General features: G+C 49.8%; 1 protein-coding gene across 10 annotated transcripts; it reads left to right on the plus strand.

The window, feature by feature from the left end:
• The first annotated feature begins 23,544 nt into the window (after positions 1-23,544).
• On the plus strand, positions 23,545-60,667 carry LOC119974969. 10 transcript variants are annotated; one of them, XM_038814359.1, is made up of 14 exons: positions 23,545-23,648; positions 28,802-28,890; positions 28,989-29,018; positions 45,463-45,535; positions 47,230-47,351; positions 47,708-47,774; positions 48,347-48,399; positions 50,052-50,300; positions 50,943-51,143; positions 52,151-52,199; positions 55,150-55,179; positions 55,288-55,322; positions 55,653-55,736; positions 58,735-60,667. In XM_038814359.1, exons 1-13 carry the CDS (start codon positions 23,596-23,598, stop codon positions 55,721-55,723), a joined length of 1,122 nt encoding a protein of 373 aa, XP_038670287.1. In that variant the 5' UTR covers positions 23,545-23,595; the 3' UTR covers positions 55,724-55,736; positions 58,735-60,667. The 10 variants fall into 10 exon arrangements, 8 of the variants coding, with proteins under 8 accessions (XP_038670287.1, XP_038670286.1, XP_038670289.1 ...); XR_005462623.1 differs by lacking the exon at positions 55,288-55,322; XR_005462624.1 differs by lacking the exon at positions 52,151-52,199.
• The last annotated feature ends 7,776 nt before the right edge of the window (positions 60,668-68,443 follow it).

The raw sequence follows: 68,443 nt of genomic DNA on the forward strand, positions 1-68,443 counted from the left end.
ACTTGCAGACTCCACACAGAGAGTGACCCAAGCTAGGAATCGAACCTGGGACCCTTGTGCGGTGAAGCAACAGTGCTAACCACTATATTGAATGGATCCTATATTGAGGACTTTTTTGTCAAGGAGTTTTAAAGTGCTTGATAGGCTGGGTGGAGAGGGACTTTCTCCACAGTTTGGGAGAGTAGGGGGCAGGGGGTGAAGGCTGGAGTCGAGGACAGGCATCAACAGCTGTATAGCAGGGAATGTGGATTGGTGGTGTTTGAGGGATAGAACATAGAACATAGAACAGTACAGCACAGAACAGGCCCTTCGGCCCTCGATGTTGTGCCGAACAATGATCACCCTACTTAAACCCACGTAACCCGTATACCCATAACCCAACAATTCCCCCATTAACCTTACACTACGGGCAATTTAGCATGGCCAATCCACCTAGCCCGCACATCTTTGGACTGTGGGAGGAAACCGGAGCACCCGGAGTAAACCCACGCACACACGGGGAGGACGTGCAGACTCCACACAGACAGTGACCCAGCCGGGAATCGAACCTGGGACCCTGGAGCTGTGAAGCATTGATGCTAACCACCATGCTAAGGTGGGTAGGTGGGGATTGAGGGATACAGGGAGAAGGTGGGTGATTGAGAGATACGGGGAGTAGGTGGGTGATTGAGGGAGATGGAGATTAGGTGGGTGATTGAGGGATACAAACGTATGGATCAGGATCAGGAGGCCAATTAGCCCCTTGAACCCTGCTCCCCAATCAATAAGGTCATTGGCAGATCAGATTGTAACCTCGACCCCAAATTCCTGCTGACCCCCAATGACCTTTCACCCCCCTCATTAATCAAGAACCCCTAGTTCGAGATTCTCCCACAAGAGGAAGAATCCTCTCCACATCCACCCTGTCAATACCCCTCAGGATCGTCAAGGTTCCGATCAAGTCGCTTCTCACTCTCCTAAACTCTAGTGGATACAAACCAAACCTCTCCAACCTTTCCTCATCAGAGAACCCGCCCATTCCTGGTGTTAGTCTGATAAACCTCGATGGGCCGAATGGCCTCCTTCTGCACTGTAAAATTCTATGATTCTATGAAACCTTCTCTTAACTGTTTCCAACACATTGACATCATTCCTTAAACAAGGAGACAGATAATGTACACAACACTCCAGATGTGATCTCACCATACCCTGTACAACTGAAGCACAACCTCCCTACTTTATAATCAATTCCCTCACATTTAACAATAATATTCTATTAACTTTCCTAATTACTTGCTGTCCCTGTATACCAGTCTTTTGTGATTCATGCACCAGGATACCCAGATCCCTTTGTACCTCAGAGCTCTGCAATCTCTCACCATTTAGATAATAAGCTTCTTTTTTTATTCTTACTGACAATGACCTTTAAGAGGGGCACAGTGGGCTCAGGTCACTGTCTGTGTGGAGTTTGCACATTCTCCCCGTGTTTGCATGGGTCTCACACCCCACAACTCAAAGCTGTGCAGGCTAGGTCGATTAGCCGCACTAAATTGCATCTTTTTTGGGAAAAAACTGAATTGGGTACTCTAAGTTTATTTTAAAAAAGACAATGGACACTTTCACATTTTCCCACATTATGCTCCATTTCCAGATCTTTACCGACACTTAACCTCTTTGTGTCCCCTTGTGGCCTCCTTATGTCCTCTTGGCAACTTACTGGCCTAGGGGTGCACATCACCAAAAATCTATCCTGGTCCACTCACGTTGACGCTATCACCAAGAAAGCACAACAGTGCCTATACTTCCTCAGGAAACTAAGGAAATTCGGCATGTCCACATTAACCCTTGCCAACTTTTACAGATGCACTATAGAAAGCATCCTATCGGGCTGCATCACAGCCTGGTATGGCAACTGCTCGGCCCAGGACCGCAAGGAACTTCAGAGAGTCGTGAATACCGCCCAGTCCATCACACAAACCTGCCTCCCATCCATTGATTCCATCTACACCTCCCGCTGCCGGGGGAAAGCGGGCAGCATAATCAAGGATCCCTTCCACCCGGCTTACTCACTTTTCCAACTTCTTCCATCGGGCAGGAGCTTCAGAAGTCTGAGAACACGCACGAACAGACTCAAGAACAGCTTCTTCCCCACTGTCACCAGACTCCTAAATGACCCTCTTATTGACTGACCTCATTAACACTACATCCTGTATGCTTCAACCGATGCCAATGCTTATGTAGTTACATTGTATATCTTGTGTTGCCCTATTATGTATTCTCATGAATTTTATTGAATTGTTTAATTCCCTTTTCTTCCATGTACTGAATGATCTGTTGAGCTGCTTAAAGAAAAATACTTTTCACTGTACCTCGGTACACGTGACAATAAACAAATCCAATCCAATCCAATCCAATCCAATCTTTGTGTCATCAAGAAATGTAACAACCATGCCTTCAGCCTCTCTATCCAAGTCACTTATACAAATTGTAAAATGTTGAGGCCTAGGCACTGATCACTGTGACACGCCACCAGTCCCATCCTGACAACCAGTAAAATAAATATTTATGTCTAATCTCTGTTTCGTGTTAGCTAGTCAATCTTCAATCCGTGCCAATCTGTTAGCCCCGACACCAGGAGTTTTTGTTTTCTACAATAACCTTTAATGTGGCACCTTATCAAATGCCTTCTGGAAATTTAAGTACAGTTTTGGGGACAAAGTGGTCGGTGAAGAGTGCGGCACATGGGGGGAAAGGGGGATTGAGGAGATAGGCAGGCGGTGGGATTGAGGAGGCGGAGAGAAGGTGAGATTGAGGAGATGGAGAGGGGATGGGATGAAGGAGATAGTGAGATGGTGGGACTGAGGAGATGTGATAAGCTCGGTGTGTCCTGATTTATTGACTTCTCACTCTTGGAGTGACCTTCAGCACATCAGTAGCACAAGTCCCAAAAATGACCTCCGTTGGTTTATCAGACAGTTCTCCACACACTGTTTTCCATTCCTACAGAGAATGTTCCGGGTTCCTCCCAGGTGATCCAGTGGCCACCCAGTGTGAGGGTCCAGCGAGGGGACAATGTGACATTGTATTGCGAGTTACACAATGACGGGGTACAATTTAACACCATCTATCTATACTGGTACATCACCGAGGGGAACAGAGAGTCATCCATCATCTACCCAGAAAACCCCAGTTCAGAGTTCAAGGGTCGGGTGTCACTGGTCAATGAGGAAAGTGGATTTAATCTTTCGCTGAGGATTCACCATCTACAACCCAATGATTCTAATGTCTATAACTGCATGGTCTCCGCCTATCGGAATAGACAGCGGATCTCCATCCGAGGGAATGGCACCAGACTCGACGTGTATGGTAAGTGGGGAAAATATTTCACAATGAATTGACAGGAACAGCCCATTCAGCACATCACTCTGGGCTGGTGTTACTGCCCCACATGAGCCTCCTCACACCCAATCTTCATCTCCCCCAGCACCATATCCTTCTATTTCTCTCTTCCTCTTGTGTTTATCCAGCTTCCCCCTGAAATACATCAACACAATTCACCTCAACCACTCCCTCTAATGGTGAATTGATTTTAATTCTCATCTATAATTCACTCTTAAGTATCTGTTATTCTATATATAAACCACCCCAAACCCCTAAATTAGTCTGTAACTCACTCCTGAGTATCTATTATTCTATTCTATATGTAAACTACCAAACCCCTTGGTTAGATTTCAGTCTCTAACTTACTCCTGGGTATCTGTTATTCTATATATACCCACCCCAAAGCCCTCGATTAGATTCCAGTCTGTAACTCACTCCCGGGTATCTGTTATTATATATATAAACCACCCCGAACCCCTCAATTAGATTGCAGTCTGTAACTCAGTCCAGTTATCTGTTGTTCTACATGTAAACCACATTGAACCCTTCGATTAGATTCTGGTCTGTAACTTACTCCCAGGTCGCTGTTATTCTGAATATACACCATCCCGAACCCCTCGATTAGATTTCAGTCTGTAACTCACTCCAGGAATGTTATTCTATATGTAAACCACTCCAAACACCTCGATTAGATTCCAGTCTGTAACTCACGCCTGGGTATCTTTAATTCGATATATAAACCACCCCGAACCCCTCGATTAGATTCCAGTCTGTAACTCACTCCCGGGTATCCGTTATTCTATATATAATCCACCCTGAACCCCTCGATTAGATTCCAGTCTGTAACTCACTCCTGGGTATCTGTTATTCGATATATAAACCACCCCGAACCCCTCGATTAGATTCCAGTCTGTAACTCACTCCTGGGTATCTGTTATTCGATATATAAACCACCCCGAACCCCTCGATTAGATTCCAGTCTTTAACTCACTCCTGGGTATCCGTTATTCTATATATAATCCACCCTGAACCCCTCGATTAGATTCCAGTCTGTAACTCACTCCTGGGTATCTGTTATTCGATATATAAACCACCCCAAACCCCTCGATTAGATTCTCATCTGTAACTCACTCCTAGGTATTTGTTATTTTTTATCTGTTAAGTGTCGGCTTTTCTGTTTCAGATATTCCCCGGGAGTTAGAGCCTCTGCCTCTCTACACTCTGGTGCTGGTAAAGACTGTGTTGTTCCTTGCGTTGGGGGCAGTGTATCACTTCACAAAGAGTAGTTCACAGCCTGACCTTTGAAGGACTTCCTTACTTCACAACGAACGCTTCGACTCCTCCGCTTCATTTCACTCAGGGTGAACCCAGGACTCTGACAGGAAAGCAGAAGAGGTGCCAAAATAGACGAAGCATATTTCTCACCGTCCACAGCCTCCCCGTTGTGAGCATCTGCGATAATAATGGGCATTTTTCCCTCAGTCTCGGTATTGGAGCCTCTATTATTGAAGTTGTATTTTTCCTGTCTCTTTTACCCCCTCAGGATGTCCTGAAACCTTCCCAGTCACTGAAGGACTTTTTTAAAAAGTCTGTTTATTAGAGTTCTTACATAATAATTAACATAAACGAGAATGAAAGAATGCAAAAAAAAACACAAGTAAAAAGAAAACCTAATGCATAAATAACTTAAATACAAAATCTAAACTAAACCCCCAACAGCTAATGGTGACTAAATCCTTAAAAAAGGAAGTAAATGGCTGCAGCCTAAGGTAGACCCTCTCCACCAATCCCCTCGTGGCGAACTTGACTGTCTCCAGGTAGGAATGACATTAAGTCACCCAACCAGCCAGAGGCACTAAGTTGAGTGGGAGACCTCCAACCAAGCATTATCTGCCTCAGCGAGGCAAAGGTAACAACATCCACCTCTACCCCAGACTGGATCACCGGCAAATCCGACACCCCAAATATGGCCACCAGCAGACATGGGTCTAAATCCAAATGGAGCATCTGCAACATGATGCTAAAGAAGGAGGCCCAGAAGCCTATTAGTTTGGAGAAGGACCAGAACATATGTATGTGGCTAGCCAGGCCAAGAGAACAGCAAGCGGTCACACCTGTCCTCAACATTTGGGAAAAACCCACTCATCCTTGCCCTAGTCATGTGCATCCTGTGTAACACCTTAAACTGACTTAGGCTCAACCGAGCTCATGAGGCCTGTGAAGGGCTTCACTCCAAACCTCACCAGTGAGTATAAGGCCCAATTCACTATCCCATTTCGCCCGCACACCGCTTAGCGGATCGGAATCCGACAAGAGAATATGACCACATAGGTCTAAAATAGACCCCTAACCAGGCTGAGCCAGTGACAGAATCCTCTTCTTTAAGGAAGATGGTGGCACCAAAGGAAAGGAAGGACAAGCCGTATGCGAGAAATCACAAACTTGAAAATAACAAAAAAGGTTGGAGTTGGGCAGCTGAAATTTGTTAGCCATCTCGCTGAAACTGGCAAACCTCCCCTCCCTCCTCAAAAATGTTCCAGAACACTCCAAACCCTTCACCTCCCGAAAGCGAAGGCAAGCAAAGGTGATTGGTACTATCACCTCAGGTTCGGGCACTGGGGAGGGGGAAAGGAGGACATTTAACAGATGACGTATATTGGCTGACAATTGTCAGCCCTTCATGAATCCTGTTTGATGCTCCGAGATTATACTTGGGAGGCAAGGCTCCAACCGGAGTGCCAGAACCTTAGTGAACAGCTTGCCGTCTGCATTCAAAAACGAGTTAATAATAATAATAATAATCTTCATTAGTGCCACAAGTAGGCTCATATTAACACTGCAATGAGGTTACTGTGGAAATCCCCTAGTCGCCAAAATAGGACGGTACGAACCACATTCTGTCAGGGCTTTGCCCCTCTTAAGGAGCAAGGAAGGAAATAGAGGCTTGAGTGAGGGTTGGAGGCGAATAGGGAATAATTAAACATGCCCAATAATAATGGCACAAGCTGCTCCGAGAATCTCTTGTAAAATTCAATCGGAAAGCCACCTGGACCAGGGACCTTGCCAGACTGCATCAGCCCAATACATTTTAAAATCCCGTCGGGACATACCGGGGAGTCCAACTCACTGCTCTTATCCAGCTCGACAGTTGGGATGGGTAGATTGTCCAGAAAGTCAGGCATGACTGACTTATCTGCAGGGGGCTCCGATCTATGAAGATTGTGGTAAAAGGATTTAAAAGCCGCATTGAGTATCTGAGGCATCTCACAGGAGGCCCCTTGATGTTTGAATTGGTGAGTCGGGAGGTGGCTGACCTTCTTCCCATACTCCCGAGAGCACTGCAGCTGACATACCGCCCTCCTGGTAGACAGTAGCTCGAGCTGGGTCTGTATTTTTTTCCTACTTACCAATAGCTCCGGAATAGGATCAAGCGAGTACGAGTGATCCACCTCTAGAATGGAATGCATCAGCCTCTGCAGCTCCAACTTCGATGTCTTCAACATGTATGCTGTGTAAGAGATCATTTCCCCCCTAAGAACTGCCTTAAGGTCCTCCCACAGCGTGGAAGGTGAGATTAAATCGGAAATGTTCAGCCTTAAATAGCCATCTATTGGGCAGTACGGTATCACAGTGGGTAGCACTGTTACTTCATAGCTCCAGAGTCCTAGATTCAATTCCCGGCTTGGGTCACTGTCTGTGTGGAGTCTGCACGTTCTCCCCATGTCTGTGTGGTTTTCCTCCGGGTGCTCCGGTTTCCTCCCACAAGTCCTGAAAGACGTGCTGTTGTTAGGTAAATTGGACATTCTGAATTCACCCTCTGTGTACCCATAGAGGTGCCGGGATGTAACGATGAGAGAGTTTTCACAGTAACTTCATTGCAGTATTAATGTAAGCCGACTTGTGACAATAAAGATTATCATCATAACATCATCTATGGAGGTGGCCAAACGTTCACAAACATTTTTAGCCACCAACAACATAATGTCTAATCTCCAGGATGGATGTTGGGTGGGGCCAGACTCCAGCAACAAATCAATAAAGTGCGGGTCATGGTCCGAAATAACAATTGCCGAGCATTCAGCTGCCAGACACGGGGACCTTCTATAAACACAGGGACAAGGCTGGTCGCCTACCGGCTCACCAGCTGAGAAAGCAGGAAACCATGAGGGAAATAGCACAGGTAAAGGACAGCAGAGGCAGACTGGTAGCAGAACAAAAAGAGGTTAACCGAGCATTTGAGACCTTCTACTGGGGACTGTACACCTCTGAGCTCCCCGATGGGGACCCGGGATGAAACAGTTACACGACGGATTGGAAATGCCGGTTGTGGGGAAAGACAGACGGGGGGAGCTGGGAGCACCAACAGATCTGGGAGAAATCATGAAGAGCATCAGCTTCATGCAGGTGAGGAAGGTGCCGAGGCCGGACGGGTTCCCGGCCGACTTCGATAAAAAGTTCGGACCAGCCTTGACCCCACACCTAAGGAACATGTTCGCAGACTCGCTGGCAGGGGGCACTTTGCCTCCTATACTAGAGAAGGCCACAATCTCATTGATACCCAAAAAAGACAAGGACCTAACAGAATGTGGATCATATAGACCCATTTCACTGCTAAACGTGGACTCAAAAATACTCACAAAGATCCTGGGCGGGATTCTCCCAGCCCTGCGCCGGGTCGGAGAATCAACGCGAACGGGCCACGCCGCCCCGACAATGGCATGTGATTCTCTGCAGCACGGAGAATCGGCGCCGTTGGTGCCGGCGTGGTTGGCGCGCCGCCGACCGTGGGCCGGCCCGCCAATTCTCTGGCCCGAATGGAAAAGAGCCAAGTCCCGCCAGCTCCGTCCTCCCTGTTTAAATCCATACCGATCTTCATCCCCAATGCCTTCTTCCAAAATGTAGACAGATTAATCATGGCGTTTGTGGGTGTGTGTGTGTGTGGAGGGGGGGAGGGGGGGGGGGGGGGATGTATCCGAGAGTTCCCAAACCAACACTACAAAGGAGGAAAATCAAAGGTGGCCTGACGTTACCAAACCTGAAATACTACCACTGGGCAGCGACAGTGGAAAGAGTGAGGGGATGGGTAAACAAACCCAGTGGGTGCGGATGGAGGAGGTTAACCAAGATGACCCCCATGGCCCCCATCTGCGGTAACCACAGATTCCCTCCAGCCATGCCAGGCACCATCTTTAAGAAATGGACGGGGGTACGCTGACAGTTAGCAACTTTTACTAGCAACTAGCGATGCTAAACGAACTGACGGAAGAATGGCTACTGCCGACAGGACAGGAAATGAAGCCCCTACAAATATAGCACTTCCTCCGCAAAGAGACAGTAGGATACCCCAGGGCCCGGAGACCACACTATTAGAGGACCTGATGAACATGGAAAGTAAGGAAGGGGGACTCTGTGGGAAAATATACAGCTGACAGCGCTCGAAAGCCACTAGACGAGATCAGGCGGAAATGGGAGGACGAACTGGGGAGAGAAGTGGATTGGGGACTCTGGAGCGAGGCACTGAGCAGGGCTAACTCCACCTCCTCCTGCGCAAGGCTCAGCCTCATGCAGCTCAAGTTGGTGCACAGAGCGCACCTAGCCACAACCCGAATGAACAGGTGGAGGTGGAGGATAAATGTGAACAGTGCCAAAGGGACCCGGCCAACCGCACCCACATGTTCTGGGCTTGTTCCAAGCTTGCTGGGTTCTGGGCAGCCTTCTCCAAGGCAATGTCCAAGGTTGTGGAGGTGAGGGTGAAGCTATGCCCAAATGTAGCAATCTCCGGGGTATCGGAGCAGCCAGAGCTACACATGGGGAAGGGGGCCGACTCTCTGGCTTTCGCTTCCCTAATCACTCGCCGGAGAATCCTGCTCGGCTGGCGATCGGCAGCACCACCCACAGTTGCGGACTGGCTCGCTGATCTTTAGGAATTTCTCCAAAGGAGAAGATTAAATACGCCATCTGAGGGTTGGAGGAAGGCTTCCTTAAAGCATGGGAGGAGTTTGTCAGTCTGTTCCAGAACCTGTTCGAGGCCAGCAGCAATGAGTAGATAGGGAAACTGGAAAGTTTTTTTAGAAGAGGAAAAAGAAAGAAAGACAAGGAGGAACCGCAGGAACACACAACTCAAGGGAAGGGGGGAGGAAGATGAGGAAGGGCTGTAGAGGCACAAAAGACACAACGTTGGGGGGAGGGGGCAAACCCCCCCCCTTCCCCCCCCCCCCCCCCCCCCATCCACAGGAGAGACACAGCCGACAGGGGGAGAAAAGAAAGGGGGGAGGAAAGAGGAGGAGAAGGGGGAACACCCCCCCCCCCAAGACCGACCAGAGAGGGCACAAGGTGGGTGGGCAGGAGGGGGGCAGGGAGAGACGGGCTGGGGGGGTGGGGGGGCGGGGAGGTCTATACGTCAAGTCGGATAATGGAAATTTAAGGGAAGAAAAGGACAAACCTTTCTGTATTATACAGTAAATGAAAACCAATGGCAGTGTATATCATTTTGAAAATGCCAATAAAAAGATTTATAAAAAAGATAAAGCTCCAGTAATTTCACAGGGAGGTGAAAGCTCCATCTGGTGGTGAACAGAGAGAATTGTACCAGACTGAATTTCATGTGTAAAGCTCCATCTGGTGATCAAAGGACAGAGTTGCACTGACCTAAATCACTTGAATTCGCATTCAGAAAAGATGGTTGCCTACAGAGGCCACAACAACTGCTGCATCCTTACCCCTGTCCTCAGGTCCACTTGCAATGAAGGCCAACTTACCATTTACTTTCCTAACTGCTTGTCGTACCTGCAGGCTCGTTTTCAGCGACTGGCGTACAAGGACATTGTACATTAACATTAACCAATCCATCACCATTTAAATAATTCTGTCATTCTGTTTCTCCTTCCCAAGTAGATAACTTCACAACTATCTACTTTATACTGTGTGGTGATATAACCACTGTAGTTATGTGTACTTGCAGTAGGGGGATGTATGGCTGTACCTGTAATACAGGTTCCTCCGGTAAGCCCCTGCCGCCCACAGGGAGCTTGTGTATAAATATGCGTGTGAGTCACTCAGACCCTACTCTACAGTTGCAGATGGAGGAATAGCATTGCACAGCAATAAAGCCTCTATTGTACTTGTCTCTCATCTTTGAGTATAATTGTTCGCACCACAATTTATTGCTGTGTGATTTTCCGTTCACCGTGGACATCAGAATCAAGCCTGACCGTCTGCAGCTGGATTCGCAGTCGCCTCACGCCAGAAAAGACTTTGTTCACTGGCTGGCAGTCTTCGAGGCCTACATCTCTTCAGCGGACCCTCCCCCGACGGAGGCTCAGAAAAAGCAACTCTGTACCCCAGACTTAGCTCCAGTGTCTTTCCGCTAATTCGAGATGCGCCTGACTACACCAGAGCTATGGAACTGCTCAAGGAGAACTATGCACAGTCGGCGAACACCCTGTTTGCGAGGCATCAACTCTCTACTCGCGTCCAGTAGCCGGGTGAGTCGATTGAGGACTTCTGGAGGGCCCTTATACCTCTGGTACGAGACTGCGACTGCCGGGCCCTCACAGCCAGTGGCGGACTGGGTCTAAAAATATTGGTTGCCAGGAGACAAAGGGGGCCCACCCACAACTACAATGCTATCATTTAATTTTCATAACGAATAAATAAAATTTTCAAAAAATACATATGGAAAAAAGGGTACAATTAAAATTTTTGTGGAAAAAATGTGTATTTCTTAGTAATTACAGTGTACATGTACTGTACATATTACTGGCAGTAGATACCAAATGTACATACAGAATGTTATAATTGAATTTTTTATTTATTTTTAAAATTTTAAGTAATTGGTTGATATTTTTAAATAGTTTACTGCACAATTTACACATTAACAGATAGTTCAAATGCACAATAGAGCATTGCATGCAGTCCACTATATTAAGAGCAATCGTTTGTGTTCGCTAGATGATTGATGATTGTGCGAATCTGCCAATAATTGCTTCTGCATCCAATTCATCTAAAAATTCCTTTTCAATGGATAGCAACATGTATGATTCCAAATTCTCCTCAGACAGCGAATTTCTTAACCTTGTCTTTATGATCTTTAGCTTTGAAAATGTCCTCTCACATTGGACTTGAGTAACTGATAGTGTGCAGATGACTTTATAAAGTTCATAAAGGTTATCATATGCCTTGTCATGAAGTCTGTTGGATGCCAGAATTTTTAGTACACACGATGGGCAAGTGCTGCAAATTTTACAATTGTTGCAACTGGAATCCATATTCTCACCATCATTAAGCAATAGCTTTAATACATCAAAGTTTGAAGCAAAAGAAAACAATTCCAATATTACTTGATCTTTGCTGATTTGTGGAAACAGCTTAATAATACCTTCCAATGCTTCATCTTCAAGGCCCTTCTCTGCAATAGTTTTAAACTTTGCTGGGTCCAAGCAGGACAAATCTTTATACAACTGTTTGTGTTATACAAAGCGTGATTCTAGTGACTGGACAATGCGATCCATTATTAGGTTAAACACATTTACTCGAAAATCAGCTAGAGAATCTGAGGAATTTCTTTCATCATCAATAAGCTCATCAGCCATTCTTTTCTTCTTCCTCTGCCTCTTAACTGGCAATGCTGTTTCCAACGCATCAATTTCCAATATTTGATTTTCATCCATATTCATCTGTGAAATCCTGTCATTACATTTATTTACAAATTCCAAAGCCTTGCTATGAACGTTATCAAATGTTCTTGTCTGTTCCTTCAACTTTGTTGTAGCTGAATCTACCAAACTCCATGCAGTAAACATATCTAAACCACTTGTCTGTAGATAACTTGATAACGGGGTTGTAGTTTCAAATATATACAAGTAAGTAAATGCTGTCAATATGGTTTCAAACTTTAGAAGACTTTGAAGTAAAATATTTGCTTCATGTTTTGTTTTTGCATCAAACTTTTCTGAATCTTGTATCATTGATAAGCATGTCAACAGATTTACGAAAGTACTGGCAGTGGCATCATCAAAACGTCCAAATATAGTTGATGCTGCATTGGATTTTCCTGACCATCTGGTCTCACCAATTAGCTTTAATCATTTCATTTTTTCTTGTCCTAGATGTTTTCCAACAACTTCTATCCATACAGCCATTCTCTTGTATGATGCTTTCACAAAAGTTGCTATATTCTGGAGCAAATTGAAAAAAGAAACTGCAGGCACACAACATTTTGTTGTTTCAGTTATCACCAAATTCAAGACATGGGCATTGCACCATATATGAACATGTTGATCAGCCACATCAGCAATTTTACTTTGTAAACCATTATACTGGCCATGGTAGCTTGCAGCGCCATCTGTGCTATCAGGTAAACATTTTTGGGGTCAATTTTAAGATGCTGTAATGTTGCAATCAATAGATCAAAAAGTCCCTGTCCTGTACCATCATTACTTGGCACAACTGAAAGTAGTTGCTCACAGATAATACCTTTAAGCACATACCGAATAATAATGCTAAACTGATCGATGGATGAATTATCTTGTGTTGAATCAACCTGAATAGAATAATAATTTGCTTGAGAAACTTCATGACTAATTCTTTCTTGTATCATATTCTTCATAATTTTGATTAACATGTTTATAGTTGTTTTACTCAGGTATGTAACAAGTCCGCCACGGTCTTTACTTTGAGCCTTTCCTTGTTGCTCTAATCGTTTGATTCTTTGTTTAGACTTGTTTTGCACTGCAGAAACGTGAGCTGCCATAATGGGGTCATATTTTGCCATCAACTGCACTGTAGCTAAAAAATTGCCATGATTCAGAACCTCATTATCTAGAGTGTAGGCCGATTCATTTCTGTGACCTCGAAAAGGAAGTGCTTCCTTGCCTAACATCTTTATGGTGTCTATAATCCTCATGTCAATACTTCTCTGCTTCAATACGTCTTCATTCCTTTTAATTAGTGATGCTGCAAAAAATTTATCTAAGGTGCCATCATTAACCACACTGATATATTGCTGAGCATTTCTGACATGTGTTGTTGTCGATTCATGTAAAGTCAAGCTCTGGCTAATACAGCTGTAGTCACTAAAGCCACGTACAAAGGGTGATGGATTACAAGTGTTGGGAAACTCAAAGGCTAAGCAGTATGAACAATATAAGCGTCTATTTTCTTTGTTATATGTTAGCCATTTTCTTGGCACTGAGTCATTCATAATTTTCCTCTCATATAAACGAGCATCAAATGGCAGATCATCAAGTGGCTGAAGTGGATGTTCAGCAAAAAACTATTTTAGCTTTGCTCGTGATGGATATTGGAAGATTCCAGTAATTGATCTTTCATTTTCTTGCGTAGGTTCATTTACAGGATGTGCTTCAGAAACCAAGTCATTTATGCTTGAAGGAATATCTGATTCCCTGTCACTAGTTGAAGCTATGTGTTCAGATGTTGCAACTACAGGCAGTACAGGTACCAGAACAAGGAAGCCAGAAGAAATATTGGGCCTGGGTTGATTAGTAATGGATGCACTTGTATTTGTCGCGACATTCAAAGTGGCTCTTCTCTGTTCTTGTAACTCGCATGTCATTGCATCATCACCATGAGCATTGTTTCTTGCTTCTTGATTATTTGTTGCAGAACTGGATATTGATGTGGATTGTGCTTGTGGTATTATAAACTCTGAAATAGGCCTGCATCGCTTGGCTGATTCCTTCCTTTCTGCTTCTTTTTGTTCTTTGCGTTTTAGTGACCCAGATTTATGCTTTTTCTTTTCCATGCTGGTAGGGGTAATATTCCTGAAATAAAAACTTAATTAAAAATAGCCCACATAGGGAAAAATGAATATTGATGATTGCAAGAATAACTTGAAGGAACGCCAGATAAACCCCTACTTGATAAAAAATATAAAATAACTTACTTACACTTCAATAGGCTATGTTCATTAGTCAATACTACTGTGACCTATGCAGCTTCAGAAGAGGAGACAATCCACTGTCCAGTGTTCACACCAGCAAGCAACTGAGACAACTGTTGAAACTTAGAAGTTTGGTCCGACTATAGTAAGACATTAAGAATGGTCCCACGACCAAAGTTAACATGTCCAGTTTGATACCAGTGTAGTGTTACAAGTCGCAACCCTTTGAGTTTACCGATCATGGCTTATCACTTCAATATCTTTGACCTCATGATTCACGGTCAAAGGTACCGCTTCTCCTTTTCAGTGACCTCATGACCCTATGTACTGCTTGATATCCTTTCAAGTTGCCGACCATCTCAAATCACGAACTGTAACTTTATCTTTAAATTCACACACTTTTGCTGAAAACGTGGATTTCCAACTATGTCCAACCCGGGTGAACCAGCCCCCCCCCCCCCCCCCCCCCCCCTACTCCTTTTCACATCCGTTTAACACTGCTTCGTTCCTTCATACACTGAGTGATTATTTGTTTGTTTCTTTATTGCATTTTTATTTGGTATTGCTCTTTTTAAAAACAATTATAATTTATTAAGTTAGAATACAAATCTCAGGAAAGAAGTTGGAAATTTATTTATCTAATTAATTATAATTTTTAAGGGCCCTTCAGAGATTCATGGGCCCCTTCTTGGCTCTCCGGGCCCCGGACCGATGTACCGGCTGAACCAAGACGACTGCTTGATATCCTTTGAAGTTGCCGACCATCTCAAATCACGAATTGTAACTTTGTCTTTAAATTCACACACTCTTGCTGAAAACATGGAATTTCCTTAATTATGCCCGACCCGGGCCCCCCTATTCCACATCCTTCCACTACCTCCCCTGCTTCGTTCCTTTTCATGCACTGCTTATTTGTGTCCTGTTCTCTTTTTTTCTTATTCCTTTTTAATACTAAAACAGTTGTCTGTGTTTGTTTCTTTATTGCATTTTTATTTGATATAGGGGGCCCACTTCATCAGGGGCCCACTTGCCATCAGGCAAGCTGACACCCTGGCCAGTCCGCCACTGCTAACAGCCACGGAACACTCTGACTTACTCATGCGCGATACCTTTGTTACAGGCATTGCATCGGACCCCATCCGGCAACGACTGCTGGAAGGGGCCGCCCCCGACCTCGCGGCCGCAAAGGCCCTGGCGCTTTCCATGACGGCCGGCTCCCGTAGTGCGCGATCTTACTCCACTAGCCACTCGGCCCACCCGTCCTACCCCTCGTGGAACCCGCAAATGGCCCCCCAGGCCCACCCGCCCTACCCCTCGTGGAACCCGCAAATGGCCCCCCAGGCTCACCCGTCCTACCCCTCGTGGATCCCGCAAACGGCCCCCCCAGCAACTGCCCCCGCGGACTACGCCTGCGCTGCTCACCGCATCACGCTCCCTGGGGGTCCCCACTGTTACTTCTGCGGTCAGCAGAAGCACCCCCGCTAGCGCTGCCCAGTCTGCACCGCGACCTGCAAAGCTTGTGGCAAGAAAGGCCACTTTTCAGCGCTCTGTCAGTCCCGGGCGGTTGCCGCTATCACGCCCCCGGTCCCCTCGCCTCAGCCGCTCACTCAATGGGCCCCGCCGACGCTTCCCCCGACGCCACGTGCGATCAGAGGGCGCCGCCATCTTTCGCCGCCCCCGCCACGTGTGCTCCATGGGCGCCACCATCTTCATCCACCACCGCCATGTGCGTTCCATGGGGGCTGCCATTTTGTCCCGACCACACAACGTGCGCTCCATGGGCGCTGCCATTTTGTCCACAGATACTCCAGACGCTGCCATTTTGTCCTCCCCAGGACAGGGCCATGGGACACGGGTCGCTACCGCTCCTCGCCGGACTCATCTGACTCGACCGCCGATCGCCCGCTACTCGCCTCCGTTACGATCGACCAGTCACGTCCTCGCAACCTGGCACCCTCTTCCACATCGGTGCTGGTCAACGGCCACGTGACCTCCTGCCTCATCGACTCCGGGAGCACCGAGAGCTTCGTCCACCCAGACACGGTAAGGCGCTATTCCCTTGCGGTCCATCCCGCCAACCGGCAGATCTTTCTCGCTTCCGTGTCCCACTCTGTCCCGATCCGGGGTTTCTGCCTGGTTAAACTTACTGTACAGGGCGTGGAATTCGACCGTTTCCGCCTGTACATTCTCCCCAAACTCTGCATGTCACTCTTACTAGGCCTGGGTTTCCAGTGCAATCTCCAGAGCCTCACCCTCAAATTCGGCGGACCCCTACCTCCCCTCGCCGTTTGCAGCCTCGCGACCCTCAAGGTCGAGCCTCCCTCACTCTTTGCCAATCTGACCGCAGACTGCAAGCCCGTCGCCACCAGGAGCAGACGGTACAGCACCCAGGACAAGGCCTTCATCAGGTCCGAAGTCCAGCGGCTGCTTCGGGAGGGTATCATCGAGGCCAGGAACAGCCCTTGGAGAGCCCAGGTGGAGGGTGGTGGTTAAGACCGGGGAGAAGCACAGGATGGTCGTGGACTACAGCCAGACCATCAACCGGTACACGCAGCTTGACGCGTACCCCCACCCCGCATTTCTGATATGGTCAATGAGATTGCACAGTACCGGGTCTTCTCTACTATTGACCTGAAATCCGCCTACCACCAGCTCCCCATCCGTAAATCGGACCGTCCCTACACTGCCTTCGAGGCAGACGGTCGTCTGTACCAATTTCTTAGGGTTCCCTTCGGCGTCACGAATGGAGTCTCGGAATGTCAACGAGAAATGGACCGAATGGTTGACCGGTACGGACTGCAGGCCACCTTTCCGTACCTCGACAATGTCACCATCTGCGGCCATGACCAGCAGGACCATGATGCTAACCTTTCTAAATTCCTCCACACCGCATCGCTCCTTAATCTCACGTACAACAAGGATAAGTGCGTGTTCCGCACAGACCGCTTAGCCATCCTCGGCTATGTAGTCCAAAACGGACTACTGGGCCCCGACCCCGACCGTATGCGCCCCCCCCCCCCATGGAGCTCCCCCTCCCCCACTGCCCTCAAACTCTGCCTTGGGTTCTTTTCTTATTACGCCCAGTATGTCCCACAATACGCGGACAAGGCCCGCCCACTTATCCAGTCCACACATTTTCCCCTCTCGGCCGAGGCACAACAGGCCTTCGCCCGCATTCGATCTGACATAGCCAGGGCCGGGATGCACGCAGTAGACGAGACACTGCCTTTCCAAGTAGAAAGCGATGCTTCAGATGTCGTACTTGCCGCCATGCTGAATCAGGCAGGCAGACCCGTGGCATTCTTTTCATGCACCCTCCACGCCTCCGAAATTCAGCATTCCTCTGTTGAAAAGGAGGCCCAGGCAATCGTTGAAGTGGTGCGGCACTGGAGGCATTACCTGGCCGGCAGGAGATTCACTCTCCTCACTGACCAACGGTCGGTAGCCTTCATGTTCAACAACACGCAGCGGGGCAAGATCAAGAATGACAAAATTTGCGGTGGAGAATCGAGCTCTCCACCTTCAACTACGAGATCTTATATCGCCCCGGCAAGCTCAACGAGCCCCCAGACGCCCTCTCCCGAGGTACATGTGCCAGCGCACAAGTGAACCAGCTCCGTGCCTTGCACGAGAGCCTTTGCCATCCGGGGGTCACTCGCTTGTACCATCTAATCAAAGCCTGCAATCTGCCCTACTCCGTCGAGCAAGTACGGACAGTCATCAGAGACTGCCAGATCTGTGCCGAGTGCAAGCCGCACTTCTACCGGCCAGACCGCGCGCGCCTGGTGAAAGTGTCCCGTCCCTTTGAACGCCTCAGCGTGGACTTCAAAGGGGCCCCTCCCCTCCACCGACCGCAACACCTACATCCTTAGTGTGGTCGATGAATTTTCTAGGTTCCCCTTCGCCATCCCATGCCCGGATATGACATCTGCCACGGTCATCAAGGCCATGGATTCCATTTTCGCCCTGTTCGGTTTCCCCGACGACACCCACAGTGACAGGGGATCCTCGTTCATGAGCGATGAGCTGCGTCATTTCCTGCTGAGCAGAGGCATCGCCTCCAGCAGGACGACCAGCTACAACCCCCGGGGAAACGGGCAGGTAGAGAGGGAGAACGGGACGGTATGGAGGGCCGTCCAGCTGGCCCTACGGTCCAGGAACCTCCCAGCCGCTCGCTGGCAGCAGGCCCTCCCTGACGCGTTCCATTCCATTCGGTCGCTACTGTGCACCGCAACTAACAGTACACCCCATGAACGTGTTTTTGCCTTCCCTCGGGAGTCTACATTCGGGGTGTCGCTCCCGACGTGGCTCACGTCTCCGGGCCCAGTCCTTCTCCGTAGGCATGTCCGGCACCACAAGGCGGAACCCCTGGTGGACAAAGTACGCCTTCTCCACGCCAACCCTCAGTATGCCTACGTGGAGTTCCCCGACGGCTGCCAGTACACAGTCTCGCTCCGGGACCTGGCTCCCTCAGGTGCCGATCCCATGCCCACGCCCGCTTTTCTCCCCGCGCCACCCTCCTTTTCCCCGGCGCCCCCCTATTCGTCCCCACCAGGTCCATCCCTCGTCCCCCTGCCCACACTGGAAGACACGGAAGATTTTGGCTCGCTCTCGGAAGATTTTGGCTCACTCTCGGAGTCATCCCGCCAGCAGCTAGCACCAACACCGCCAGCACCAGCACCGACGTCGCCACCACAGCTACGCCGATCACAGCGGAACATTCGACCGCCGGTTCGGCTCAACCTGTGACCTGCTGACCGGATGGACTCTTGGTTTTCTTTGTTTGGACCCTCTTGTAAATAGCTCATCCTTTGTATTATAGTTACACGTCACCCCCGCCGGACTCATTTTTTACAGGGGGTGAATGTGGTGATATAACCACTGTAGTTATGTGTACTTGCAGTAGGGGGATGTATGGCTGTACCTCAGGGGTGGGCAAACTACGGCCCACGGGCCGCATGTGGCCCGCCAAAGGTCTTTATGCGGCCCACCAAGATCAAGTCATAAAAAATTTTTTTTTAAAATAAGGTTAATTGGGGGGGGGGGGGGGGGGGGGGGGGGTGCTGTTGGGTTACTGGTATAGGGTGGTTACGTTGACTTGAGTAGGGTGATCATTGCTCGGCACAAGATCGAGGGCCGAAGGGCCTGTTCTGTGCTGTACTGTTCTATGTTCTATATGAGGCGCCCAGAATCATAACCGGGTGAAGCGCCATTTTTGAAAAGTAGAGAAAAAGAGGGCTAAAGGCAGGATGCCGCCGGGGGAAGCGCTGAGGTATATGCCGCACGCTAATTGGTTACAACCGGGACTATTAATATACTATGCGGCCCTTTAAAATTGTGAATTTCTGAATGTGGCTCTTGCACGGAAAAGTTTGCCCACCCCTGCTGTACCTGTAATACAGGTTCCTCCGGTAAGCCCCTGCCGGCTATCTCCGCCCACAGGGAGCTTGTGTATAAATATGCGTGTGAGTCACTCAGACCCTAGTCTACAGTTGCAGATGGAGGAATAATATCGCACAGCAATAAAGCCTCTATTGTACTTGTCTCTCGGCTTTGAGTATTATTGTTAGCGCCACATACTGCATCTAATATGTTATTTTCCCACTCAATTAATTTGTCTAAATTAATCTGAAGCATCTTAATATCCACCTCGCCGCTCACATTCCCACCACGTTTTGTGTCATCAGCAAACTTGGAAATGTTACATTTTGTTCTCTCATCCATAGGAAAGTCCTAGACTTGTTACCACACAGCAGGAGGCCATTCGGCCCATCACCCCTGTGCCGGCTCTCTGAAAGATCTATCCAATTAGTCCTCTCCCCCCTGCTTTTCCTCCCCGCAACATATCCCTGAAAATTTTCCCCTTCCAGTATTTCAAAATTCCGCATCTTGAAAGTTCCTATTGAATCAGCTTCCTCCACCCTTTCAGGCAGCACCTTCCAGATCACAACAACTCGCTGTGTGTAAAATAAAAATTCTCCTCTTCACCTTTCCGTCTCTGGTTCATAAATGATAAGGTTAATCTGCGGATACAGCGAGCAGTTAGGAAGGCAAATCGCATGTTCAGCAAGGCGGTCGGAGTATAAATGCGAGCAAAGCCACAGCAAGACCACCTCTGAAGCACCATGTCCAGTTTTGGTCTCTTTATCTGAGGAAGGATCTACTTTCCACAGTGGGTGGGGGGGGGTGCTGTGTCACTAAACCAATTTCTGGGATCATTGGGTCGGGGTTTGTCTGTTGAGGAGGGATCGAGGAGAATGGGTCGATATTCTATGGAGTTTAGATGGATGAGAGGGGATTGCATTGAAATGTCTCAATTTCTCAGAGTGTTTGACAGGCACAATGCTGAGAGGTGGCTTCCGCCCCTTAAACCCACCCCTCCCCAATCCCACTGAGGGGTGGGGTGGGGGAGATCACAATCCCAGAATGAGTAGTCGGCCATTCTTCACTAAGCTGAGGGGAAATGTCTTCACCCAGAGAGCGGTGAATCTTTGGGATTCTCCAACCCAGAAAGTAAAGGGCATCCTGGCATCGAGTATATTGACTGGAGGGGGGAAACCAATGGATTGTTGGGGGCGCTGAGGGAGAGGGTGGGAAGGTGGATTGTTCCTCTCCTTTCCAGCCCCGGCAACATCCTCGTAAATCAGTTCTGTGCACTCAAGAGGGGTCACATCCTTCCTGCCACGTGGTGACGAGAACGATACACAGTGTTCTACCTTTGGTGTAACCACTGTTCATAGAATCCCTACAGTGCAGGTCAGTCGACCCATCATGCCTGCACCAACACTCTGAAAGAGCACCCTACCTAAGTCCAGACCCTTGTCCTATCCCCGTAACCCCCACCCAAACTTTTTGGACACTGATGGGCAATTGACCACAGCCAATGAAGGGGGAGGGGGAATGATGGGGGGGGGGGGGGGGGGGGGGGATGAGGGGGGGGGGGGGGGGAATGAGGGTGGAGGAGGGGAAGGGGAAATGAGAGGGGAGGAGTGGAAGGGGAAGTGAGAGGGGAGGAGGGGAAGGGGAAATGAGAGGGGAGGAGGGGAAGGCGGGGAGGAGGGGAAGGGGAAGGGGGAGGAGTGGAAGGGGGGATGAGGGGAAGGAGGGGAGAGGATGAAGGAGAAGGAGAGGAGGGGAAGGGGAGGAGGGCGAGGAGGGGAAGGGGGAGGAGGGGAAGGGGAAGGAGGGGAGGTGGGGAGGGGGGAAGGAGGGGAGGGGGAAAGAGAGGGGGAGGGTAAATGAGAGGGGGAATGAGGGGGGAGGGGGAATGAGGGGGGAGGGGGAATGGAGCAGGGTGACTAGTGGTGTTCCACAGGTATCCGTGCTCGGACCACTGTTGTTTGTGATATAAATGATCTGGAAGAAGGTATAGGTGGTCTGATTAGCAAATTTGCAGATGATACGAAGATTGGTGGAGTTGCAGATAGCGAGGAAGACTGTCAGAGAATACAGCAAATTATAGATAGATTGGAGAGTTGGGCAGAGAAATGGCAGATGGAGTTCAATCCAGGCAAATGCATTTTGGAAGATCTAATTCAAGAGCGAACTATATGGTCAATGGAAGAGTCCTGGGGACAATTGATGTACAGAGAGATCTGGGAGTTCAGGTCCATTGTACCCTGAAGGTGGCAACGCAGGTGGATAGAGTGGTCAAGAAGGCATGCAGCATACTTGCCTTCATCGGACGGGGTATTGAGTACATGAGTCGGCAGGACATGTTACAGTTGTATAGGACTTTGGTTAGGCCACATTTGGAATACTGCGTGCAGTTCTGGTCACCACATTACCAGAAGGATGTGGATGCTTTAGAGAGGGTGCAGAGGAGGTTCACCAGGATGTTGCCTGGTATAGAGGGTGCTAGCTATGAAGAAAGGTTGAGTAGATTAGGATTGTTTCCGTTGGAAAGACGGAGGTTGAGGGGGGACCTGATTGAGGTCTACAAAATTATGAGGTATGGACAGGGTGGATAGCAACAAGCTTTTTCCAAGATTGGGGGTGTCAATTACAAGTGGTCACAATTTGAAGGTGATAGGGGGAAAGTTTAAGGGAGATGTGCATGGAAAGTTTTTTACGCAGAGGGTGGTGGGTGCCTGGAACGCATTGCCAGCGGAGGTGGTAGATGCGAGCACGATAGCATTATTTAAGGTGCATCTGGACAGATGTATGAACGGGCGGGGAACAGAGGGAAGTAGACCTTGGAAAATAGGGGACAGGTTTAGATAAAGAATCTGGATCGGCACAGGCTGGGAGGGCCGAAGGGCCTGTTCTTGTGCTGTAATTTTCTTTGTTCTTTGTTGAGGGGGAGGGAGGGGGAATGAGGGGGGGAAACGAGGGGGGAGGGGAAATGAGGGAATGAGGGGGAATGAGGGGGGAGGGGAAATGAGGGGGGCGTGAGGGGAAATGAGGGGGAATGAGGGGGAGAGGGAATGGGGAATGAGGGGGAGGGGGAATGAGGGGGTGGGATGGAGGGGGAGGAGGAATGGAGTGGGGAGGGGGAATGAAGGGGAGGGGGATTGAGGGGGGAGGGGGAAAGAGGGGATTAAGGGGGAGGGGGAACGAGGGGGAACGAGGGGTGGGAGGGGAACGAGGGGGGGAGGGGGAACGAGAACGAGGGGGGAGGGGAACGAGAGGGGGGTTTGAGGGGGGGAGGTGAATTGAGGGGGTGAGGTGGATTGAGGGGGTGAGGTGGAATGATGGGGAGGGGGAGAGGGCAATGAGAGGGCGGAGGGGAAGGAGGGGGGGGGGGGGGGGGAGGGGAAGGTGGAAATGAGAGGGGGAGGGGAGAGGTAAATGAGAGGAGAGGGGAAATTAGATTGAAGTGGAGGAATGAGAGGGGGCAGAATGAGGGGAGGGGGGGTGAGTGGCGGGATGGGATGAGGGGAATGAGAGAGTGAGGAAATGAGAGGGGGAGGGGAATGAGATGAGAGGGGGAGGGGAATGAGAAGAGGGGGTAAGAGAAGGGTTGAACGGAATGGTGAGAGGAATGAGATGGGGTGGATGATCGGAGAAAGAGGAGGGAATGAGGCGGGCTCAGGATTCACTGGAGAGGGCCCAGGTCCCTGATTGGCTGGCCGAGCTGAGGCGAAGCCGCTGATTGGCTGGCCGCGTTGAGGCGAGGTCGCTGATTGGCTGGTTGGGCTGAGATGTTGCCGCCGATTGGCTGGCCGGGCGCACAGCGGACGCAGATGATTGGCTGGCAGGCGAGGCTGCCGAATTATTGGCTAGTTGGGCGGCTGCCACAGCTGGTTGGCTGGCCCGTGTTCAGGCGCCAAAATCTTCGAGTGTGTGTGAGCCGCGGCCTGGGCTAGGGGCTCGGGGCTAATGCGGCGGTGCCGATGGCAGCGGCGGGAGGACTGAAGAGACGGAACATGGTGGAAGTGCCCAGAGGGTAACAAACACACTGCAGCAAGTTTCTGACACGTCTTTGCTTAAGTAAGGACAGTAAGACGTCTTACAACACTAGGTTAAAGTCCCAACAGGTTTGTTTCAAACACTAGTTTTCTGAGCACCACTCCTTCCTCAGGCTCCGAATTCACCTGAGAAAGGAGCTGTATTCCGAAAGCTAGTGATTTGAAACAAACCAGTTGGACTTTAACCTGGTGTTGTAAGACTTCTGTGCTCACCCCAGTCCAACGGTGGCATATCCACATCGGAAGTAAGGAGACTGGGGTGATGGGGATGTGCTGACCTCTCACCTTGGTGGCATCAAGTTCGATAATTGACCCAAAAATTGGCCTCCATAAACAAAACCCCCCACCCTCCCCCAAAGCCATCACGCACCCAAGGAAATGCAAAGGAGCCTAAAAGATAATAAGGGCAGCAAGAGCAAGGAGTAAAAGGCCGAGGCTGCAGATATGACGGGCGAGCGGAACCACCGAATGGTCAGTAAACAAAGAAAAGTACAGCAGAGGAACAGTCCCTTCGGCCCTCCAAGCCTGCGCCGACCAAGCTGCCCGTTTAAACTACAATCTACAGTTCTGGGGTCCGTATCCCTCTATCCCATCCTATTCATGTATTTGTCAAGATGCCCCTTAAATGCCACTATTTTCCCTGCTTCCACCACCTCCGGCAGCGTGTTTCAGACACCCACTACTCTCTGTAAAAAAACTTGCCTCGGATGGAGTTCCTGACACAGGGACGCCATCAAGGAGGACCTCATGGCAATGGTCAAGTCAGCCGTTGCAGACGCCTTGGACGCCTTCAAGGAGAAGATGTAGCTACGACTGGAGAAAATGGTGCTGGAGCTAGAGAAAGCGACCACTGACCAGAGCAATTGGATCACCTCACTGGAAGCAGGGTTGGTGGCAGCCCAGGGAGTGATCATGGGGAAGGTGGAAGACAGGGAAAAGGGGTCTCACCGTCAGAACCTCAGGATTGTGGGGCTACCGGAGGGCAAGAGCCCATCAGAGTACATGGTGCAGTTGATGTTGGATAAGTTGGTCGGGGTAGAAAGCTTCCCCAAGCCCCCAGAGGTGAATAGGCCCACAGGTTGCTCCAGCAGAGGCCAAAGGCAGGAGAACCACAGCGGGCATTATTACCAAGCACCACCGATTCTAGAATAAGCGGATCTGAACTGGGCAAGAGACATGCAGTCCTGCATTTTGGAAGGACATACGATCTGCATTGGCCAAGACATTGGGGCCGACCTGGCCAAGAGCTGGGTCAAGTTCAATGGAGCCAAGGAGCTCTATGCAAGAGCAAGATGTGGTTTGGGATGCTATACCCGGCAAGACTCTGGGTGATTTATGAAAACAAGGGACACTACTTCACCACACCGGGGGAAGCAAAAGAGTTCATCCGCAAGAACGGACTGGGGAAACAGTCAAAGTAATGGACTCATGGATCATTGTCGGCGCTAATGTTTCTTAGTTTTCTTATAACTGCACGGCTTTGGGTGGTGGCGAGGGGAGATAAAGAGAACGGTTGGAGGAATGGAACCGTTGCTCCCAGGGAGGGATCAGCCATGCTGATACAGGGAAGTGAGGGAACGCTCTGGTGCACAGAAGAGGGGCAACCATAGAGGCACAGGGAAGGGGGATGGGAGAGGTAGATGGTCACAGGGGGGAGGGGGGAGCTGTGGAGGGAGGGGAGCGAGTGGGCGGGTAGTACGCTGGTTAATGTACACCGCTCCCGTGGCAAGAATATGGCCAAACACCACCAGCTCTGGATACGTCTGGCTGCACAGAGGCAGAGATGCCCATTGTCCCCGCTGCTAATTGTTCTGGCAAACGAGCCACTGGCCAACGTTCAGAGCAACAAAGGGGTGGAGGGGCACTCAAAAGGGAGCATAAAGTCTCACTCTACACAGATGACCTGCTCCTCCATGTCTTGATCCTCCTAACCAGCAGGGAGAAATAATGGAATCCTAAGGGAATTCAGAGCCTTCTCGGGTTACAACCTCAACCTTGAGCAAGAGTGAAATCTTCCCCATGAACACACGGGTGGGGTGAGGGGGAGCAAAGAACCCACAGATCAGAAGGAGTGTACTGCAGATAACAAGCAATGTGGAGGAGCTGGCCCTCCCGAACCTCCGATCACTGGGCAGCCACTGCGGAACGGGTACGTGCAACAGAATGGGTTAAAATGGAGGAGAGTTATTGCATGGGGACATCCTCTGGGCACTCGCCATGGCCACACTCCATTCCCCCCAGGTAGACACTCAAAAAGCCCAGTGATGGTTACTGCGCTGAGAATGTGGAACCAATTGAGACACCACTTTGGTCTGTCCACTGTGGCCCCCATCTGCAAACACCATAAATTCACCTGCGTGACTGGATAGCTCCTTTTGTGGATATGTGGAGACAGGATGAAGGGGTGTGGACAGTAGGGGACCTATACTCGGTTGGCAGAGTAGCGACCCTGGGTGAATTCGAGGATAAACTACAGCTCACTAAAGCGAATGAGCTACAATATATTCAAATAAGAAACTTCCTCCAAAAGGAGATAGCGCCGTTCCCTCAGCTACCGGGACATTCCCTACTGGTCAGACTTCTGACCACGTGCGAACTAGGAAAAGGTAACTGCGTGGAAATGTACGCACGATTACAGGGGCAGCACGGTGGCGCAGTGGTTAGCATTGTTGCCTCATGGTGCCGAGGTCCCAGGTTCGATCCCGGCTCTTGGTCACTGTCATGTGGGGCTTGCACGTTCTCCCCGTGTTTGCATGAGTTTCGCTCCCATAACCCAACGATGTGCTGGTTAGGTGGATTGGTCACGCTTAATTGCCCCTAATTGGAAAAAAAATAATTGGGTACTCTAATCATGTACTTCCCTACTCTATAGGGAAAAATGTACTGATAGTTACTGGAGGAGGTACGGTCGCCACTTGACAAGACACTGGAGAAGTGGGATGAAGAGCTAGGCGGAGGACTCTGGATTGAAGCACTGCACAGGGCGAACTCCACCTTGACATGTGCAGGGCTGAGCCTAACGCAACTAAAGTGGTGCACATGGTGCAGCTAACCAGAACACAAAGAGCAGGTTCTTCCTGGAAATGGACGATAAGTGTGAACGATGCCAGGGAGGCCTGACCAACCACACCCACGTGTTCTGGTCCTGTCCCAGATGTTGGGTACTGGATTTTCAAGACTATGTGCAAGGTTGTGAGGGTGGAGCTGTGTCCGCAAGTGGTGGTCTTTGGGGAATCACGGCAGCCAGACGCGGAGGTGGGCAGATGCCCCAGCCTTTGCCTCATTAATCATCCAGCGGAGACGTTTGCTCGGTTGCCGCAGACTGGCTGTCCGACTTGGCAGAGTTCCTCAAATTAGAAAAGTTTAAATACGCCATTTGGGGATTAGAAGGCTACCCCCCACAACACTTGGAGGCTATTCGCCAGTCTGCTCTAAGACCAGTTTGCGACCAGCATCTATAAGTGAGGGATAGAGGGAATGAACAACGGAGGAAGGAGAGAAGGTGTGTGGGGGAGGGGGGGGGGATTAGGGCAGCAAGGAAAACATAGAGCAAGCAGGGAAAGGGAACCGGAAGAGACAAAGGGTGAGGGCACATATGGAAGCGCCAACAGCAGCAAAGCTGAAGTATACCCGAACAACGTTGAACACGCCGGTACGTTCTAGTACCAGGTGGCAGCAGGGACAAAAGCGAAACGGTACAGCTGCAGCAGCCGTCCCTAGGGAGCTCAAAAATAGAGGCTCCCCCCATACCTGAGGATAGGTTCTATTCCGTGAAGACACAATGGTTGGTCCTACATGATTTCTTGTTTGTAAAATGATTTTGTAGATTCTGTTTAGCATCTTTTTCCCCTTTGTCTTTTTATTTATATTATTGTATGTTATCCATGGCAAATGTTCCTGTAAAGAATTATGAAATCAATCTGCTGCCTCACGGCGTCGAGGACCCGGGACCCGGGTCACTGTCCGTGTGGAATTTGCACATTCTCCCTGTGTCTGCGTGGGTTTCACCCCCACAATCCAAAAATGTGTAGGGTAGGTGAATCGGCCATGCTATAATGCCCCTTAATTGGGAAAAAAATACTTGGGTACTCTGAATTTGTAAAAGAAAAAAAATTATGAAATCAATAAAAATATTTAAAAATCATAAGGGCACCGATACCATACAATACTCCAGGTGTGGACGCCATAACCAACTGAGGCATAACCTCCCTACTTTTGTATTCAATTCCCCTCACAGTAAAGTAAAAAATAACTATTCTAGTAACTTCCCTAATTTGTTGTTGTAGCTGGGCACCAGCCTTTTGTGATTCATGCACTGGGACACCCAGATCAGTCTGCATCTCAGAGCGCTGCAATCTCTCATAAGCTTTTTTATTCTTCCTGACAAAATGGGCAGTTTCACATTTTCTCACATTAAACACCATTCGTTAGATTTTTTTCTTCTCACTTAACCTATCTATGTCTCCTTGTAGTCCCTCATGTGTTTCCTTATAGAACCCCAACAGCGCAGAAGGAGGACATTCGGCCCATCGAGTCTGCACCCACCCTTTCTCCGATAGAGCATCCTACCTAGGCCCAATCCCCGCTCCTATCCCGTAACCTCACGTTTGGACCATATTAGCATCGTCAATCCAATTAACCTGCACATCTTTGGACTGTGGGAGGAAACCAAAGCACCCTGAGGAAACCCATGCAGACACGGGGAGAATGTGCAAACTCCACACAGTCACCAGAGGTCGGAATGGAACCCGGGTCACTGGCGCTCTGAGGCACTGTGACGCCCCAAACACCCTCTTCGCAACTTACTGTCCTACCTATCTGTGTCATCAGATGTCTCACCAACGCCCTGCATGAACGCTGCATCACCCGCATGCGACACCCTGCTCATTCCCGGCCGACCCTTTAATATTAGCACCCGTGCCCCTGCGCTCCAGAACCTTTACCTAAAGACACATTATTTGCCTCTCCGTTTCAGACGGCTTGCTGCCTTCCTCGCCCTTTTGTGTGTTTCTGGTAAGTACAAAGACGGCAGCTACACCCTGTTGGGAGAAGAATGTTATTGGGGCTTTGTTACTCAACCGTGGCTTCTCTTCACTGTCTGAGCCCTGTCTTTTTTTCTCTCTCTCTCCAGCTCACTCGCTCTCTCTTTCAAAGTGTCCTGGAGGTATTGGAGGATCATCCGGTTTCTGTGTGATTTCTATGGATGCATCTGCTCGCCATGTATGTCCGTTAGTAGCTGGATGCTTCTGTAGTTCTGTGTGCATCGTGTGTACTTCTACAGGACTTTTAATTCATTTTAGTTTTGATTTTTTTTCCAGCTGGATTGGGACAGGATTCCACAAAGAAAGGTAAGACTTTTTAAATTTACAGGATGTGGGCATTGCTGTAGTTACAGGGCTATAGGAGAGAGCGGGTCAATGGGATTAGTTTAGGATTGATCCAGGATTATGGTATTCGGTTGTCAATTGATACATAGTTTAGGGAGAGAGCGGGCCAACGGGATTAGTTTGGGATTGATACAGTGCTATGGGGAGAGATTGGGGCAGTGGGATTAGTTTGGAGAATTATACAGGGCTATGGGGTGAGTGGGGCAGTGGGATACTGAGGATTGATACAGGGTTATGGTGAGAGAGAGCGAGGCAGGAGGATTAGTTTGGGATTTATAAAGGGCTATGGGGAGAGAGCAGGTCAATGGGATTAGTTTGGGATCCATCAGGACGATGGGGGAGAGAGTGGGGCAGTGGGATTGATTTGGGGATCCATAGAGGGCTATCAAGAGAAAGTGGGTTTAGAACATAGAGCATAGAACAGTACAGGAGAGAACAGGCCCTTCGGCCCTCAATGTTGTGCCAAGCCATGATCACCCTACTCAACCCACGTATCCACCCTATACCCGTAACCCAACAACCCCCCCCCTTAACCTTACTTTTATTAGGACACTACGGGCAATTTAGCATGGCCAATCCACCTAACCCGCACATCTTTGGACTGTGGGAGGAAACCGGAGCACCCGGAGGAAACCCACGCACACAGGGGGAGGACGTGCAGACTCCACACAGACAGTGACCCAGCCGGGAATCGAACCTGGGACCCTGGAGCTGTGAAGCATTTATGCTAACCACCATGCTACCCTGCTGCCCCTGTTTAGTTGGGGATTGATACAGGGCTCTGGAGAGAGTGAGGCAGCGGGAATAGTTTTGGATTGATACAGGACTATGGGGAGGCAGTGGGATTAATTTGGTATTATTGGGTGATGGGGAGAGTGAGGGATGAGTTTGGGATTGATCAGGCTACAGGGAGAGAGTGGGATTTGTTTTGGATTGATTGGTCTTTGGGGAGAGAGTGGGATTGGGATTAATAGGGCCCTGGGCAGAGAGGAATGGTGTGGATATATTTGTAGGAAAGCAGATAAACACATGGTCAGTAGATAGAGTGTGAGATAGAGTGGAAGTGGAGAAGGTGGTTCTACTAGTAGGAGAGACGACAACCCGAGGGCACGGCCTCAAACTGAAGGGATGATTCTTTAAAACTGAAATGAGGAGAAATTTCTTCAGCCAGAGGGTGGTGAATCTGTGGAATTCTTTGCTGCAGAAGGCTGTGGAGGCCAAATCACTAAGTGCGTTTAAGACAAGAGATAGATAGTTTCTTGATTAATAAGGAGATCAGGGGTTAGAACATAGAACATAGAACAGTACAGCACAGAACAGGCCCTTCGGCCCTCAATGTTGTGCCGAGCCATGATCACCCTACTCAAACCCACGTATCCACCCTATACCCGTAACCCAACAACCCCCCCCTTAACCTTACTTTTATTAGGACACTACGGGCAATTTAGCATGGCCAATCCACCTAACCCGCACATCTTTGGACTGTAGGAGGAAACCGGAGCACCCGGAGGAAACCCACGCACACAGGGGGAGGACGTGCAGACTCCACACAGACAGTGACCCAGCCGGGAATCGAACCTGGGACCCTGGAGCTGTGAAGCATTTATGCTAACCACCATGCTACCCTGCTGCCCCGTTATAGGGAGAAGGCAGGAGATTGGGGACGAGAAACATATCAGCTATGATTGAATGGTAGATCTGACTCGATGGGCCGAATGGCCAAATTCTGTTCCTATATCTTATCGTCCTGTGGGTAAGATCAGGGGGGCTGTGAGAGGAGTCTTGTGCAGCAGGAACACCAGCATGGAACAGATGTGCCGAATGGCTTGTTGTATAATTCTACATTTAAAAATGCTCCAGGCTCAGATGTATTAAATGAAAAATGAAATGAAATGAAAATCGCTTATTGTCACAAGTAGGCTTCAAATGAAGTTACTGTGAAAAGCCCCTAGTCGCCACATTCCGACGCCTGTTCGGGGAGGCTGGTATGGAAATTGAACCGTGCTGCTGGCCTGCCTTGGTCTGCTTTAAAAGCCAGCTATTTAGCCCAATGTGCTAAACCAGCCCCTGGAATGGAATGGAAGTTAATTGGTCTTTGTCATTCAGATGCTGTGCAATATGTATGCGCCGGAGACTCCGTGACAAACCCATTCCTACCGTGTATAAACAGCTCTGAGAGGCCACGGTTCAGATATGAGCTGCAAAATGTGATTTGCAAAACATATCAATGTCTTGATAAATCATATGCTGCAAAATACAACCTGGGCTGTTACAGCATTGTGATCGGAAAGGCATTGGAGAAACATGTTGGACACTATCGCTTGGAATATGGAAAAGATGCAGGCAAATCAATCAAGAAGGAATTACAGGTGAAAAGTAAGTTTTGGAAATAATGATCCATCATTGAACCCAAGTTTTAACATAAAAGAAGAATCCTTGGAGTGCATTAAGGGGGAGATTGAATCGATACGTTCAAAATCATAACTGTGGGGGTGGTTTGGATTACGTAATCCCGAGATCCCGACCCATCCTCTACGCAAACGCACACAAGACAGACACAAGGTTAGGCTAGGTGAGGAATAAAACAAAACGGGGATTAAAGGGGAAGGTCTGAGATGAGTCTTCACCGCTGTGGTTGCAGCCTCTGGGAAATAGATTTACTCGAGAGGTTCAGGTTGACGTAATTCCATCCTTCGACCACCAGATGATGTTTCATCTAAGATTTCCAGTTCGGTGCAATTCTACCCGTTTGGCCACTAGATAGAGCTGTACACAGTGAAGGGGGTGTCCAGAGATGAGACCCTTTAAAACTGAATAGCGAGGGTAAAACCAGAATAGTTTCAAAATTAGTTTATTAAGGATTGAGATTCATCGTAGAAAGTATAACCAGTAATCATTAACCTTTAAGCATGTATTTTTCGGACATAGCAGTGGCCACAATGCATGATGGGAATTAAGCTAGCTAACTTGCCCATTTTTTGAGACAAACAGGATTATGTGGTCAGCAATAACACGGTCAACTCAGTAAACAGTTCTTATCATTACCCCCAATATCCTGTCTCAAACAATGCATGGTGTAAAGAGGAAATCAACTTTGGCATCCTGCCCCTGGATGAACAATGATGTGGACAGGAACTGGCTGTGATTTGTAGGATGGAAATGTCAGAAAAAGAACTTTATAATGGACACAAGATCCTAATAAACAACAGGCGGCAGGATGGGGTTAAATCATAGGCTGATCACAAGTCATTATTTTGCTTAAAGGAAATCTTACTGGATAATATAGAATTGACAGATCCAAGGATTGGTTCAAGTCCAACTGGGGTGAGCAATTGATTTGTGGGAAATGCTATCATTGGTATGCTTTTATCAGTGTCAGACAGATTGATTTTGGCACTTATCCAGATTTTTTTTGCATGTACATGGACCAAGCTTGGAATAATAAAGCCGTCTTAACCAGGTGTGTCTGCAGATCTGTGTATTCAGCTGAACCATAACTAAGAGGTAGGAACCCCATGTAAAAGCCAGCTCAATACTCAGCCCTTGGAAACGCTCCTACAAGCAGGATGCTCAGATCAGTGCGCTTCTGCTTTACTACCGCCAGGTGGAGCTTTTGCCTCACTGAGAATAATACAGTTCTATTCCTGGAGGTTGGTAGTTTTTAGTTGCCTGATTCCTGTACAAGACTCTGGCGCTTTATCATAAATGCTCCCATTTTAAGCTTTAATTTGTCCAACTCTTCCCTACCCCTGACACACACAGTTCGAAGGTTATTGACCTTTGGGAAAACTTGTACTCTAACATTCAAGATCCCTTCCCAGTTCTTTTGGCTGTCTATGCTCCTTTAAAAAGAAAAGTCTTCACAGCTTTGGCTAGAACGCTTCATAAAATCATTCAGCACAGAGAGAGAGAGGCTTCAGGGTCTTTACTCTGGCTGCTTAAAATAACTGAACAAAAAATGGCACTCTCCAGTAGACCCGCCTTCTTCCCTGTAAGTTTCTGACTGGCTTCACGAATCGCAAGCCCCGATAGGAGAAGACTGACAATTCCACAGACACCGATTGGCTGCTTGCCAAGTCTATCAAACAATATCACAGATTCTGCCACAGAACCTAAAAGGGATGTTTTTGGAGCAGCCCATCAGAACGGGGGGAGGGTGGGGTGGTGGTTTCCAGTGACTAAGGACTACTATTTAAACAGAAATCCCAAAGGTTGCGGTAACTTTGTAGCAACTAACTCGAGGAATGTAAATCAGAACAAGCAGCAGGACAGCATTAAATGGGAACGCAGGACAGACGGACAATATCCTAACAGCTTGAAACCATTTAATCATTCAGACTCCACTGCAACATTGGGAAGCGAGTTGCACAAATTTGCTGTCCTCTGCGAGTAGTTCCTCCTCATCTCAGTTTTAAATCTACCACCTCAACCTATATCTCTGACCTCTCGCTCTAGATTACCCCACAAGGGGGAGCATTTGGTCTGTGTTTACTTTATCAATCTCTCTTCGTATTTTATATACAGTGTTCAGATCCCCTCTCATTCTTCTTAACTCCAGCGAGTATAAGCCCAAACTGTTCAACCTCCTCGTACGTCAACCCTTTCATCCCTCCGCGGAATCAGTCTGGTGAATCTCCTCTGAACTGTCCTCCAATGCCACTGCATCCTTGCTCAAATAAGGAGACCAAAACTGGACACACTACAGATGTGGTCTCACCAACACCCTATACAATTGCCTGAATGGCTGCTTTCCCCTATGAGGGGAAGAGGTGACTGGCGATTTAACCTGCGGATCACCACATCTCAGGTGAGGGGCAGGTTAAGAAGGTGGGCCTTCGTGAATAACCTCAGCCTGTATGAGAATTGAACCCTAGCTGCTGGCCCCCAGGGACCGCTTTCGCTCACTTGGCTGGACAGCTGGTTTGTGATGTAGAGTGAAGCCAGCAGTGTGGGTACCGGCTGAGGTTATTCATGATGGCCACACCTCCTCAACCTTTCCCCTCGCCTGAGGTGCAGTGATCCTCAGGTTAGATTGCGACCAGTCAGCTCTCCCCTTAAAGGGGAAAGCAGCCTATGGTCATCTGGGACTATGACAATTTAATCTTACTTATTCAATTGCAGCAACACTTAGAACTGGTTAAATTAGTAAGCAGTTTGATGTGTTGATGTAATATGGCAAGAGCAGGATTTTGCACATTTCAGTGTACCGTTGTTACAACAAACTATTAAAACAAACAGTTGTGAACCTTGACATTTCTTCACACAGGGTGGCGGGAGCCTGGAACTCGCTGCTAGGTCAGATAGTGGAAGCAGATATGATAATGACTTTTAAGGAGCGCCTGAAGACATGAATAGGATGGGAATAGAGGGATATGGTCCACGGGAGGATAGGAATTTTTAGTTCAAATGGGTAGAATAGTGCAGGCTTTAAGGGCCTGTTCCTGTGCTGTCATTTTCTTTGTTCCCTTGGACTGATTCAGACTGACCCTGCAAGTTAGGAGAATGAGCTGCGGGTTTACGTACTTACTGATGTCTGGAGCCCATTGTGCGGTCAGATATGGGGGATATGGAAGATGAGGTGTTGCCGGATTTGGGTAAGGAATCACCTTTTAGTGGTGGGATGGGTGCAAGCCATCGTGCCTGCACCCGACCCCCTGGTGACACAAAACTAGGTGGGGAATGTGAGTTGCGAGGAGTCTCCCAAGGGGATTTGGGCGGGCTGAGTGAGTGGGCAAGAACATGGCAGATAGAATATAGTGTGAAGATATCCACTTTGATAGGAAATCACCACCCCAACCCCAGAAAGGTAAAGTATTTCTGAAGCAGAAAATCCATCTAACCTGCACATCTTTGGACATTGCGGGGAAGTTTCGCAATCCGAAGCAGCACTCAGTGTAGACATTGGAGTTTTCGAATTGTTGCTGTCGTGGATGGTGGCTGATGCTCATCTGTTTGCTGCCTGTTTCCAATGGGGAGCGGTGGTTCAGCAACCACGCAGTCTGCACTCCCACCCTGGGACCAACGTACTGATGGAAAGCAGGGATCCTCCCTCCTGAAAAAAGCCACTGGTGTGCGAGGCTTCACCACGGCAGATGGTGGGATTTGAATTCCAGAATTAAAATTCGAATGATGAAATGGTCATTGTAAAAAACCCCCACCTGGTTCGCAAATGCACTTTAGGCAAGAAAATCTGCCGTCCTTACTTGGTCTGGCTGACATGCGAGTCCCATATCCACTGGGAGGTGTTGGTGCAGTGATATTGTGAGTGGTCTAGTAACCGAGAAACCCAGGGGATTCGGGTTCGATACCCGCCACGGCAGATTAATATCAATTAATTGAATTCAATTAATATCTTGAATGAAGTCTAATGTTGACCATTGTTGATTGTCTCGAAAGACTCATCTTTTTGATCTGCCACCATCACCTGGTCTGGGCTACATGTGGTTGCTATTAAATAGCCATTCTTAAGTTCCCGCAGAAAGGTCACAGGGACTCAACTTGAATGGTGTGTTTCTCACCACAGACTCTGCCATAAGTGCTGGGTATTTCCAGCATTTTCTGTTTTTATTTAAGCAAACCACATGGTTCATGGACAATAAATCCACCCACATTGCATGAATGAACAAAAAGAAGTGTAGCTGTGTTCAGGACAACAGCAGGTATTGACAATGTGGCTTCAAGAGCAAAAGGACAACAATTAAGACCAAAAGGAGGTAGGTAAACCTGTGGATTACAATGTGGAGTGTGGTGCGATTATATATCTTACTATCTGGAGGGGGGTCAGTGTGGATTGTAGTGTGAATATATCTATAATCTGGGGGAGAGTCAGTGTCGATTGCAGTGTGAATGTATCATATCTGGAAGGAGAGTCAGTGTGTATTACAATGTGGGTTGTAGTGTGAATATATCTAATAGCGAGAGGGAGGGTCAGTGTGGATTACAACGCGGATTGTAGTATAAATGTATCTGGTATCTGTCTGGAGGGAGAGTCTGGTTACAATGTGGATTGTAGTGTCTAGATATTAGTGTATCTAATATCTGTCTTTATTTTCTAAAATTTAGAATACCCATTTTTTTTTTCTAATTCGGGGGCAATTTAGTGTGGCCAATCCACCTAACCTGCATATCTTTAGGTTGTGGGGGCGAGTCCACACAGACACCGGGAGAATGCAAACTCCATACAGACTGACGTGAGGCTTGAATCGAACCCGGGTCCTCAGTGTTGTAGGCAGTAGTGCTAACCACCATGCTGCCCATCTAATATCTGTTTGGAGGGTGAGTTAGTGTGGATTACAATGTGGAGTAGAGTGTGAATATATCTGATATATTATAATAATATTTATTGTCACAGTATTACGGGCCAGGGTTTAGAGAACCCCAAAGTATGTTATGGAGTTCACCTGATCCATAACTTTAAACTTTAACTTTTGGTAAAGGGAAGCACATGGGCTCACTTTACAGGTGTGGTGCAACAGAGAGCTAAGAGTATTTTTAAACAAAAACAATGTTTATTCTATGAATCCAGTTAACATTTTTATAAACACAGTGAACATTTTATCAACTATCAAATCAAATACTCCCCCCAAAGAATACAGTACTCTGTAAGTAACCCTTAATCTTTCCTTGCAACATCCATAAGACAAATACCCTCTTTAACACAAAGGTCAGGTTTAAATTCTCTACTGAGAGCAGTTATCATATTTAAATTACATAGAACATAGAGAAATACAGCACAGAACAGGCCCTTCGGCACACGATGTTGTGCCAAACTTTTGTCCTAGGTTAATCATAGTGTCCAAAATGCTATGATAATCTAAGGGCAATTTATCATGGCCAATCCACCCAACCTGCACATCTTTGGACTGTGGGAGGAAACCGGAGCATCCGGAGGAAACCCACGCACACACGGGGAGGATGTGCGGACTCCACACAGACAGTGACCCAGGCCGGAATCGAACCTTGGACCCTGGAGCTGTGAAGCAATTGTGCTATCCACAATGCTACCGTGCTGCCCTTAAGAACAAATTCATCTACACTCCATTATTCTACCATAATCCATGTACCTATCCAATAGCCTCTTGAAGGTCCCTAATGTTTCCGACTCAACTACTTCCACAGGCAGTGCATTCCATGCCCCCACTACTCTCTGGGTAAAGAACCTATCTCTGACATCCCCCTATACCTTCCACCATTCACCTTAAATTTATGTCCCCTTGTAATGGTTTGTTCCACCCGGGGAAAAAGTCTCTGACTATCTACTCTCATCTATTCCCCTGATCATCTTATAAACCTCTATCAAGTCGCCCCTCATCCTTCTCTGTTCTAATGAAAAAAGGCCTAGCACCCTCAACCTTTCTTCGTAAGACCTACTCTCCATTCCAGGCAACATCCTGGAAAATCTCCTTTGCACCTTTTCCAAAGCTTCCACATCCTTCCTAAAATGAGGTGACCAGAACTGTGTGGAAAGAGAGACTGCAGAATATAATGTGACAGTTATAGCAAGGTGTAGAGAAAAGTTCAACTTAATACGAGATAGATCCATTCAAACGTCTGATGGCAGTAGGGAAAAGCTGTTCTTGAGTCGGTTGGTACGTGACCTCAAATTTTGGTATCTTCTTCCTGACGGAAGAAAGTATGTCCGGGGTGCGTGGGGTCCTTAATTATGCTGGCTGCCTTTCTGAGGCAGCGGGAATTATAGATTGAGTCAATGGATGGGAGGCTGGTTTGCGTGATGGACTGGGCTACATTCACGACATTTAGTAGTTGCCTGTGGTCTTGGGCAGAGCAGGCTCCATACCAAGCTGTGAACCAACCAGAAAGAATGCTTTTTATGGTGCATCTGTAGAAGTTGGTGAGGGTCGTAGCTGACATGCCAAATATCCTTAGTCTTCTGAGAAAGTAGTTGTTGGTGGGCTTTCTTAACTAGTAGTGTCGGCATGGGGAAGGACCAGGACAGGCTGTTGGCAATCTGTACACCTGAGAACTTGAAGCTCTCGACCCTTTCTACTTTGTTCCCATTAATGTAGACAGGGGCATGTTCTGCACTAGGCTTCCTGAAGTTGATGACAATCTCCTTCATTTTGTTGACATTGAGGGAGAGATTATTGTCGTCGCACCAGAACTGGTGACCAGAACTGCACACAGTACTCCAAATGTGGTCTGACCAAGGTTTTGTACAGCTGCATCATCACCTCACGGCTCATAAACTCAATCCCTCTGCTAATGAACGCCAGCACACCATAGGCCTTCTTCACAGCTCTATCCACTTGAGTGGCAACTTTTAAAGATCTATGAACATAGACCCCAAGGCCTCTCTGCTCCTCTACATTGCCAAGAACCCAACCGTTAACCCTGTATTCCACATTCATATTTGTCCTTCCAAAATGGATAACCTCACACTTGTCAGGGTTAAAGTCCATCTGCCACTTCTTAGCCCAGCTCTGCCTCCTAGCTATGTCTCTTTGCAGCCGACAACAGCCCTCCTCACTAAGCAGAAAATCACAAACAGCAAGTGATTTGAAGACATTCCTTTCATACAGGGGGAGACCAGAATTGTACGTTATTTCTCTGGATGCAGCTCCCAATCTGCAAAACGAAACTAAACACACCCTGTAACTGACAGCCCAAAGCAAAAGTAAAGCAGCCAGCCAGCCCAGCTCCACCCACACTCTGACATCACTGCATCTATTTGATAAACACCTATTTCTTAAAGGTATGCCCACTACAGCTATTTGATAAACACCCATTTCTTTTTTTTAAATTTAGATTACCCAATTATTTGTTCCAATTAAGGGGCAATTTAGCGTGGCCAATCCACCAACTCTGCACATTTTTGGGTTGTGGGGACGAAACCCATGCAGACACGGGAAGACGTGCAAACTCCACACGGACAGTGACCCAGAGCCGGGATCGAACCTGGGACCTCAGCGCCGTGAGGCAGCTGTGCTAACCACTAGGCCACCGTGCTGCCCACACACCCATTTCTTAAAGATAGTCTCACATGACACGAGATGGCGTACATATCTGTCTGGAGGGAGAGTCGATGTGGATTACAATGTGGATTGTAGTATGAATATATTTAATATCTGGAGGTAGGGTCAGTGTGGATTACAATGTCGATTGCAGTGTGAATATATCTAATATCTGTCTGGAGGGAGAGTCAGTGTGGATTACAATGTCGATTGCAGTGTGAATATATCTAATATCTGTCTGGAGAGAGAGTCAGTGTGGATTACAATGTGGATTGCAGTGTGAATATATCTAATATCTGTCTGGAGGGAGAGTCAGTGTGGATTACAATGTGGATTGCAGTGTGAATATATCTAATATCTGTCTGGAGGGAGAGTCAGTGTGGATTACAATGTGGATTGCCGTGTGAATATATCTAATATCTGTCTGGAGCGAGAGTCAGTGTGGATTACAATGTCGATTGCAGTGTGAATATATCTAATATCTGTCTGGAGAGAGAGTCAGTGTGGATTACAATGTGGATTGCAGTGTGAATATATCTAATATCTGTCTGGAGAGAGAGTCAGTGTGGATTACAATGTGGATTGCAGTGTGAATATATCTAATATCTGTCTGGAGGGAGAGTCAATGTGGATTACAATGTGGATTGCAGTGTGAATATATCTAATATCCGCAGGGAGTGTCGGAGGATATGACAATGAATATTGTAGTATGACTGTACGTCTGGAGTTGAGGCGGTGCTGCGGAAGGGGCGGGGCCAGGTGGCGGTGCTCGGAAAGGGGCGGGGCCAAAAAGCGGTGCTGTGGAAGGGGCGGGGCCAGGAGGCGGTGCTGTGGAAGGGGCGGGGCCAGGAGGCGGTGCTGTGGAAGGGGCGGGGCTAGATACTATATAAGCGGCCCACGCGCGGTCTGAGCGGCGGCGTTTGTATGGATGCAGATATCGAAGGTAAGGAACCGCTCAGCGCTTCCCGGTCCCTCTCGCCGCGCACCCACAGCCCTGCCGCACACCGCTGCCGAACAGCCCTGCTGCACACCGCTTCCGAACAGCCCTGCCGCACACCGCTGCCGAACAGCCCTGCTGCACACCGCTGCCAAACAGCCCTGCCGCACACCGCTGCCGAACAGCCCTGCCGCACACCGCTGCCAAACAGCCCTGCCGCACACCGCTGCCGAACAGCCCTGCCGCACACCGCTGCCGAACAGCCCTGCTGCACACCGCTTCCGAACAGCCCTGCCGCACTCCGCTTCCGAACAGCCCTGCTGCACACCCCTGCCGCACACCGCTTCCGAACAGCCCTGCCGCACTCCGCTTCCGAACAGCCCTGCTGCACACCGCTTCCGAACAGCCCTGCCGAACAGCCCTGCTGCACACCGCTTCCGAACAGCCCTGCCGCACACCGCTGCCAAACAGCCCTGCCGCGCACCGCTGCCAAACAGCCCTGCTGCACACCGCTTCCAAACAGCCCTGCCGCACACCGCTGCCAAACAGCCCTGCTGCACACCGCTGCCAAACAGCCCTGCCGCACACCGCTGCCAAACAGCCCTGCCGCACACCGCTGCCGAACAGCCCTGCCGCGCACCGCTGCCAAACAGCCCTGCTGCACACCGCTTCCAAACAGCCCTGCTGCACACCGCTGCCAAACAGCCCTGCCGCACACCGCTGCCAAACAGCCCTGCTGCACACCGCTGCCAAACAGCCCTGCTGCACACCGCTGCCAAACAGCCCTGCCGCACACCGCTTCCGAACAGCCCTGCCGAACAGCCCTGCCGAACAGCCCTGCTGCACACCGCTGCCAAACAGCCCTGCTGCACACCGCTGCCAAACAGCCCTGCTGCACACCGCTGCCAAACAGCCCTGCTGCACACCGCTGCCAAACAGCCCTGCCGCACACCGCTGCCAAACAGCCCTGCCGCACACCCCTGCCAAACAGCCCTGCCGCACACCGCTTCCGAACAGCCCTGCCGAACAGCCCTGCTGCACACCGCTGCCAAACAGCCCTGCCGCACACCGCTGCCAAACAGCCCTGCCGCACACCCCTGCCCGACAGCCCTGCTGCACACCCCTGCCAAACAGCCCTGCCGCACACCCCTGCCAAACAGCCCTGCTGCACACCCCTGCCGAACAGCCCTGCTGCACACGCTGCCAAACAGCCTGCTGCACACCCCGCCAAACAGCCCTGCCGCACACCGCTGCCCGACAGCCCTGCCGCACACCGCTGCCCGACAGCCCTGCCGCACACCCTGCCGCACACCCTGCCGCACACCCTGCCGCACACCCTGCCGCACACCCTGCAGACAGCCCTGCCGCACCCCTGCCGACACCCCTGCCGCACACCCCTGCCCGACAGCCCTGCACACCCCTGCCGACAGCCCTGCCGACACACCCCCTGCCCGACCGCCCTGCCGCCATCACTCCCTGCCCGACAGCCCTGCCGCACACCCCCTTGCCCGACAGCCCTGCCGCACACCCCTGCCCGACAGCCCTGCCGCACACCCCTTGCCCGACAGCCCTGCCGCACACCCCTGCCCCGACAGCCCTGCCGCACACCCCTGCCCGACAGCCCTGCCGCACACCCCTGCCCGACAGCCCTGCCGCACACCCCTGCCCGACAGCCCTGCTGCACACCCCTGCCGACAGCCCTGCCGCACACCCCTGCCCGACAGCCCTGCCGCACACCCTGCCGACAGCCCTGCCGCACACCCCTGCCCGACAGCCCTGCCGCACACCCCCTGCCCGACAGCCCTGCCGCACACCCTGCCACACACCCTGCCGCGCACCCTGCCCGACAGCCCTGCCGCACACCCCTGCCCAACAGCCCTGCCGCACACCCCGCCCGACAGCCCTGCCGCACACCCCTGCCCGACAGCCCTGCCGCACACCCCTGCCCGACAGCCCTGCCGCACACCCCTGCCCGACAGCCCTGCCGCACACCCCTGCCCGACAGCCCTGCCGCACACCCCTGCCCGACAGCCCTGCCGCACACCCCTGCCCGACAGCCCTGCCGCACACCCCTGCCCGACAGCCCTGCCGCACACCCCTGCCCGACAGCCCTGCCGCACACCCCTGCCCGACAGCCCTGCCGCACACCCCTGCCCGACAGCCCTGCCGCACACCCCTGCCCGACAGCCCTGCCGCACACCCCTGCCCGACAGCCCTGCCGCACGCCCCTGCCCGACAGCCCTGCCGCACGCCCCTGCCCGACAGCCCTGCCGCACACCCCTGCCCGACAGCCCTGCCGCACACCCCTGCCCGACAGCCCTGCCGCACGCCCCTGCCCGACAGCCCTGCCGCACACCCCTGCCCGACAGCCCTGCCGCACGCCCCTGCCCGACAGCCCTGCCGCACACCCCTGCCCGACAGCCCTGCCGCACACCCCTGCCCGACAGCCCTGCCGCACACCCCTGCCCGACAGCCCTGCCGCACACCCCTGCCCGACAGCCCTGCGCACACCCCTGCCCGACAGCCCTGCCGCACACCCCTGCCCGACAGCCCTGCCGCACACCCCTGCCCGACAGCCCTGCCGCACACCCCTGCCCGACAGCCCTGCCGCACAGCCCTGCCGCACACCCCTGCCCGACAGCCCTGCCGCACACCCCTGCCCGACAGCCCTGCCGCACACCCCTGCCCGACAGCCCTGCCGCACACCCCCTGCCCGACAGCCCTGCCGCACACCCCTGCCCGACAGCCCTGCCGCACACCCCTGCCCGACAGCCCTGCCGCACACCCTGCCCGCAGCCCTGCCGCACACCCCTGCCCGACAGCCCTGCCGCACACCCCTGCCGCACACCCCTGCCCGACAGCCCTGCCGCACACCGCTTCCGCACGGCCCTGCCGCACGCCCCTGCCAGACGGCCCTGCCGCACACCCCTGCCCGACGGCCCTGCCGCACACCCCTGCCCGACGGCCCTGCCGCACGCCCCTGCCCGACGGCCCGCCGCACGGCCCTGCTGCCTGACGGCCCTGCCGCGCGGCCCTGCCCGACGGCCCTGCCGCGCGGCCTGCGACGGCCCTGCGCGCGCCCTGCCCGACGGCCCTGCCGCGCGCCCCTGCCCGGCGGCCCTGCCGCGCGCCCCTGCCCGGCGGCCCTGCCCGGCGCCCCTGCCCGGCGCCCCTGCCGCGCGCCTGCCCGGCGGGCCCTGCCGCGCGCCCCTGCCCGGCGGCCTGCCGCGAGCCCCTGCCGGCGGCCCTGCCGCGCGCCCCTGCCCGGCGGCCCTGCCGCGCGCCCCTGCCCGGCGGCCTGCGCGCGCCCCTGCCGGCGGCCCTGCCGCGGCCCCGGCCCGGCGGCCCTGCCGCGCGCCCGGCCCGGCGGCCCTGCCGCGCGCCCCGGCCCGGCGGGCCCTGCCGCGCGCCCCGGCCCGGCGGCCCTGCCGGCGCCCCGGCGGCGGCCCTGCCGCAGCGCCCCCGGCCGGCGGCCTGCCGAGCGCCGCCGGCCCGGCGGCCCTGCCGCGCGCCCCTGGCCCGGCGGCCCTGCCGCGCGCCCCGGCCCCGGCGGCCCTGCCGCGCGCCCCGGCCCGGCGGCCCGCCGCGCGCCCCGGCCCGGCGGCCCTGCCGCGCGCCCGGCCCGGCGGCCCTGCCGCGCGCCCCGGCCCGGCGGCCCTGCCGCGCGCCCCGGCCCGGCGGCCCTGCCTGCGCGCCCCGGCCGGCGGCCCTGCCGCGCGCCCAGGCCCGGCGGCCCCGCCGCGCGCCCCGGCCCGGCGGCCCAGGCGGCCCGGCCGCGCGCCCCGGCCCGGCCGGCCCCTGCCGCGGCCCCGGCCCGGCGGCCCTGCCGCGCGCCCCCGGCCGGCGGCCCTGCCGCGCGCCCCGGCCCGGCGGCCCTGCCGCGCGCCCCGGCCCGGCGGCCCTGCCGCGCGCCCCGGCCCGGCGGCCCTGCCGCGCGCCCCGGCCCGGCGGCCCCTGCCGCGCGCCCCCGGCCCGGCGGCCCTGCGCGCGCCCGGCCCGGCGGCCCTGCCGCGCGCCCCGGCCCGGCGGCCCTGCCGCGCGCCCCGGCCCGGCGGCCCTGCCGCGCGCCCCCGCCCCGCGGCCCTGCCGCGCGCCCCTGCCCGGCGGCCCTGCCGCGCGCCCCCCCGGGGCCCTGCCGCGCGCCCCGCCCGCGGCCCTGCCGCGCGCCCCTGCCCGCGGCTGCGCGCGCCCGCGCCCTGCGGCCCGGCCCGGCGGCCCTGCCGCGCGCCCCTGCCCGCGGCCCTGCCGCGCGCCCCTGCCCGGCGGCCCTGCCGCGCCCCGGCCCGGCGGCCTGCGCGCGCCCGGCCGGCGGCCCTGCCGCGCGCCCCGCCGGCCCTGCCGCGCGCCCCTGCCTGGCCCCGCGCCCGCTCCTGCCCCCCCAGCCCTCAATTCCTCTTTGGTCCCTCTGATTAATATTGCTTATATTGATCCAGGCCTGACAGCAACATGTGTTTCTCGAAGAATTCACCGTCCTCGGCAACAGCATCACCAGGTGACACAGGTACTTTGCTCTGTATCATCGGTCTAACAACTTTATAGCCCACGTTTTTTAATGGTGAAAGTAATGAACGAGGAAATGGATGACATGAAATGAAAATGAAATGAAAATCGCTTATTGTCACGAGTTGGCTTCAATGAAGTTACTGTGAAAAGCCCCTAGTCGCCACATTCCGGCGCCTGTCCGGGGAGACTGGTACGGGAATCGAACCGTGCTGCTGGCCTGCTTTAAAAGCCAGCGATTTAGCCTTGTGAGCTAAACCAGCCCCTGTAGGGTGGAGACAGAAAATCTATCAAATACATCTCTTGGATAAGTACTTGCAACCTGAGGACCATGGGCTGATGGTTCATAAATTGATGTGCACTGTGTGCACAGTGCATGGTCTGCATTTCCCTTGGTGAGACCACACTTGGGGCTTTGTGCACAGTTCTGGTCTCCATATTAAAAGTCTGATGTCCGCACTACGGAAGGAGGGAAAAAGCTTTTGGATGATGATCCCATGAAATGAGAGGTTATGATGATCAGGAAAAAGTGAACAGGCTGGGTGTGTGTGAATCTTTTCTCTGGAAAAGAGAAGGCTGAGGGGGTGACCTGATCGAAGACTTTAAAATTCAGAAAGGGTTTTAATAGGATCGACATGGAAAAGATATTTCGACTTGTGTCAAGGGAGGGACCAGAACTAGGGGCCATTGATGTGTGACAGTCACTAATGAATCAAATGGGGAATTCAAGGAGAAACGTCCTGCCCAGAGAGTGGGGAGAATGTGGGGCCCCCTCGCACGAGGGGAACAGTGTCCATGTGTTTAAGGGAGAGAGGAATAGAAGGATATGGTGATGGGGGAGGGTGGGAAATGAACAGTATGTGGGAGGAGGCTCAAGTGGGCAGGAACACCAGCATGGAGCAGATGGGCCGATTGGTCTGTCTCTGAGCTGAGATTCTGTGCGTATATCTTATGTAAACTGTGTCACTTAACTGAATTGGCATATTGTATTTTTCAGGCTTTTATGCCGATGTTCAGGATCAACTGATTGAGGATTACCAAACACAGTTAGCGTGGCAACAATTTTGCAGGTGAGCTGTGAAGAGAGAATGGGATTGTCAGTTCGGTGAGCAACGTGTGGTGATGGGTGAGCAATACTCAGCATGAGCTAGAATGATGGGACTGGGGAGTTTCGCATCAGCTCAGCTGAGAATCTGTACTGTTATAGATTGTGTGTTGCTGGTTATGCCAGAATTTATTGCTCATCCCTAGTTTCCTTTTGGAAAGTGGTGGTGAGCTGTCTTACCGCTGCAGTCTGTGTGGTGTAGGTACACCCACTGTGCTGTTGTGGAGGGAGTTCCAGGATTCTGACCCAGCGACAGTGAATGAACGGCTGACGTATTTCCAAGTCATGGTGGTGAGTGACTTGGAGGGGAACCTCCAGGTGGTGACGTTCCCAGGTATCTGCTGCTCTTGTCCTTCTAGATGGCAGAGGTCGTGGGTTTGGAAGGTGCTGTCTGAGGAACTTTGTTGAGTTCCTGCAGTGTATCTTTTGATGGTACACACGGCTGCCACTGTGTTGGTGGTGGAGGGAGTGAATGTTTGTGGATGGGATATCGATCAAGCAGGGTTGCTTTCTCCTGGTTGGTATCAAATTTCTTGAGTGTTCTTGGAGCTGCACTCATCCAGGCAAGTTCCTGACTTGTGCCTTGTAGAGGTAAACAAGCTTTGGAGAGTCAGCTGGTGAGTTACCACAGGATTCCTGGCCTCCAACCTGCAGCACTTCGGGGTCGCTCCCTCAGTGACGGGGACCCGGGTTCAATTCTGGCCTTCGGTGTCCGTTATGTGCAGTTTACACATTCTCCCTGTGGGTTTCCCCGGGTGCTCTGGTTTCCTCCCCACAGTCCAAACATGCGCAGGTTAGGAGTGGAGTTACAGGGATAGGGCAGGGGAGTGAGCCTCGGTAGGGTGCTATTTCAGAGAGTTGGTGCACAATCAATGGGCCAAATGGCCACATCCTGTACTGTCAGGATTCTGCTCTCATAGCCACAGTATTTATATGTCTGGGTCCAGTTCAGTTTCTGGTCAATGCACACCCCAAGATGTTGATTGTGGGGGATTCTGTGATGGTAATGTGATTCAATGTCATGGGGCAATAGTTAGATCCTCTCTTATAGGAGATGGTCATTGCCTGGCACTTGTGTGGGGTAAATGTTACTCACCTCTTCTTCAGTGACTGCTTCAGTGTCTGAGGAGTCACGAATTGTGCAAAATATTATGCAATCCTCTGTGATAATCCCCACTTCTGACCTTGTGTTGGAAGGAAGGTTATTGAAGCAGCTGAAGGTGGATGAGCCTAAGACACTCTCCTGGGGAACTCCTGCAGGGAGGTGCTGGAGCAGAGATCTAGGGGATCGAACATGGATCTGTTAAAGTAAAACATCTTCAGCCTTTTTAACATTTTTTTATTTTTCCAATTAAGGGACAATTTTGCATGACCAATCCACCTACCCTGCAAATCTTTGGACGGGGGGTGGGGAGACTGGACCCTAGGTAGGGTGCTCTTTCTGCATGGCATCCTGTTGCACCACCTGCACATTAGGGATTCAATAATTCTACAGAGCACCCAGAGGAACCCCACACGGACATGGGAAGAATGTGCAAACTACACATGGGTCCTCGGTACCGTGAGGCAGCAGTGTTAACAACTGCGCCACCGTGCTGCCCTTCAGCCTCTTTCAATGTTTTCCGGTCGACCCCCTCATGGTCTGGTATTTCTGTGCAGATCGTTGACAACTGAGAATAATGCCGGACAAGCTCCGAGGGTTGACACCTGGACAGAAGATGCAAATTCCAAGTTGGAGAATGAATGTTTGGAGTCAGAGGTGCTGGAAAATACCCCTTCAGGTGTGTAGTTCTCCCTGACGTCCTGGGACCAATATTTGTCCTTCAACCAACAACGTCGAAAAATAACCTGCGTCATTATCTCATTGCTCTCTGTGGGATCTTGCTGTGCTCTAACCCAATGCTTTATTCCCTCTACTCCAATAACACAGTTCAGTAAAGATCTCTCTTTGGGACATCCTGATGTGGAGAACGTGGCTGGAGAAACGCGAGTTTGACTTTTTTTTTGGTTGTTGCTGGCGGGAGGTTTTTGAAGCCGGAACAGTAACTTTTATATATTATATATTTTATTTGAGGCAGCCTCTCAGCCTGAAGGTCTGGTGCTCTCTCGCTAACACCAGTTTCATTCCATGTTGCAGGGCCACTTGTGCAGACCGCAACGACAGGACGCAATCTCAGGAGAGGGACTCCTAAAGGATCAAAATGGTAGAATCTAAATAATTTCTGTTGGGAATGCGGGGCGGGGGGAAAGCTATCGGGATGCACAGAACAGTGGGGACGGGGGTGACAGAACCTTCAAATTGGAGCCAGGCTATCCGGGGGAGGATGTCACAAAATGTTTACTCACAAAAGGGGGAGTGACAATCTGCAACTTTCTCTCACTCCCACCCCATCCCCAAAATAAAAAGCTGTCAATGATGGGACAATTCATACAAATTTAAACATTTGCTGGGGTTGGTTAAATGAACAGACTCGAGGGGTCTGAATGGGCCTCCTCCTGTTCCTGTGTAACAGGCCCGAAGGGTCTGAATGGGCCTCCTCCTGTTCCTGTGTAACAGGCCCGAAGGGTCTGAATGGGTGTCCTCTGGTTTTTTGTACCCCCTGGGGATATCTAGACTGGGTGGCGGGGTGTTCGCTCAGCTTTTTACCTGCGACAGAGTTCGGAATCCGGACTGCCTCTTCCTTCACTGCCCTCTCTTTAGCCTTGGTGTGGTTATGTGGCTTTGTACTTTGATCCTTCACAAATATACATAATTTGTTGCTTTTCTGCATTTCAGGAAACTCTCTGTCTTTGTCATTGTCATCGTCGCCTACATTTCAGGAGTTTCTGGTAGGTACGCCATTGTTTGAAAATGATCGTCTATTATTTTCCCTCTGGTCCGTTAACCCCCTCAGTGGCCTCTTTATTCACTCGGAGCCTGGTTTCTATTGTGGTAACGGGCCAGATCCCAATAGTTACTTGATACCGGACAGGAACCTGAATCTTTTTTTTATTTTGTAAGACAGTGAGGAAAGGATACTTTGTTCCAGGAGTGATTTTCACAAAGAAATGGGGATCTGGTATATTAAAACAAACTTTATCAACTTTTATTAAACTTCCTTGGACGGCGCGGTGGCATAGTGGTTAGCACTGTTGCCTCACACCGCCGAGGACCCGGGTTCGATCCTGGCCTCGGGTCACTGTCTGAGTGGAGTTTGCTCTTTCTCCCTGTGTCTGCATGGGTCTCACCCCCATAACCCATGTGCAGGTTAGGTGGATTCGCCACAATAAATTGCCCCTTAATTGGGGAAAAAGGAATTGGGTACTCTAAATTTATTTTTAAGCAGCATGGTGTCATGCGAGGGAGATATTAGCAAATTGGGTCCAAATGTAGCAGGCAATTTAGGGGTTAAACAGACTTGAGGGGAGTCAGAGGGATATGTCTACATCTGGCTGAGTTACATTGTCCCAGTCAGACTTAAACTAGTTAGTGGGAATACACAGGTTGCCCCAGATCCATTGTCCTTCAGGGCACTCCTGTCTAACCAGCCGCAAGTCCATTTGAGTCTGAAGGCCTCTGTCTGTCAATGGGAGGTTAGTTGCATATCAATTGCATGGCACTGTTCTTTTATATAAATGGGAATGGGCAATCAGCCAAGATAAATCTGATGGGTTCAAGTCTGGAAACGTCAGCAGATAATCTTTTGTTTGAGGGGCTAGGTGGAGCTTGGGGAGAAAGAGAAGGAATGCTGTTTTGAATAGTTACAGTGGAAGGATTTGGAAATCGACCGAGAACGTCATGAAAGTTGCCACCAAGACATGCTTTAGAAAGAGGTTCAGAACAAATGTCCCCATCAGAAGTAAAATCGTTTCTTAAATGCAAGTATTGCCTTTGTCTGCCTGTGAAAGTAGCACGAGAGCTGTTTTAATTTGTTTACAAAATAACTGAACCCTGTTTCTTTTATCACTCCTGGAACGAATCAATCTTTCTGCACAGTCTCAAAAAAAACTCATAAATGTTATGATCCTGGTTCAGTCTCTTAGCCACTGTTGAGCTTGACTAGGCGTCTGTAACACATAGAAATGAAAATACCAGTTAAACGCATTGGAGTTTGATCCTGGAGTCGCCCATACTCCCCCAGACAGGCTAAGGGCTGTAGGTTTCCTACGCCCGTTGAACATTGGGGACCTAGTGGGGTTTTCCTAACAATCACCCAGCTACATAGTCACTCAGCCATCCCAGATTGTTAATTGGATTAAAATTGCTGGGGTGAGATGAAGGGGCCTCCTGTGCAGCAGCAGAAATGCTGGCACATAGAAGATGGGTCAAATGATCTGTTTGTGATCTTGTGTTTCCTGTATTAATAGCGCAGTGTGCTAAGTCGCATGGCACTATACTCCGACAGTGTATTTATACAAGTACAGTTAGGAAAGATACCTTGATATCTGATTTTAATCCCCTTCCCAGTCTGATAGATTTTTCTATAACTTATGTCTTCCAGCGGAGTATTGTGAACTTATCAACGCCAAGCGTCTGAAGTGCCCCTGTGTCCCACGGAGTGGGTGCAATGTCTCAATTCACAGCCCGGCCGCTGGAAGTTTTGACATTAAATGCAGTGAGAGTACTGTGAACGACGTGAGCTGCTGGAATGCAATGCTCATTGATGTCCAACCTAATTTCATGGTGCTGGAGCTCAGCGGAGAAAGTCCTAACAAAGTTTACGTCTGTGAGAATCAGTTTGTGACTACAGGTATACGCAAGGGCCTGTCTCAGAGCAATGGCTTTGGGGCATGGGGAGTGGAAGAGCATTCGGACAAAAAGGGAAACATACTTTTGGAGAAATTGTTACCTGACAATGGGAGAAAGAAGCAGACCACTGGGATATAGATTTACTTTGTATCTAACCCTGTGCTGTACCTGTCCAGGGAGTGTTCGATGGGAACAGTGTAGTGGGAGCTTTACTCTGTATCTCACCCTGTGCTGTACATGTCCTGGTTGTGTTTGATGGGCCAGTGTAATGGGAGCTATACTCTGTATCTAACTCTGTGCTGGGACTGTTTGTTGGGGACAGTGTAGAGGGAGCTTTACTCTGTATCTAACCCTGTGCTATACCAGTCCAGGGAGTGTACTATGGGGACAGTTTAGAAAGAGCTTTACTCTGTATCTACACCTGTGCTGTACCTGTCCTGGGAGTGTTTGATGAGGACAGTATAGAGGGAGCTTTACTCTGTATCGAACTCCGTGCTGTGTCTGTTCTGAGAGTGTTTGATGGGGACAGAGCAGAGATAGCTTTGTTTCGAGACTTGCTGTGCTAATTAATATTTGCCTTTCCCTATCAGTCCACCTTGTATATCTTTAAACAAATGTCCCATTTTGATTTTGTGTATCATAGATAATGCACCTCACTCTTTCGATGGAGAAATAGTTGATGAGATATCTGTTCCTCCAGAGACCATCCCAAATAATGGAACAGAGACCACCCCGAATAATGGACTGGAAACTTTAAAGAATGTTCCTCCGGAGACCATCCCAAATAATGGAACAGAGACCACCCTGAATAATGGACCGGAAACTTCAAAGAATCCTTGGTGGGGTCAGTGAAATGCTCACAGTTTACATCCTGAATCGAACAGTGCAGTGTGCCTCTGTCCTACCACCTTATTTACCTGAGTTGCATGTTAGCTGTTAAATGGAGGAAAATCGATTCTGTTTCCCCTTCATCCTGAGATACGGGACGGAGTTGGAGATATCGTCCTGGGTGGAGGCCCAGCTCAGATTAACCAGAATGTTCCTGGTGCTGAAAGGATTATATTCCAAGGACAGGTCGCACAGATAAGCCTTGTGGTCCCCAGGTCTAGAAGATGAAGGGGGTGATCCAATTCAGGGGTTTTAAGAATAATAAAAGATTGGACAGGGTCAACAGACGGAAACTGTTTTCGCTGGGGCAAGGGTGGGTGTGCGGTCTACAACAGAACCTTAAAATTGGAGCCAGCTCATTCAGGGATGTCAGGAAACTCCTTCACAGGAGAACTTGAAAACTGGAATGTTCTCCTTGAAAAACAGCTGTTGAGGATGGGGCGGGTGAATTGGAAATTTTCAAAACTGAGATTGATAGATTCTTGTTCAGTAAGGGGGTTTAGGATCCAGGGCGGGGAGATGGGCTGAAGCTACAGGTCAGATATGATCTGATTGCTGAAATGGACTTTGAGGTGCTGATTGGGCCTCCTCCTGTTCCTGTGCAAAAGGCTCGAGGGGATTGAAATAAGAGATATTTGTGATGGGAGCGGCACAATAGCACAGTGGTTAGCCCTGTTGTTTCACAGCACCAGGTTCCCAGGTTTCATTCCTGGCTTGGGTCACAGTCGTGCGGAGTCTGCACGTTCTCCCCGCGTCTGCGTGGGTTTACTCTGGGTGCTCTGGTTTCCTCCCACAAGTCCCAAAAGTCTCGTTAGGTGAATTGGACATCTTCCTCGGTGTACCCGAATAGGTGTGGAGTGTGGTGACTAGGGTCTATTCACAGTAACTTAATTGTAGTGTTAATGTAAGCCTACTTGTGACATTAATAATTATTATTATAATTATTGTTTTCTCTATTTTCAGCCTTTGTTATTGTTCCATGTTTTGGACTTTGCCTTGTTCCTGTTATCTGGTAAGCTCATCGACACAAATTCCATTTAGTTCCAGTGTAGATTCTGCAGAAACTTTAAATACTGGCTCAGGGGCGGCACGGTGGCACAGTGGTTAGCATTGCTGCCTATGGCGCTGAGGACCCGGATTTGAATCCCTGGCCCTGGGTCACTGTCTGTGAGGAGTTTGCACATTCTCCCCGTGTCTGCGTGGGTTTCACCCCCACAACCCAAAGATGTGCAGGGTAGGTGGATTGGCCACGCTAAATTGCCCCTTAATTAGAAAAAATGAATTGGATATTCTAAATTTATGAAAAAAAAATAATACTGGCTCAGCAAGATCACAATTATCACATCTAGAAATCCTCCACTGTCACCTTGCTCCGAGTCTCCAGTTCCTGTAACATCCCTGAACCCCAACAAGCCTCCCTATCCGTAACCTGCTCCATCTTTCTGACTTCCGGTGGCGGCCATGGAGTGAATGGTCGCATATTTAGCAGCACCCGCTCATGGTGGTCTTTCTGTGGCCTTGTTTGCCGGTTTGTTGCAGGACATTTGTAGGAACAACTTGCAGAAGAAAGTGACCCCAAGGTTATGGAGCTGTGGTCCAGAAGTGGCTGGTAAAAAACGAACCAGTTGCTTGAGGCGAGTGGGGAGTGCTCCCCCCAACATTATCGCAGGCATCGATTTCCCTTATTTTGAAGCAGGAAAAAGATCCAGAGAGTTGTTGGTCGTGTAGTCCAATTTCCCTGTTAAATGTGGATACGAAATTACTGGCAAAGATCTTGGCCACACATTTAGAGGATTTTGTTCCGGGGGTAATAGGGAAGGACCAGACGGGATATGTTAAGGGACGACACCTGACGTCCAACATAAGGCGGCTCTTAAATGTAATCTTAATGCCTGCGGAGGGCGCGAGGTCTAGGTGGTGGTGTTCATTGATGCAGAAAATACTTTTGATCGGGTGAAGTGGAAGTAATTATGGGGTATCCTGGGAAGGTTTGGGCAGGGATTTGTGGATTCGGTCTGGTTGCTATATCAGGCACTGGTGGCGAATGTAAAGACAAACTGGGTTCGATCAGACTATTTTAGTCTCTGTCGGGGGATGAGACGGGGTTGTCCACTCTCCCCACTACTGTTTGCCATGGGGATAGTGAGGAGGGGGGAGGGGTGGAACAGAGGGTCTCGCTCTATGTGGATAATTTGCTCCTTTTTATATAACTGACCCATTGGGGGGGATTGCAGGAATTATGGGGATAGTGGAGGAATTTGGTCGGTTCTCAGGTTACAAACTGAATATGGTCAAGAGTGAGGTGTTTGCGATCTAGGCAAGGGGGCAGGAGAGGAGACTGAGGGAGCTGCCGTTCAGAGTGGTGGGAGGGAGTTTTGGGTACCTGGGGATGCAAGGGACTGGGGTCAGCTTCATAAACTAAATTTGGGCAGGGTGATTGAGCAAATGAAAGGGGACTGCCGTCAGTGGGACGTGCTCCCGCTGTCATTGGCGGGGAGGGTACAGACTGTGAAAATGACAGTCCTCCCGAGATTGCTGTTCTTGTTTCAGTGTCTTCAAGTCTTCAGCCCCAAGGCATTTGTTAGGAAGATGAATGCAGCAATCTCTGGTTTTATATGGGCCGGGAACGCCCCGAGGGTGACGATGGTTCTTGAGCGGGGATGCGGAGAGGGGAAAGTCTTGGAAATATACAAGGAACTGATGGAGTGGGGAGGTGCAGAAGTGGGAGGAAGAGCTGGGAGGGGAGTTGGAAGTCGGACTATGGGAGAAGGCCCTGAGGAGAGTCAATGCATCCTCGTCGTGAGCCAGGCTAAGCCTGATCCAGTTCAAGGTGGTCCACATATGACCCAGGGAGGGTGACTGAGTGCAGAGGTGGCAACATTTGGAGTGTCGGAAGATCTGCAAGCCCAGGGGAGGGAGAGGCTGACGTTTTGGCCTTTGTCTCCCTGGTGGCCTAGAGATAGATTTTGCTGGGATGGAGGGACTCGGAGCCTCCAAAGTCCGGGGTTTGGGTCAGTGACATGGCAGGGTTCCTTGGGTGAGAAAATTAAGTTTAACTACAGGGGTTTGCTTGGACGTGGCAGCAGTTCATTGACTTCTTCAAGGAGAATTGACCGTCAGCGGTGGGGGTGGGGTGCTGAAGAGGGAGGCATGGAAGTGACTAATAAGGGCAGTCAAATGTATGGATAGTTAGGGGTGGGGGGGAGTTGGGTATGTTATTGTGGGGTTATTGCATGTGTTGGATCTCTTGTTTAAAATGTTAAAATTATAAATGCCTCATTAAAAATATTTTCTTAAAAAACACTATCCATATGTCTAACTGCCTCTAGTCCCTACAAGGTTATTAGTACAACCTTCCCTGTCTCTGTAACCTCCTCCTCCAGCCCCGACAATCCTTCCTATCTCTGTAACCACCTTGATACATGAGCAACCACAATTTCCTTTCACACCACTATTGGTGCAAAGTCCTGATTTACAGTTTATTTTTATTTAAAGTACCCAATGAAGGGGCAATTTAGTGTGGCCAATCCACCTAGCCTGCACATCTTTGGGTTGTGGGGACGAAACCCATGCAAACACGGGGAGAATGTGCAAACTCCACCCAGAGCCAGGATCAAACCTGGGACCTCGGCACCATGAGACAGCAATGCTAACCACTGCGCCACCATGCTGCCCCTTATTTACCATTCTAACCTGATATCTGCATCTATTGATCGCTCTTGATGCTCTGGCTCTCTTTCCCCCTGCTTCCCACTGACTTGTGCCCACCCTCCCCTGCTCGTGCCATCCGTCCCTCCGACTGCTTCCCACCGGCTCGCGCACCCCCATCCTCCCTGGTCGTGCCGCCGCTCCCTCGCACAGGCATGCTTATCTCTTTGCTGTCCGGTAATCGGCACTCTGCCGCGAGAATCTGAAGTTATGGAGTATTGATGCTGAATAATGTCTATTTGTATTGGGCACAGGTATTGCAAGAAGAATCAAGTCTATAAGGGGTAAGTGCACTTTTTAATTTTTCAGTTGTTTGATAATCGGCACTCTGCAGCGAGAATCTGAAGCTATGGAGTATTGATGCTGAGTAATGTCTATTTTATTGGGCACAGGTATTGCAAGAAGAAAACAGCCAAGTCTATAAGGGGTAAGTGCACTTTTTAATTTTCAGTTTTATGTTACACCAACACCATTCTCAGTTTCTTCTGATCGAAACACAGACAGTACAAGTACAACAGGATTCACAAATGGTAATCAGATAATCTGATATTATGGATAAATACTCTTGAGATCATTTTCCAAATCTTACAAATGGTGACGAGGGAATATTTTAAATCCTTGCATCTAACAGTGCGGTGTTCCCTCAGCACTGGCCCTGGAGTATCTCAGAAACAACTTGAGTGTACGCCTTCGATGGATGGGACATCAGAGCCTGCTATCTGTGTGTGTGGTGCTAATTCATCATATTTTCTTTCAGATACTCCACTGGATCGCCAGAGCTGTGACCAACAGGATTTGACAGCAAGCTTTCTCCATCACTCACCCTGAACTCAAACTGACTGTGAATCATGCTTTTTCATGGCTGGCTGCTGCTTATGTTTCGCATTATGATAACCCATTTTGGTTTGAAGTGTTTTGTTCGACAGTGTGGTGAATGTAATATAGATATTAATTCACACTGTCTTTGTAAGCGCAGTAGCACTATCCTACCACTAGGGGGAGTAGCGCTGGGAGCACTCAGGAGCTTGTACTGGGCTCCACCCTTGGCTCCGCCCACGACACCTCCCCCTAGTGCAGCTGTATAAATACCTGTGTCCAGAGTCATGATGGTGACGGTGTATGAACGGGGCCTTAACTGGTTCTTCCCCGCGCTGGAGCGGTGCCAGGAGGAGGGATAGATTGGGGGATGATCCCACTTCGGGAGGGGTCGGGCTATTGGCGGGAGTTTCCAGGGTCAGCAGAAGTTAGCTGACCCACGGAAGTACAATGGAGGACGGTTCGCGGCTGGGAGGGTTCCTAGCCTGGGGGGAAGGGAGGGGGGAAAAGGGGAATACCGGGTTGCTGCTGGTAGGGTCAAGAAGGAGCTGGTGGGGGCTGGGGGGACAGAGGTGAGGGGTTGTCGCTATGGGGACGGGGTCGAGCAGGGGGTGCTGGCCTGGGGCGGGCAGTCAACGGGCTATGGCTAGCCGACAGGGGAGGGGGGCGGGACGCCCTCTGATCCGGTTGGTCACCTGGAATGTGAGAGGGTTGAATGGGCCGGTGAAGCGGTCGAGGGTACTGGCTCACCTGAAGGGGCTAAAGGCGGATGTGGCAATGCTTCAGGAGACCCACCTGAGGGTGGCGGACCAGGTCCGCCTGAGGAAGGGATGGGTGGGGCAGGTTTTCCACTCGGGGTTGGATGTGTGGAACCGGGGAGTGGCGATTCTGGTGGGGAAAAATGTGTTGTTTGAGGCATCGGAGGTGGTGGCGGATAAGGGGGGTAGGTATGTGATGGTTAGGGGCAAGCTACAAGGAGAGAAGGTGGTACTGGCTAGTGTGTATGCCCCAAATTGGGACGATGCGGGCTTTATGAGGCGTATGTTGGGACGGATCCCGGATCTGGAGGCGGGAGGTCTGATCATACGGTGTTGGATCCTTCACTGGATCGGTCCAGCTCTAGGACGGGTAGGAGGCCGGCGGCGGCCAAGGTACTGAGAGGGTTTATGGACCAGATGGGTGGGGTGGATCCATGGAGGTTTGTAAGGCCGAGGGCACGCGAGTACTCTTTCTTCTCCCACGTACATAGGGTCTACTCTCGGATAGATTCCTTCGTGGTGAGTAGGGGACTGATTCCGAGAGTGGAGGAGGCCGAGTATTCGGCCATTGCAATCTCCGACCACGCTCCGCATTGGATAGAGTTGGAGATGGGAGAGGTGCGAGACCAACGTCCGTTGTGGCGGTTGGATGTGGGGTTGTTGGCGGAGGAGGAGGTGTGTAGGAGGGTCCGGGCAAGTATTGAGGGGTACCTTGAGGTGAATGATACGGGGGAGGTTCAGGTGGGGATGGTCTGGGAAGCCCTGAAGGCAGTAATTCGTGGGGAGCTGATATCCATCCGGGCACACAGGGAGAGGAGCGAGAGGAGTGAGAGGGATAGACTGGTGGGAAAGATGCTGGAGTTGGACAGGAGGTATGCAGAGGCACCAGAGGAGGGACTGTTGGGGGAGAGGCGCAGCCTGCAGGCTAAATTTGATTTGCTGACCACTAGAAAGGCGGAGGCACAGTGGAGGAAGGCACAAGGGGCAGTGTACGAACATGGTGAAAAGGCGAGTAGGATGCTGGCTCATCAGCTGCGTAAGCGGGATGCGGCTAAGGAGATTGCTGGAGTGAGAGATAAGAGTGGGAATGTGGTGCGGAAGGGGGTAGAGGTGAATGAGGTCTTCAAGGATTTTTACGGGGAACTGTACCGGTCGGAGCCAACGGGGGAGAGGAGGGGAATGGAGAGGTTCCTTGACGGGCTTTCTTTCCCGAAGGTGCAGGAGGAGAAGGTGGAGGGGTTGGGTGCGCCGATTGAGCTGGAGGAGCTAGTTAAGGGGATCGGGCAGATGCAGTCAGGGAAGGCACCGGGGCCGGATGGGTTCCCGGTGGAATTTTATAAAAAGTTTGTGGATCTAGTGGTTAATTGGATTACAATTGCTGGGGTGAGATGAAGGGGCCTCCTGTGCAGCAGCAGAAATGCTGGCACATAGAAGATGGGTCAAATGATCTGTTTGTGATCTTGTGTTTCCTGTATTAATAGCGCAGTGTGCTAAATCGCATGGCATTATACTCCCGCCCGCTCTGCCCCTGCCCTCCTCGCTCCCTGTTCCTCTGTCCAGTTTCTTCCCCAATCCTGGGGCCCCCTCCCACACATGCCCTGCCTTGGGCCCCCTGCATGCATGTTCTGACTTGCCTCCCCTCTCCCCTGCATATACTCTGCCTTGGGGCCCCACCACGCCTTACCTGCAATGCCCGCCTCCCCAATGCCCGCGCTGCCTGGCCTGGCTCTCAGTATCCCTCTCTCGCTGTTTCTGTCCTATAAGACGTACCTCAAACAGCCTCTTTGATGGAATGTTTTTGCCTGCCTTTGCTGGCTCCTTATTGTTCTGTGAATGTTCTGTTTGATGATCATTGTTGTGAACAGACAGGCTGGAGTTAGAATTTTGATGCTGCGTAATATCTTTATCTGTATTAGGCGTGGGTGTTGCAAGAAGAAGTGATGAAAGTTCATGAGCAATAAGTTCATCATTCAGATCGTGCAGCACTCCCTCAGTACTCACCCACTGCAGCACTCCCTCAGTACTGACCCTCTGACAGTGCAGCACTCCCTCAGTACTGACCCTCTGACAGTGCAGCACTCCCTCAGTACTGACCCTCTGACAGTGCGGCATTCTCTCAGTACTGACCCTCTGACGGTCCCGCACTCCCTCAGTACTGACCCGCTGATAGTGTCACACTCCCTATAAGTGAGCCAGTAGAATGTTCTGTGTGATGCCGTGATGTTTCATTGAGTAATCTGTAAACTTTGCTCACTTCCACTACAGATAATGTTGAAATGAATAATCCCAAGACTGTTCAAGCCCCTCTGCTTGGTGAGCCAGATCAATGCACTACTAACGGTTGACATCCATCATCTCTTAATGATCCCGCGAATGTCGTGTAGCCCTTTGCTCAGCAAATACGCATTCAAGTTACAAGACGCAGAAGAAGCAGTCTTTTTTGGGATAGGCAATTTGGCCACATTTCAGCTCTTCCATGGCACCTTGAAATTGTATCTGAATGGAAATATTGCTGCTAATCGAGAGACACTGATGGGATTTAAGCCACCAAATGAGATGCCTCTGTCCAAGGTTCAGAAGATTTTATCTCCAGTATCAGATTGCTGTGTCCGGTTATGGAATTGTGAATAATACTGGCAGGCATATTGAGCCATTGTATTTGAATAACACCTCCGTTTCTTTGGAAATGCCCGCCAAAACTCTCCTATGTGTCAATGGACTGCTCCAGAACCCAGGACGTGAGATTTAGAGTGTTACAAATGGCAAGATTTGGGGAAGTGGTTCTAAGAAACCTGTTTTAAAGAAAAATAATATATGCATTATACATGACATTATTTATATTGCAGGAACATCAGAATGAGGAGCAGAAGTAGGCAATTGAGCCTTCTGGCCTGCATGATCCGATTCAATCAGATCATGGCTGATCTCTTCCCGGTCTGAGGTCCACCTCTCTGCCTGTTCCCCCATGTCCCTTTAACCCGTTTGTTTTATCTGAAATGTATCTACCTGCTTTGATACGTAACTCTGGGCGGGTGCGTAGTCGCTTCCAGCCCCACAGACCCCGGAGTCCCAGCATAAGTGAATTGACCGATAACTTCCATTTTCTGAAGATCTTTAACCCTTGACTGTTCCAATGAGTTACAGACACCAGATTTATAAGTAAACCATTAACAAACTGTTGATTAATAAAAAGGAGAAAAGACGAATATATAAGGAAATGATAGGATAACCGTCGACCGGATTACGTAATCCCGAGATCCCGACCCATCCTCTACGCAAACGCACACGAGACAGACACAAGGTTAGGCTAGGTGAGGAATAAAACAAAACGGGGATTAAAGGGGAAGGTCTGAGATGAGTCTTCACTGCTGTGGTTGCAGCCTCTGGGAAAGATTTACTCGAGAGGTTCAGGTTGACGTAATTCCATCCTTCGACCACCAGATGATGTTTCATCTAAGATTTCCAGTTCGGTGCAATTCTACCCTTTGGCCACTAGATAGAGCTGTACACAGTGAAGGGGGTGTCCAGAGATGAGACCCTTTAAAACTGAATAGCGAGGGTAAAACCAGAATAGTTTCAAAATTAGTTTATTAAGGATTCAGATTAATCGTAGAAAGTATAACCAGGAATCATTAACCTTTCAGCATGTATTTTTCGGACATAGCAGTGGCCACAATGCATGATGGGAATTAAGCTAGCTAACTTGTCCATTTTTTGAGACAAACAGGATTATGTGGTCAGCAATAACACGGTCAACTCAGTAAACAGTTCTTATCATTACCCCCAATATCCTGTCTCAAACAATGCATGGTGTAAAGAGGAAATCAACTTTGGCATCCTGCCCCTGGATGAACAATGATGTGGACAGGAACTGGCTGTGATTTGTAGGATGGAAATGTCAGAAAAAGAACTTTATAATGGACACAAGATCCTAATAAACAACAGGCGGCAGGATGGGGTTAAAGCATAGGCTGATCACAAGTCATTATTTTGCTTAAAGGAAATCTTACTGGATAGTATAGAATTGACAGATCCAAGGATTGGTTCAAGTCCAACTGGGGTGAGCAATTGATTTGTGGGAAATGCTATAATTGGTATGCTTTTATCAGTGTCAAGACAGATTGATTTTAGCACTTATCCAGATTTTTTTTGCATGTACATGGACCAAGCTTGGAATAATAAAGCCGTCTTAACCAGGTGTGCCTGCAGCTCTGTTTATTCAGCTGAACCATAACTAAGAGGTAGGAACCCCATGTAAAAGCCAGCTCAATACTCAGCCCTTGGAAACGCTCCTACACGCAGGATGCTCAGATCAGTGCGCTTCTGCTTTACTACCGCCAGGTGGAGCTTTTGCCTCACTGTGAGAATAATACAGTTCTAGTCCTGGAGGTTGGTAGTTTTTAGTTGCCTGATTCCTTGACAAGACTCTGGCGCTTTATCATAAATGCTCCCATTTTAAGCTTTAATTCGTCCAACAGTTCGAATGTTATTGACCTTTGGGAAAACTTGTACTCTGACATTCAAGATCCCTTCCCAGTTCTTTTGGCTGTCTGTGCTCCTTTAAAAAGAAAAGTCTTCACAGCTTTGGCTAGAACGCCTCATAAAATCATTCAGCACACAGAGAGAGAGGCTTCAGGGTCTTTACTCTGGCTGCTTAAAATAACTGAACAAAAAATGGCACTCTCCAGTAGACCCGCCTTCTTCCCTGTAAGTTTCTGACTGGCTTCACGAATCGCAAGCCCCGATAGGAGAAGACTGACAATTCCACAGACACCGATTGGCTGCTTGCCAAGTCTATCAAACAATATCACAGATTCTGCCACAGAACCTAAAAGGGATGTTTTTGGAGCAGCCCATCAGAACGGGGGGAGGGTGGGGTGGTGGTTTCCAGTGACTAAGGACTACTATTTAAACAGAAATCCCAAAGGTTGCGGTAACTTTGTAGCAACTAACTCGAGGAATGTAAATCAGAACAAGCAGCAGGACAGCATTAAATGGGAACGCAGGACAGACGGACAATATCCTAACAGCTTGAAACCATTTAATCATTCAGACTCCACTGCAACATTGGGAAGCGAGTTGCACAAATTTGCTGTCCTCTGCGAGTAGTTCCTCCTCATCTCAGTTTTAAATCTACCACCTCAACCTATATCTGTGACCTCTCGCTCTAGATTACCCCACAAGGGGGAGCATTTGGTCTGTGTTTACTTTATCAATCTCTCTTCGTATTTTATATACAGTGTTCAGATCCCCTCTCATTCTTCTTAATTCCAGCGAGTATAAGCCCAAACTGTTCAACCTCCTCGTACGTCAACCCTTTCATCCCTCCGCGGAATCAGTCTGGTGAATCTCCTCTGAACTGCCCCCAATGCCACTGCATCCTTGCTCAAATAAGGAGACCAAAACTGGACACACTACAGATGTGGTCTCACCAACACCCTATACAATTGCCTGAATGGCTGCTTTCCCCTATGAGGGGAAGAGGTGACTGGCGATTTAACCTGCGGATCACCACATCTCAGGTGAGGGGCAGGTTAAGAAGGTGGGCCTTCGTGAATAACCTCAGCCTGTATGAGAATTGAACCCGTGCTGCTGGCCCCCAGGGACCGCTTTCGCTCACTTGGCTGGACAGCTGGTTTGTGATGTAGAGTGAAGCCAGCAGTGTGGGTACCGGCTGAGGTTATTCATGATGGCCACACCTCCTCAACCTTTCCCCTCGCCTGAGGTGCAGTGATCCTCAGGTTAGATTGCGACCAGTCAGCTCTCCCCTTAAAGGGGAAAGCAGCCTATGGTCATCTGGGACTATGACAATTTAATCTTACTTATTCAATTGCAGCAACACTTAGAACTGGTTAAATTAGTAAGCAGTTTGATGTGTTGATGTAATATGGCAAGAGCAGGATTTTGCACATTTCAGTGTACCGTTGTTACAACAAACTATTAAAACAAACAGTTGTGAACCTTGACATTTCTTCACACAGGGTGGCGGGAGCCTGGAACTCGCTGCTAGGTCAGGTAGTGGAAGCAGATATGATAATGACTTTTAAGGAGCGCCTGAAGACATGAATAGGATGGGAATAGAGGGATATGGTCCATGGGAGGATAGGAATTTTTAGTTCAAACGGGTAGAATAGTGCAGACTTGGAGGGCCTGTTCCTGTGCTGTCATTTTCTTTGTTCTCTTGGACTGATTCAGACTGACCCTGCAAGTTAGGAGAATGAGCTGCGGGTTTACACACTTACTGATGTCTGGAGCCCATTGTGCGGTCAGATATGGGGGATATGGAACATGAGGTGTTGCCGGATTTGGATAAGGAATCACCTTTTAGTGGTGGGATGGGTGCAAGCCATCGTGCCTGCACCCGACCCCCTGGTGACACAAAACTAGGTGGGGAATGTGAGTTGCGAGGAGTCTCCCAAGGGGATTTGGGCGGGCTGAGTGAGTGGGCAAGAACATGGCAGATAGAATATAGTGTGAAGATATCCACTTTGATAGGAAATCACCACCCCACCCCAGAAAGGTAAAGTATTTCTGAAGCAGAAAATCCATCTAACCTGCACATCTTTGGACACTGCGGGGAAGTTTCGCAATCCGAAGCAGCACTCAGTGTAGACATTGGAGTTTTCGAATTGTTGCTGTCGTGGATGGTGGCTGATGCTCATCTGTTTGCTGCCTGTTTCCAATGGGGAGCGGTGGTTCAGCAACCACGCAGTCTGCACTCCCACCCTGGGACCAACGCACCGATGGAAAACAGGGATCCTCCCTCCTGAAAGAAGCCACTGGTGTGCGAGGCTTCACCACGGCAGATGGTGGGATTTGAATTCCAGAATTAAAATTCGAATGATGAAATGGTCATTGTAAAAAACCCCCACCTGGTTCGCAAATGCACTTTAGGCAAGAAAATCTGCCGTCCTTACTTGGTCTGGCTGACATGCGAGTCCCATATCCACTGGGAGGTGTTGGTGCAGTGATATTGTGAGTGGTCTAGTAACCGAGAAACCCAGGGGATTCGGGTTCGATACCCGCCACGGCAGATTAATATCAATTAATTCAATTCAATTAATATCTTGAATGAAGTCTAATGTTGACCATTGTCGATTGTCTGAAAGACTCATCTGGTTGATCTGCCACCGTCACCTGGTCTGGGCTACATGTGGTTGCTATGAAATAGCCATTCTTAAATTCCAGCAGAAAGGTCACAGGGACTCAACTTGAATGGTGTGTGTCTCACCACCGACTCTGCCATAAGTGCTGGGTATTTCCAGCATTTTCTGTTTTTATTTAAGCAAACCACGTGGTTCATGGACAATAAATCCGCCCACATTGCATGAATGAACAAAAAGAAGTGTAGCTGTATTCAGGACAACAGCAGGTATTGACAATGTGGCTTCAAGAGCAAAAGTACAACAATTAAGACCAAAAGGAGGTAGGTAAACCTGTGGATTACAATGTGGAGTGTGGTGTGAATATATCTTACTATCTGGAGGGGGGTCAGTGTGGATTGCAATGTGGATTGTCGTGTAAATATATCTATAATCTGGGGGAGAGTCAGTGTGGATTGCAGTGTGAATGTATCATATCTGGAAAGAGTCAGTGTATTACAATGTGGATTGTAGTGTGAATATATCTATAATCTGGGGGTGAGTCAGTGTGGATTGCAGTGTGAATGTATCATATCTGGAAGGAGAGTCAGTGTGTATTACAATGTGGGTTGTAGTGTGAATATATCTATAATCTGGGGGTGAGTCAGTGTGGATTGCAGTGTGAATGTATCATATCTGGAAGGAGAGTCAGTGTATTACAATGTGGGTTGTAGTGTGAATATATCTAATAGCGAGAGGGAGGGTCAGTGTGGATTACAACGCAGATTGTAGTATAAATGTATCTGGTATCTGTCTGGAGGGAGAGTCTGGATTACAATGTGGATTGTAGTGTCTAGATATTAGTGTATCTAATATCTGTCTTTATTTTCTTAAATTTAGAATACCCATTTTTTTTTCTAATTCGGGGGCAATTTAGTGTGGCCAATCCACCTAACCTGCATATCTTTAGGTTGTGGGGGCGAGTCCACACAGACACCGGGAGAATGCAAACTCCATACAGACTGACGCGAGGCTTGGATCGAACCCGGGTCCTCAGTGTTGTAGGCAGTAGTGCTAACCACCATGCTGCCCATCTAATATCTGTTTGGAGGGTGAGTTAGTGTGGATTACAATGTGGAGTAGAGTGTGAATATATCTGATATATTATAATAATATTTATTGTCACAGTATTACGGGCCAGGGTTTAGAGAACCCCAAAGTATGTTATGGAGTTCACCTGATCCATAACTTTAAACTTTAACTTTTGGTAAAGGGAAGCACATGGGCTCACTTTACAGGTGTGGTGCAACAGAGAGCTAAGAGTATTTTTAAACAAAAACAATGTTTATTCTATGAATCCAGTTAACATTTTTATAAACACAGTGAACATTTTATCAACTATCAAATCAAATACTCCCCCCAAAGAATACAGTACTCTGTAAGTAACCCTTAATCTTTCCTTGCAACATCCATAAGACAAATACCCTCTTTAACACAAAGGTCAGGTTTAAATTCTCTACTGAGAGCAGTTATCATATTTAAATTACATAGAACATAGAGAAATACAGCACAGAACAGGCCCTTCGGCACACGATGTTGTGCCAAACTTTTGTCCTAGGTTAATCATAGTGTCCAAAATGCTATGATAATCTAAGGGCAATTTATCATGGCCAATCCACCCAACCTGCACATCTTTGGACTGTGGGAGGAAACCGGAGCATCCGGAGGAAACCCACGCACACACGGGGAGGATGTGCGGACTCCACACAGACAGTGACCCAGGCCGGAATCGAACCTTGGACCCTGGAGCTGTGAAGCAATTGTGCTATCCACAATGCTACCGTGCTGCCCTTAAGAACAAATTCATCTACACTCCATTATTCTACCATAATCCATGTACCTATCCAATAGCCTCTTGAAGGTCCCTAATGTTTCCGACTCAACTACTTCCACAGGCAGTGCATTCCATGCCCCCACTACTCTCTGGGTAAAGAACCTATCTCTGACATCCCCCTATACCTTCCACCATTCACCTTAAATTTATGTCCCCTTGTAATGGTTTGTTCCACCCGGGGAAAAAGTCTCTGACTATCTACTCTCATCTATTCCCCTGATCATCTTATAAACCTCTATCAAGTCGCCCCTCATCCTTCTCTGTTCTAATGAGAAAAGGCCTAGCACCCTCAACCTTTCTTCGTAAGACCTACTCTCCATTCCAGGCAACATCCTGGAAAATCTCCTTTGCACCTTTTCCAAAGCTTCCACATCCTTCCTAAAATGAGGTGACCAGAACTGTGTGGAAAGAGAGACTGCAGAATATAATGTGACAGTTATAGCAAGGTGTAGAGAAAAGTTCAACTTAATACGAGATAGATCCATTCAAACGTCTGATGGCAGTAGGGAAAAGCTGTTCTTGAGTCGGTTGGTACGTGACCTCAAATTTTGGTATCTTTTTCCTGACGGAAGAAAGTATGTCCGGGGTGCGTGGGGTCCTTAATTATGCTGGCTGCCTTTCTGAGGCAGCGGGAATTATAGATTGAGTCAATGGATGGGAGGCTGGTTTGCGTGATGGACTGGGCTACATTCACGACATTTAGTAGTTGCCTGTGGTCTTGGGCAGAGCAGGCTCCATACCAAGCTGTGAAACAACCAGAAAGAATGCTTTTTATGGTGCATCTGTAGAAGTTGGTGGGGGTCTTAGCTGACATGCCAAATATCCTTAGTCTTCTGAGAAAGTAGTTGTTGGTGGGCTTTCTTAACTAGTAGTGTCGGCATGGGGAAGGACCAGGACAGGCTGTTGGCGATCTGTACACCTGAGAACTTGAAGCTCTCGACCCTTTCTACTTTGTTCCCATTAATGTAGACAGGGGCATGTTCTGCACTAGGCTTCCTGAAGTTGATGACAATCTCCTTCATTTTGTTGACATTGAGGGAGAGATTATTGTCGTCGCACCAGAACTGGTGACCAGAACTGCACACAGTACTCCAAATGTGGTCTGACCAAGGTTTTGTACAGCTGCATCATCACCTCACGGCTCATAAACTCAATCCCTCTGCTAATGAACGCCAGCACACCATAGGCCTTCTTCACAGCTCTATCCACTTGAGTGGCAACTTTTAAAGATCTATGAACATAGACCCCAAGTCTTCTCTGCTCCTCTACATTGCCAAGAACCCAACCGTTAACCCTGTATTCCACATTCATATTTGTCCTTCCAAAATGGATAACCTCACACTTGTCAGGGTTAAAGTCCATCTGCCACTTCTTAGCCCAGCTCTGCCTCCTAGCTATGTCTCTTTGCAGCCGACAACAGCCCTCCTCACTAAGCAGAAAATCACAAACAGCAAGTGATTTGAAGACATTCCTTTCATACAGGGGGAGACCAGAATTGTACGTTATTTCTCTGGATGCAGCTCCCAATCTGCAAAACGAAACTAAACACACCCTGTAACTGACAGCCCAAAGCAAAAGTAAAGCAGCCAGCCAGCCCAGCTCCACCCACACTCTGACATCACTGCATCCATTTGATAAACACCTATTTCTTAAAGGTATGCCCACTACAGCTATTTGATAAACACCCATTTCTTTTTTTTAAATTTAGATTACCCAATTATTTGTTCCAATTAAGGGGCAATTTAGCGTGGCCAATCCACCTACTCTGCACATTTTTGGGTTGTGGGGACGAAACCCATGCAGACACGGGAAGACGTGCAAACTCCACACGGACAGTGACCCAGAGCCGGGATCGAACCTGGGACCTCAGCGCCGTGAGGCAGCATGTGCTAACCACTAGGCCACCGTGCTGCCCACACACCCATTTCTTAAAGATAGTCTCACATGACACGAGATGGCGTACATATCTGTCTGGAGGGAGAGTCGATGTGGATTACAATGTGGATTGTAGTATGAATATATTTAATATCTGGAGGTAGGGTCAGTGTGGATTACAATGTGGATTGCAGTGTGAATATATCTAATATCTGTCTGGAGAGAGAGTCAGTGTGGATTACAATGTGGATTGCAGTGTGAATATATCTAATATCTGTCTGGAGAGAGAGTCAGTGTGGATTACAATGTCGATTGCAGTGTGAATATATCTAATATCTGTCTGGAGAGAGAGTCAGTGTGGATTACAATGTGGATTGCAGTGTGAATATATCTAATATCTGTCTGGAGAGAGAGTCAGTGTGGATTACAATGTGGATTGCAGTGTGAATATATCTAATCTGTCTGGAGGGAGAGTCAGTGTGGATTACAATGTGGATTGCAGTGTGAATATATCTAATATCTGTCTGGAGAGAGAGTCAGTGTGGATTACAATATGGATTGCAGTGTGAATATATCTAATATCTGGAGGGAGAGTCAGTGTGGATTACAATGTGGATTGCAGTGTGAATATATCTAATCTGTCTGGAGGGAGAGTCAGTGTGGATTACAATGTGGATTGCAGTTTGAATATATCTAATATCTCTCTGGAGGGTAGCATTGTGGATAGCACAATTGCTTCACAGTTCCAGGGTCCCAGGTTCGATTCTGACTTGGGTCACTGACTGTCCGGAGTCTGCACATCCTCCCCGTGTGTGCGTGGGTTTCCTCCGGGTGCTCCGGTTTCTTCCCACAGTCCAAAGATGTGCAGGTTAGGTGGATTGGCCATGATAAATTGCCCTTAGTGTCCAAAATTGCCCTTAGTGTTGGGTGTGGTTATTGGGTTATGGGGATAGGGTGGAGGTGTGAGCCGGTGTAGACTCAATGGGCTGAATGGCCTCCTTCTGCACTGTAAATTCTATGATAAGTCAGTGTGATTTGATTGGATTTATTATAGTCACATGTATTAGTATACAGTAAAAAGTATTGTTTCTTGCATACTGTACAAACAATGCATACCATACAT

Source organism: Scyliorhinus canicula, chromosome 12 (genome assembly GCF_902713615.1).
Source record: "Scyliorhinus canicula chromosome 12, sScyCan1.1, whole genome shotgun sequence".
NCBI classification, from domain to species: domain Eukaryota; kingdom Metazoa; phylum Chordata; class Chondrichthyes; order Carcharhiniformes; family Scyliorhinidae; genus Scyliorhinus; species Scyliorhinus canicula.

What these genes read in the sequence shown, in the direction of transcription:
- LOC119974969 (XM_038814358.1), top strand. Translation starts at nt 23,596, where the DNA reads ATGGCAGCGGCGGGAGGACTGAAGAGACGGAACATGGTGGAAGTGCCC. An exon ending in ACAGGATTCCACAAAGAAAG is followed by an intron (nt 29,019 to 45,462) that starts GTAAGACTTTTT and finishes TGTATTTTTCAG; the next exon opens with GCTTTTATGCCGATGTTCAG. An exon ending in AAGAATCAAGTCTATAAGGG is followed by an intron (nt 55,180 to 55,287) that starts GTAAGTGCACTT and finishes TATTGGGCACAG; the next exon opens with GTATTGCAAGAAGAAAACAG.